This window comes from Cibotium barometz, chromosome 34 (genome assembly GCF_041138505.1).
Source record: "Cibotium barometz isolate CiBa-2024 chromosome 34, ASM4113850v1, whole genome shotgun sequence".
In the NCBI taxonomy this organism is placed as follows: domain Eukaryota; kingdom Viridiplantae; phylum Streptophyta; class Polypodiopsida; order Cyatheales; family Cibotiaceae; genus Cibotium; species Cibotium barometz.
This window is the reverse complement of record NC_141079.1, coordinates 48,785,907-48,857,995: the sequence shown is the minus strand read 5'-3', so window position 1 is coordinate 48,857,995 and position 72,089 is coordinate 48,785,907. Positions and strand designations below refer to the sequence as shown.

The window sequence follows — 72,089 nt, the reverse complement described above, 5'->3', positions numbered from 1 at the left end:
TTCTTAAAGGACAATTTTCTCTTTGTGCCTTCCTTCCAACCTTGCTTTCCCTGGACTAATCCTCCAAGATTAATCCCTTGACCTGTAGGATCCCTGCCACCTCACCGCACAACGGATTCGGGGTGCTAGCAGCGGAAGTAGCACTTCTTGCACAGGGTAGGATCCCACACTCGGGGCCTCGCCCGTGGGGATATCCAGATAGTTGACTAATTCCTCGGTTTCTCCAAAACCGAACTCAAAAACTTTCCTTGCCCAGAAAGCAAAGGCGATTCTCCCAGGATAAATTTTTACTTTAACGTAGTCAAGGTCATTTCTAACCAAACTGATCCGACCAAACCTATAAAGACACGGTCAGATCAAGGAAGAAACTTCCACTTGGATCATAGAGATCAACCTTTTTTCCCCATCGAGAGGCACAGCCGTTGATTCTTATCCATAGAACAATTACCAATCGGGATTTACTTCTTCTAGCGAATTATAACAAAATTGAGTCTCATTTTACGGATCCATCAGTCCAGCCTAACCCCATCCAATCCCATGGGTTAGCCAACCGCCCAACCACTGTAGTGATGGGATCCAATTAGGAATTTGGAGCTATCTTTAAAACAATCCTTTAATGAAACCATTGTGTCACTGATCACAATCCTCAAAATCCATTTATGATGAAAAGCACACTTTTAATATAAAAAAATATCTTTTATGCATATGTTTATGCATACAAATCATTTATGTGATGAAAATCACTCATTTAATATAAAAGAATTTCTTTCATGCATCCATTTATGCATAAAAATCATTTATGATGAAAATAACACTTTTAATTTAAAAAAATATCTTTTATGCATACAAATCATTTATGATGAAAATCACTCTTTTAATATAAAAGAATTTCTTTCATGCATCCATTTATGCATAAAAATCATTTATGATGAAAATAACACTTTTAATATAAAAAATATCTTTTATGCATATGTTTATGCATACAAATCATTTATGATGAAAATCACTCTTTTAGTGTATTAAAAAAAATCTTTTATGTATATATTTATGCATACAAATCATTTCATCACTCTTTTATGTTCAAAATAAAAATTTCAATATGATTCCTTCTATGCATAGAATTTAATTCTAAAGAAAGTAATAGTTTTTTAATGAAATATTTTTAGTAAGCATTTTTCTATGCCTAGGATGAAAAATAACACTTTAATAATACATATACGATGGGAATTACTCTTTTGAAATTTAAAAAAAAAAGTAAAACTTATTTTTCACAATTTTAGAAAATTTTGCCATAACCTCCTTTGTATGGCTGACCATTTTTCAATTTTTAACTCTCTAAAAATAAAATTAGAAATTCACCAAGAGTATTTAAATCATTCTAATGTAAACATTTTCTACTTATCAAAGAGAAACATTATGAAAAACTTGATTTTATCCATTAATCATTCATCTAGGATAAAGAATGGTTGGATTTACTAAAGACGAGAGGGGAATGCCTTTTTTCAATGAGGCATAACATCATATTCAATTTAGAGAAGACAAAAATCATAAAAATCATTAAAATTAAGCATAAATGAGAATTTAGGTATTTCTTTACTATCATTCATCAATTAACTTCAATAGCATTAAAAAGCCATTCCAATTAAGCTTCTCAAGCTTGAGAGGGATTGAGAAGAGAGAAACATTGAGAAATTGTAGAAAAAGATCAAAATTCACCCTTTACCTTACAAATTGCTTGATTCTTTGATCACGGTAAAGGCCCCCAACCAATCAATTAGTTTGGTATGTTGATGGAGCCACCAATCGAGATTGAAGAAGGAGGGAAGCTCCAATTTCTTCAATTTGGAGAGAATTTTAGAGAATAGTAAAAATTATCATTATTTTAGCATAATTCTGACATAGTATAATTCTCCTATTTTTTTACAAAGGGCTCGGGTTCTATTTATAGGAGAGGGAGTCTCTAACCAAGACCAACTGATTTCTAGAATTTTTTAGATTCAGTTTGGTTGAATTAGGACCAGATTTGGACCTAGTTTGGTTCCTTTTTTATTCGGTTTGATCCAAGAGAGAGGAGAGATAAAAATATCACATTATTTTTTAGTTTAAAACTCATTTAAGCATGTGAAGTAGGTGCCTCCTTGAAGGGACTCCCCTTCCTTACACATGTGTCAAAATGGAATCATTATACCCAAAATATCTCATTTTTTTAGTAATACTCATAGTTTTTTACTAATAACCCTTGTACATAGTCAACTCTTCATCTTATGTGAGCATTTACTCATTTTTGGGTATTATTCTTATACAAATTGGATTTATCTCCTCCCCACACATGGATTGATCTTATTGGCCCATAGGAACCTTAATTGGACCATAATCCAAAAATTTCTAAAAATCTAGACCCTTAGGCTAAGGTCCTTTATACCCATTTCCAATTAATTCCAATTGCACATTGGAAAATTCTTTTTGAATTTCTATTTCAGGGGAATTCATTTTAGACACTAGGAGGATTTTTATATCCAAAAATATCTCAATTTTGGACTACCTCCCTCTAGACATTTTCTCTCTCTAGGTCAAAACAGGGTAAAAACAAGATCTTTTATATTTCTGAAGAGGGGTTTGACTACAAAGGAAGATACTGGACATCCTGAGAGGCTGGGGAGGAATCTTACATTCTACTCCACTTAAAAAATGCGAGATGTCCTTATCTCGCAGGTGGAGTATGATCTCTTTCATCTTCTTCTTCTTCTTCAATCACTTCCAGCGTTACTACCTTGGAAGTGGACGGCCGATTTGGGAACAACTCTCTTTGACTTCCCCTATTCTGAGGCGAAAGTCTTGCATTACTTTGGATTGAAATTTCTGGTTGGATAGAGGGTCTATCTCTGGGATTCCCCTGATTTTGGCGGATAGAACCCTGATTACTCTGGAAGGAAGGGATTGGAGTCTGGAATCTTGATCCTTGATTTTCCTACCCTGAAAACCTTGATCTAAAAGGAGTTGGGCAATCCATACTGCGATGTCCAAATCCTTGACAGTTATAGCATTTCACTCTCTTGTTCAAGGGTGGAACTTCTGAAGTTGAAATCCAGGGAATTGAGTTTCGGGAAAAGGACATTTTTTCCATTCTGGAACTTCCCATATCCTGGGTTTGACCCTGATGTCTCTCAGGCGGAGTAAGGTTGGAATCATCTTCTGAGAATAAAAACCTTTTGAACGGTGATGGTGCTGGCTTTGGCGGGACTTTGACATCAAAGGCTTTGGCGAACTCCTTCGCCATCCGAACTGCTTCGGCCATGGAAACTGGCTTGGCATTCTTCACCAGGATATTCAAAGGTACGTTCAGTCCCGAATGATCCTGGCCATCAGCTGTTCTTCATCCAGCGGAGGCGAGTATTTGAGAAAGAGGGCGAATGCTTGGTGATATGCTTCAATAGTTCTACTCCCCTGGGTTAACTCTAAGAATTCGTTCATCTTTGTTTCTAAAAAGCCGGGAGGACAGAACCTCGTCCTTAGGTAAATTTTGATTGTACCCGGTGACATCGAAGTATTCTTCCATTGATTCGATCCACTTCTCCACAGCCTCGCCCAAGTTTTTCCCTTTTCCTTGAAAGGTCCAGGCTGCGAACTAAGAAGAGTTTTACGAACATCTAGGTCGAGCCCTTCTTCATCGAGTTGGGGGTTAACATTTCTACCACGACGACCTCGATCCATGTTCCTATCAATACGAAAATTCTTGTTAAGTCTCTTTATTTATGATTCAATCCGATTTTTGATTCAACTGATTCCAGGGTTCTCTAAATATGTCGGCTCCCCATAGAATCAAGGGATAAAGATACTCATATAGAACGCATTATTAATTAACAATTCATTCAGAATTATCTCATTCATATCTTTAACACAATAATGGTCCATCATACTAATTTTTTTTCCATCTGAAAAGTCCTCCATGGGGATTTCAATTTTTCAAATTTTTAATTTATCATCCCTTAACTTGATCCATTGGACAAAAGTTAACAGTAGCAATCTGCCAGCATAATCCACTAATCTCATAGTGATTTGGCTGAAGTCATTAACGTCATTCCAGTTAAGAACATCATCACAGGGACTCGTCCCATTCATCCTCATTGCGGTTTCGCTCAGCTTATTACATTTCAACCAGATTTCAGGGATCATCATTTTTCAATCAGAATCCAAATCAACTCATCAGTTCTCAACCAGAATTTAAAAATCATATCAACCACATTCGAATTCATCATCTGGATAGCATTAATGCTTATAATTTCAAGTCTTAGATTTACTCGTATATACTGCCAGTAAAGAGCTGCAATTATATCCTCGGTATATACGGGTAGTCATGGTTCTTGGAACTATAAGGTAAATACCATCATGTCTAGGACTCAAGCAAGTCAGGGATTCCATACAATTGCGGTACTTCCATCTAAAGACCCAATTACCAATTTACGAATTTCAGTTTGAATATCAAATTGTATGAATTATAAAGTAAATACCATCATGTCTAGGACTCAAGCAAGTCAGGGATTCCATACAATTGCGGTACTTCCATCTAAAGACCCAATTACCAATTTACGAATTTCAGTTTGAATATCAAATTGTATGAATTATATCACACAATTACAACCTTTTTGTGCTTCTTGATAAATTTTTGCAATATTTGGCTTCTCGGTTGATCCTCATTAGCCAAATGGCTCTGATACCAGCTATAGGATCCCTGCTCCCTCACCGCACAACGGATTCGGGGTGCTAGCAGCGGAAGTAGCACTTCTTGCGCAAGGTAGGATCCCACACTCGGGGCCTCGCCGCGGATATCCGGACAATTGACTATTTCCTCGGTTCCTCCAAAACCGAACTCAGAAAAATTTCCCTTGCCCGGAAAGCACAGGCGATTCCGCCAGGATAAATTTTTACTCTAACGTAATCAAGGTCATTTCTAAGCAACCTGATCCGACCGAACCTATAAAGACACTTGGTGAGATCAAGGAAGAAACTTGCACTTGGATCATAGAGATCAACGCTTTTTTCCCCATCGAGAGGCACAGCCGTTGATTCTTATCCATAGAACAATTACCAACCGAGATTTACTTCCTCTAGCGATTATAACAGAATTGAGTCTCATTTTACTTCCTCTAGCGATTATAACAGAATTTAGTCTCATTTTACGGATCCATCAGTCCAACCTAACCCCATCCAATCCCATGGGTTAGCCAACCGCCCAACCACTGTAGTGATGGGATCCAATTAGGAATTTGGTTAGGTTTTGCCTCGGGTACCAGGGAAAAGAGTTCCCAGGCCCCCTAGCCGGATGTTCATGTAAACATAAAACTAGTCACACCACTTACACACCCAATATGAAATTGCCTTTTTCTCAGTAGCATCAGCTATCTTTAAAACAATCCTTTAATGAAACCATTGTGTCACTGATCACAATCCTCAAAATCTCTGGTTGAATCCTTTTTTTCAACCATCCCTTCATTGGAGTATCTATGGCATCATTGGCAACCAGAACGCTCACCACCTGTCCACTCATCAGGGGCCTTTTCAATAGTTCCTAGCTCATAGTACTCAGCAACATAATCACTTATAAAAATCAAGATGGAATCTCTGTTGAAGATCAGCAAGATCAACCAACAGATCCATATAAAAGAGCCATGGACACATCCGTTGAGAACTAGCAAGGTCAATCAACCAGATCCATGCCCGGTTTCAAAAAACAACTCTTACTCCTTGTTCCAATATCTTCCACGACGCACGTGTGGGTATCTTCGGTGACCCAGAGCCCGAGCATCGTATGGTCAGCACCCTCTAGGATCCTTCGCAGGTCACCTAGCGCTTCACTCATAGGCCGCTTCCTTGGTCCCTCATCCACTGTACCGGAAGCTCACCATTTAAATCGAATCGAGGCTGGTCAAGACCTCGGCCGACCCTGCTACGCGAGACGTCCTCCATTGACTCTCCGTCAGCTGTTGCAACGTTGTCAGTTAGGTCTCCACGACCTTAATCACAAGATTGTCAAAATGCTTCCCCAGCATTCTTGACATAAAACAGTCATTTACAAACAGGCCACAAATACAGTTTCTATAATGAACTCTCGTCTTTCCACATTATCCCTCATCAGTCCACATTACTTATTCCACATTCCATTCATATGTGTACTCATTCTCATCCAATCACATCATTTTCCATCTCATCACATCAGATTCATTCACATCACATATCATTTATTCACATCCCAATTCACATGTCATCACATCTCATCCATTCACTCATATCGACGTCTCATCATTTCACATACACATTCGCATTCATTATTCCACATACACATCCACATTCCACATTCACATCCATACATCCAATTCCACATCCGCATTCATACATATACATCCATATCCATATCCATACATCCACATCCACATTCATACATCCATATCCACATCCACATCCATACATTCATTTTCACATCTACATCCACATCCATACATCCACATTCATACATCCATATCCACATCCACATTCATACATCCACATCCATATTCCATATTTACATCCATACATCCACATCCATATCCACATTCATACATCCACATCTATATCCACATCCATACATCCATATCCACATTTCACATTCATACATCCACATCTATATCCACATCCATACATCCATATCCACATTCCACATTCATACATCCACACATCCATTTCCACTTCCACATTCATACATCCACATCCTCATTCATACATCCACACATCCATTTCCACTTCTATATTCATACATCCACATCCACATCCTCATTCATACATCCATATCCACATTCCACATTTATACATCCATATCCACATTCCACATTCATACATCCACATCCACATCCACATTCGTACATCCACATCCACATTCGTACATCCACACATCCATTTCCACTTCCACGTTCATACATCCACATCCACATCCTCATTCATACATCCATATCCACATTCCACATTCACATTCACATTCACAAACATTCTCATCCATTCATCCATTTACATTTATCTGATTCATATCACTTCCATCCATCCATTTACATCTATCTCTATCACATCTCATCACATCTATTTATAGAATGTAAGAGAATTCTAATTTTATATATATAAAGATTCTTTACGCATCTAATTAGGCATAAAGACAACTTTAGTAGGAATAACACTTTTATAAAAATCCTTTTATGCATCTATTTTATGCATAAATTCAATTTTAAGAAAAATAACACTTTCGAATTAAAAATAAACCTTTTTTGCATTTTATTATGCATAAATTTCATTTTAATGAGAATAACATTTTCAAAATAAAAAATAAATATTTTATGCATCTATCTATGCATAAATTTAATTTTTAATGAAAATAATACTTTCAAAATAAAAATAAATCTTTTATGCATCTTTCTATGCATAAAATCAAAATTGATAAGAATAACTCATTTGGATTAAAAGTAAAATTGTTTATGCATCTATTTATGCATAAAATCAAAATTGATGAAAATAACTCTTTTGAATTAAAAATAAAATTCTTTATGCATCTTTCTATGCATAAAATCAAAATTGATAAGAATAACTCTTTTGGAATAAAAATAAAATTCTTTATGTATCTATTTATGCATAAAATCAAAATTGATAAGAATAACTCTTTTAGAATAAAAATAGATTTCTTTATGCATCTTTCTATACATAAAATCAAAATTGATGAGAATAACACTTTTTGGATTAAATTAAATTCTTTATGCATCTTTCCATGCATAAATCTAATTTAGTAGGAATTACACTTTTAGAATAAAAGAATTTCTCTTATGCATCTAATTTATGCATAAAATCCATTTATGATGAAAATCACACTTTTAATATAAAAAAATATCTTTTATGCATATGTTTATGCATACAAATCATTTATGATGAAAATCACTCATTCAATATAAAAGCATTTCTTTCATGCATCCATTTATGCATAAAAATCATTTATGATGAAAAGCACACTTTTAATATAAAAAAATATTTTTTATGCATATGTTTATGCATACAAATCATTTATGATGAAAATCACTCATTTAATATAAAAGAATTTCTTTCATGCATCCATTTATGCATAAAAATCATTTATGATGAAAATAACACTTTTAATATAAAAAAATATCTTTTATGCATACAAATCATTTATGATGAAAATCACTCTTTTAATATAAAAGAATTTCTTTCATGCATCCATTTATGCATAAAAATCATTTATGATGAAAATAACACTTTTAATGTTAAAAAATATCTTTTATGCATATGTTTATGCATACAAATCATTTATGATGAAAATCACTCTTTTAGTATAAAAAAATATCTTTTATGCATATATTTATGCATACAAATCATTTAATCACTCTTTTATGTTCAAAATAAAAATTTCAATATGATTCCTTTTATGCATAGAATTTAATTCTAAAGAAAGCAACAGTTTTTCAATGAAATATTTTTAGTAAGCATTTTTCTATACCTAGGATGAAAAATAACACTTTAAGAATACATATATGATGGGAATTACTCTTTTGAAATAAAAAAAAGTAAAACTTATTTTTCACAATTTTAGAAAATTTCCCCATAACCTCCTTTGTATGGCTGACCATTTTTTAATTTTTAACTCTAAAATTAATTAGAAATTCACCAAGAGTATTTAAATCATTCTAATGTAAACATTTTCTACTTATCAAAGAGAAACATTATGAAAAACTTGATTTTATCCATTAATCATTCATCTAGGATAAAGAATGGTTGGATTTACTAAAGACGAGAGGGGAATGCCTTTTTTCAACTAGGCATAACATCATATTCAATTTAGAGAAGACAAAAATCATAAAAATAATAAAAATTAAGCATAAATAAGAATTTAAGTATTTTCTTACTACCATTCATCAATTAACTTCAATAGCATTAAAAAGCCATTCCAATTAAGCTTCTCAAGCTTGAGAGGGGTTGAGAAGAGAGAAACATTGAGAAATTATAGAAAAAGATCAAAACTCACCCTTTACCTTACAAATTGCTTGATTCTTTGATCACGGTAAAGGCCCCCAACCAATCAATTAGTTTGGTATGTTGATGGAGCCACCAATCGAGATTGAAGAAGGAGGGAAGCTCCAATTTCTTCAATTTGGAGAGAATTTTAGAGAATAGTAAAAATTATCATTATTTAATTCTGACATAGTATAATTCTCCTATTTTTTTACAAAGGGCTCAGGTTCTATTTATAGGAGAGGGAGGCTCTAACCAAGACCAACTGATTTCTAGAATCTTTCAGATTCAGTTTGGTTGAATTAGGACCAGATTTGGACCTAGTTTGGTTCCTTTTTTATTCGGTTTGATCTAAGAGAGAGGAGAGATAAAAATATCACATTATTTTTTAGTTTAAAACTCATTTACGCATGTGAAGTAGGCGCCTCCTTGAAGGGACTCCCCTTCCTTACACATGTGTCAAAATGGAATCATTATACCCAAAATATCTCATTTTTTTAGTAATACTCATAGTTTTTTACTAATAACCCTTGTACATAGTCAACTCTTCATCTTATGTGAGCATTTACTCATTTTTGGGTATTTTTCTTTTACAAATTGGATTTATCTCCTCCCCACACATGGATTGATCTTATTGGCCCATAGGAACCTTAATTAAACCATAATCCAAAAATTTCTAATAATCTAGACCCTTAGGCTAAGGTCCTGTATACCCATTTCCAATTAATTCCAATTGCACATTGGAAAATTCTTTTTGAATTTCTATTTCAGGGGAATTCATTTAGACACTAGGAGAATTTTTATATCCAAAAATATCTCAATTTTGGACTACCTCTCTCTAGACATTTTCTCTCTCTAGGTCAAAACAGGGTAAAAACAAGATCTTTTATATTTCTGAAGAGGGATTTGACTACAAGGGAAGATACTGGACATCCTGAGAGGCTGGGGAGGAATCTTACATTCTACCCCACTTAAAAAACGCGAGATATCCTCATCTCGCAGGTGGAGTATGATCTCTTTCATCTTCTTCTTCTTCTTCAATCACTTCCAGCGTTACTGCCTTGGAAGTGGACGGCCAATTTGGGAACAACTCTCTTTGACTTCCCCTATTTTGAGGTGGAAGTCTTGCATTACTTTGGATTGAAATTTCTGGTTGGATAGAGGGTCTATCTGTGGGATTCCCCTGATTTTGGCGAATAGAACCCTGATTACTCTGGAAGGAAGGGACTGGAGTCTGGAATCTTGATCCTTGATTTCCCTGCCCTGAAAACCTTGATCTAAAAGAAGTTGGGCAATCCACACTGTGATGTCCAAATCCTTGACAGTTATAGCATTTCACTCTCTTGTTCAAGGGTGGAACTTCTGAAGTTGAAATCCAGGGAATTGAGTTTCGGAAAAAGGACATTTCTTCCATTCTGGAACTTCCCATATCCTGGGTTTGACCCTGATGTCTCTCAGGCGGAGTAAGGTTGGAATCATCTTCTAAGAATAAAAACCTTTTGAACGGTGATGGTGCTGGCTTTAGCGGGACTTTGACATCAAAGGCTTTGGCGAAATCCTTCGCCATCCGAACTGCTTCGGCCATGGAAACTGGCTTGGCATTCTTCACCAGGATATTCAAAGGTACGTTCAGTCCCGAATGAACCTGGCCATCAGCTGTTCTTCATCCAGCGGAGGCGAGTATTTGAGGAGGAGGGCGAATGCTTGGTGATATGCTTCAATAGTTCTACTCCCCTGGGTTAACTGTAAGAATTCATTCATCTTTGTTTCTAAAAAGCCGGGAGAACAGAACCTCGTCCTTAGGTAAATTTTGAGATCAGTCCAGGTTTGGGTATTTCGGTCGAGACGGTTTGTCTCGTAGTGGTTTCTCCATGCCACTCTAGCTGTCTCCACTATCTTCAGCCTTGCAAGAGTCATTTTGCTCTTCTCATTGTACCCGGTGACATCGAAGTATTCTTCCATTGATTCGATCCACTTCTCATTGTACCCGGTGACATCGAATTATTCTTCCATTGATTCGATCCACTTCTCCACAGCCTCGCCCAAGTTTTTCCCTTCTCCCTTGAAAGGTCCAGGCTGTGAACTAAGAAGAGTTTTACGAACATCCAGGTCGAGCCCTTCTTCATCGAGTTGGGGGTTAACATTTCTACCACGACGACCTCGATCCATGTTCCTATCAATATGAAAATTCTTGTTAAGTATCTTTATTTATGATTCAATCCGATTTTTGATTCAACTGATTCCAGGGTTCTCTAAATATGTCGGCTCCCCACAGAATCAAGGAATAAAGATACTCATATAGAACGCATTATCAATTAACAATTCATTCAGAATTATCTCATTCATATCTTTAACACAATAATTGTCCATCATACTAATTTTTTTTCCATCTGAACAGTCCTCCATGGGGATTTCAATTTTTTAGATTTTTAATTTATCATCCCTTAACTTGATCCATTGGACAAAAGTTAACAGTAGCAATCTGCCAGCACAATCCACTAATCTCATAGTGATTTGGTTGAAGTCATTAACGCATTCCAGTTAAGAACATCATCACAGGGACTCGTCCCATTCATCCTCATTGCGGTTTTGCTCAGCTTATTACATTTCAACCAGATTTCAGGGATCATCATTTTTCAATCAGAATCCAAATGAACTCATCAATTCTCAACCAGAATTTAAAAATCATATCAACCACATTCGAATTTATCATCTGGATAGCATTAATGCTTATAATTTCAAGTCTTAGATTTACTCGTATATACTGCCAGTAAAGAGCTGCAGTTATACCCTCGGTATATACGAGTAGTCATGGTTCTTGGAACTATAAGGTAAATACCATCATGTCTAGGACTCAAGCAAGTCAAGGATTTCATACAATTGCGGTACTTCCATCTAAAGACCCAATTACCAATTTATGAATTTCAGTTTGAATATCAAATTGTATGAATTTTATCACACAATTACAACCTTTTTGTGCTTCTTGATAAATTTTTGTCATATTTGGCTTCTCGATTGATCCTCATTAGCCAAATGGCTCTGATACCAGTTATAGGATCCCTGCTCCCTCACTGCACAATGGATTCGAGGTGCTAGCAGCGGAAGTAGCACTTCTTGCGCAGGGTAGGATCCCACACTCGAGGCCTTGCCCACGGATATCCGGACAATTGACTATTTCCTCGGTTCCTCCAAAACCGAACTCAGAAAAACTTCTCTTGCCCGGAAAGCACAGGCGATTCCGCCAGGATAAATGTTTACTCTAACGTAGTCAAGGTCATTTCTAACCAACCTGATCCGACCGAACCTATAAAGACACTTGGTGAGATCAAGGAAGAAACTTGCACTTGGATCATAGAGATCAACGCTTTTTTCCCCATCGAGAGGCACAGCCGTTGATTCTTATCCATAGAACAATTACCAACCGGGATTTACTTCCTTTAGCGAATTATAACAAAATTGAGTCTCATTTTACGGATCCATCAGTCCAACCCCATCCAATCCCATGGGTTAGCCAACCGCCCAACCACTGTAGTGATGGGATCCAATTAGGAATTTGGTTAGGTTTTGTCTCGGGTACCAGGGAAAAGAGTTCCTAGGCCCCCTAGCCGGATGTTCATGCAAACATAAAACTAGTCACACCACTTACACACCCAATATGAAATTGCCTTTTTCTCAGTAGCATCAGCTATCTTTAAAACAATCCTTTAATGAAACCATTGTGTCACTGATCACAATCCTCAAAATCTCTGGTTGAATCCTTTATCGGAGTATCTATGGCATCATTGGCAACCAGAATGCTCACCACCTGTCCACTCAGGGGCCTTTTCAATAGTTCCTAGCTCATAGTACTCGGCAATATAATTACTTATAAAAATCAAGATGAAATCTCCACTGAAGATCAGCAAGATCAACCCAACAGATCCATATAAAAGAGCCATGGACTCATCCGTTGAGAACTAGCAAGGTCAATCAACCAGATCCATGCCCGGTTTCAAAAAACTTCTTGTTCCAATATCTTCCACGACCCACATGTGGGTATCTTCGGCGACCCAGAGCCCGAGCACCGTATGGTCAGCACCCTCTAGGATCCTTCGCAGGTCACCTAGCGCTTCACTCATAGGCCGCTTCCTTGGTCCCTCATCCACCGGAAGCTCACCATGTAAATCGAATCAAGGGCTGGTCAAGACCTCGGCCAACCCTGCTCTACGCGAGACATCCTCCGTTAACTCTCCGTCAGCTGTTGCAACTTTATCAGTTAGGTCTCCACGACCTTAATCACAAGACGGTCAAAATGCTTCCCCAGCATTCTTGACATAAAACAGTCATTTACAAACAGGTCACAAATACAGTTTCTATAATGAACTCTCGTCTTTCCACATTATCCCTCATCAGTCCACATTACTTATTCCACATTCCATTCATATGTGTACTCATTCTCATCCAATCACATCATTTTCCATCTCATCACATCAGATTCATTCACATCACATATCATTTATTCACATCCCAATTCACATGTCATCACATCTCATCCATTCACTCATATCGACGTCTCATCATTTCACATACACATTCGCATTCATTATTCCACATACACATCCACATTCGTACATCCACATCCATACATCCAATTCCACATCCGCATTCATACGTATACATCCATATCCATATCCATACATCCACATCCACATTCATACATCCTTATCCACATCCATATCCATACATTCATTTTCACATCTACATCTACATCCACATCCATACATCCATTTCCACATCCACATTCATACATCCATATCCACATCCACATTCATACATCCACATCCATATTCCATATTTACATCCATACATCCACATCCATATCCACATTCATACATCCACATCTACATCCACATCCATACATCCATATCCACATTTCACATTCATACATCCTTATCCACATTCCACATTCATACATCCACATCCACATTCACATCCATACATCCATATCCACATTCCACATTCATACATCCATATCCACATTCCACATTCATACATCCACATACACTTTCATACATCCACACATCCATATCCACATTCCACATTCATACATCCACATACACTTTCATACATCCACACATCCATTTCCACTTCACATTCATACATCCACATCCACATCCTCATTCATACATCCACACATCCTCATTCATACATCCACATCCTCATTCATACATCCACACATCCATTTCCACTTCCATGTTCATACATCCACATCCACATCCTGATTCATACATCCATATCCACATTCCACATTTATACATCCATATCCACATTCCACATTCATACATCCATATCCACATTCCACATTCATACATCCACATCCACATCCACATTCATACATCCACACATCCATTTCCACTTCCACATTCATACATCCACATCCACATCCTCATTCATACATCCATATCCACATTCCACATTCACATTCACATTCACAAACATCCTCATCCATTCATCCATTTACATTTATCTGATTCATATCACTTCCATCCATCCATTTACATCTATCTGATTCCTATCACATCTCATCACATCATCTATTTATAGAATGTAAGAGAATTCTAATTTTTTTATATATAAAGATTCTTTACGCATCTAATTAGGCATAAAGATAACTTTAGTAGGAATAACACTTTTATAAAAATCCTTTTATGCATCTATTTATGCATAAATTCAATTTTAAGAAAAATAACACTTTCAAATTAAAAATAAACCTTTTATGCATTTTACTATGCATAAATTCCATTTTAATGAGAATAACATTTTCAAAATAAAAAATAAATCTTTTATGCATCTATCTATGCATAAATTCAATTTTTAATGAAAATAATACTTTCAAAATAAAAATAAATCTTTTATGCATCTTTCTATGCATAAAATCAAAATTGATAAGAATAACTCTTTTGGATTAAAAGTAAAATTATTTATGCATCTATTTATGCAAAAATTAAAATTGATGAAAATAACTCTTTTGAATTAAAAATAAAATTCTTTATGCATCTTTCTATCCATAAAATCAAAATTGATAAGAATAACTCTTTTGGAATAAAAATAAAATTCTTTATGCATCTATTTATGCATAAAATCAAAATTGATAAGAATAACTCTTTTAGAATAAAAATAGATTTCTTTATGCATCTTTCTATACATAAAATCAAAATTGATGAGAATAACACTTTTTGGATTAAATTAAATTCTTTATGCATCTTTCCATGCATAAATCCAATTTAGTAGGAATTACACTTTTAGAATGAAAGAATTTCTCTTATGCATCTAATTTATGCATAAAATCCATTTATGATGAAAATCACACTTTTAATATTAAAAAATATCTTTTATGCATATGTTTATGCATACAAATCATTTATGATGAAAATCACTCATTCAATATAAAAGAATTTCTTTCATGCATCCATTTATGCATAAAAATCATTTATGATGAAAAAGCACACTTTTAATATAAAAAATATCTTTTATGCATACAAATCATTTATGATGAAAATCACTCATTTACTATAAAAGAATTTCTTTCATGTATCCATTTATGCATAAAAATCATTTATGATGAAAATAACACTTTTAATATAAAAAAATATCTTTTATGCATACAAATCATTTATGATAAAAATCACTCTTTTAATATAAAAGAATTTCTTTTATGCTTCCATTTATGCATAAAAATCATTTATGATGAAAATAACACTTTTAATATAAAAAAATATCTTTTATGCATATGTTTATGTATACAAATCATTTATGATGAAAATCACTCTTTTAGTATAAAAAATATCTTTTATGCATAAAAATCATTTAATCACTCTTTTATGATCAAAATAAAAATTTCAATATGATTCCTTCTATGCATAGAATTTAATTCTAAAGAAAGTAACAGTTTTTTAATGAAATATTTTTAGTGAGCATTTTTCTATACCTAGGATAAAAAATAACACTTTAATAATACATATACGATGGGAATTACTCTTTTGAAATAAAAAAAAGTAAAACTTATTTTTCACAATTTTAGAAAATTTTGCCATAACCTTCTTTGTTTGGCTAACCATTTTTGATTTTTTAACTCTCTAAAATTAATTAGAAATTCACCAAGAGTATTTAAATCATTCTAATGTAAACATTTTCTACTTATCAAAGAGAAACATTATAAAAAACTTGATTTTATCGATTAATCATTCATCTAGGATAAAGAATGGTTGGATTTACTAAAGAAGAGAGGGCAATGCCTTTTTTCAATGAGGCATAACATCATATTCAATTTAGAGAAGACAAAAATCATAAAACTCATTAAAATTAAGCATAAATGAGAATTTAGGTATTTCTTTACTACCATTCATCAATTAACTTCAATAGCATTAAAAAGCCATTCCAATTAAGCTTCTCAAGCTTGAGAGGAGTTGAGAAGAGAGAAACATTGAGAAATTATAGAAAAAGATCAAAATTCATCCTTTACCTTACAAATTGCTTGATTCTTTGATCACGGTAAAGGCCCCCAACCAATCAATTGGTTTGGTATGTTGATGGAGCCACCAATGGAGATTGAAGAAGGAGGGAAGCTCCAATTTCTTCAATTTGGAGAGAATTTTAGAGAATAGTAAAAATTATCATTATTTTAGCATAATTCTGACATAGTATAATTCTCCTATTTTTTTACAAAGGGCTCAGGTTCTATTTATAGGAGAGGAGTCTCTAACCAAGACCAACTGATTTCTAGAATCTTTCAGATTCAGTTTGGTTGAATTAGGACCAGATTTGGACCTAGTTTGGTTCCTTTTTTATTCGGTTTGATCCAAGAGAGAGGAGAGATAAAAATATCACATTATTTTTTAGTTTATAACTCATTTACGCATGTGAAGTAGGCGCCTCCTTGAAGGGACTCCCCTTCCTTACACATGTGTCAAAATGGAATCATTATACCCAAAATATCTCATTTTTTTAGTAATACTCATAGTTTTTTATTAATAACCCTTGTACATAGTCAACTCTTCATCTTATGTGAGCATTTACTCATTTTTGGGTATTTTTCTTTTACAAATTGGATTTATCTCCTCTCCACACATGGATTGATCTTATTGGCCCATAGGAACCTTAATTGGACCATAATCCAAAATTTTCTAAAAATCTAGACTCTTAGGCTAAGGTCCTTTATACCCATTTCCAATTAATTCCAATTGCACATTGGAAAATTCTTTTTGAATTTCTATTTCAGGGGAATTCATTTTAGACACTAGGAGGATTTTTATATCCAAAAATATCTCAATTTTGGACTACCTCTTTCTAGACATTTTCTCTCTCTAGGTCAAAACAGGGTAAAAACAAGATCTTTTATATTTCTGAAGAGGGATTTGACTACAAGGGAAGATACTGGACATCCTGAGAGGCTGGGGAGGAATCTTACATTCTACTCCACTTAAAAAATGCGAGATGTCCTCATCTCACAGGTGGAGTATGATCTCTTTCATCTTCTTCTTCTTCTTCAATCACTTCCAGCGTTACTACCTTGGAAGTGGACGGCCGATTTGGGAACAACTCTCTTTGACTTCCCCTATTCTGAGGTGGAAGTCTTGCATTACTTTGGATTGAAATTTCTGGTTGGATAGAGGGTCTACCTCTGGGATTTCCCTGATTTTGGCGGATAGAACCCTGATTACTCTGGAAGGAAGGGACTGGAGTCTGGAATCTTGATCCTTGATTTTCCTGCCCTAGAAAACCTTGATCGAAAAGGAGTTGGGCAATCCATACTGCGATGTCCAAATCCTTGACAGTTATAGCATTTCACTCTCTTGTTCAAGGGTGGAACTTCTGAAGTTGAAATCCAGGGAATTGAGTTTCGGGAAAAGGACATTTTTTCCATTCTGGAACTTCCCATATCCTGGGTTTGACCTTGATGTCTCTCAGGCGGAGTAAGGTTGGAATCATCTTTTGAGAATAAAAACCTTTTGAACGATGATGGTGCTGGCTTTGGCGGGACTTTGACATCAAAGGCTTTGGCGAAATCCTTCGCCATCCGAACTGCTTCGGCCATGGAAACTGGCTTGGCATTCTTCACCGAGATATTCAAAGGTACGTTCAGTCCCTCGAATGAACCTGGCCAGCTGTTCTTCATCCAGCGGAGGCGAGTATTTGAGGAGGAGGGCGAATTGATATGCTTCAATATTTGAGGAAGGAGGGCGAATGCTTGGTGATATGCTTCAATAGTTCTACTCCCCTGGGTTAACTTTAAGAATTCGTTCATCTTTGTTCCTAAAAAGCAAGGAGGACAGAACCTCGTTCTTAGGTAAATTTTGAGCTATTTATGCATAAATTCAATTTTAAGAAAAATAACACTTTCGAATTAAAAATAAACCTTTTATGCATTTTATTATGCATAAATTTCATTTTAATGAGAATAATATTTTCAAAATAAAAAATAAATCTTTTATGCATCTATCTATGCATAAATTTAATTTTTAATGAAAATAATACTTTCAAAATAAAAATAAATCTTTTATGCATCTTTCTATGCATAAAATCAAAATTCATAAGAATAACTCTTTTGGATTAAAAGTAAAATTATTTATGCATCTATTTATGCATAAAATCAAAATTGATGAAAATAACTCTTTTGAATTAAAAATAAAATTCTTTATGCATCTTTCTAAGCATAAAATCAAAAATGATAAGAATAACTCTTTTGGAATAAAAATAAAATTCTTTATGCATCTATTTATGCATAAAATCAAAATTGATAAAAATAACTCTTTTAGAATAAAAATAGATTTCTTTATGCATCTTTCTATACATAAAATCAAAATCGATGAGAATAACACTTTTTGGATTAAATTAAATTCTTTATGCATCTTTCCATGCATAAATCCAATTTAGTAGGAATTACACTTTTAGAATGAAAGAATTTCTCTTATGCATCTAATTTATGCATAAAATCCATTTATGATGAAAATCACACTTTTAATATAAAAAAATATCTTTTATGCATATGTTTATGCATACAAATCATTTATGATGAAAATCACTCATTTAATATAAAAGAATTTCTTTCATGCATCCATTTATGCATAAAAATCATTTATGATAAAAATTACACTTTTAATATTAAAAAATATCTTTTATGCATATGTTTATGCATACAAATCATTTATGATAAAAATCACTCTTTTAATATAAAAGAATTTCTTTCATGCATCCATTTATGCATAAAAATCATTTATGATGAAAATAACACTTTTAATATAAAAAATATCTTCTATGCATATGTTTATGCATACAAATCATTTATGATTAAAATTACTCTTTTAATATAAAAGAATTTTTTTCATGCATCCATTTATGCATAAAAATCATTTATGATGAAAATAACACTTTTAATTTAAAAAAATATCTTTTATGCATATGTTTATGCATACAAATCATTTATGATGAAAATCACTCTTTTAGTATTAAAAAATATCTTTTATGCATATATTTATGCATACAAATCATTTAATCACTCTTTTATGATCAAAATAAAAATTTCAATATGCTTTCTTCTATGCATAGAATTTAATTCTAAAGAAAGTAACAGTTTGTTAATGAAATATTTTTAGTAAGCATTTTTCTATACCTAGGATGAAAAATAACAATTTAAGAATACATATACGATGGGAGTTACTCTTTTGAAATTAAAAAAAAAGTAAAACTTATTTTTCACAATTTTAGAAAATTTTGCCATAACCTCCTTTGTATGGCTGACCATTTTTTAATTTTTAACTCTCTAAAATTAATTAGAAATTCACCAAGAGTATTTAAATCATTCTAATGTAAACATTTTCTACTTATCAAAGAGAAACATTATGAAAAACTTGATTTTATCCATTAATCATTCATCTAGGATAAAGAATGGTTGGATTTACTAAAGAAGAGAGGGGAATGCCTTTTTTCAATGAGGCATAACATCATATTCAATTTAGAGAAGACAAAAATCATAAAAACCATTAAGATTAAGCATAAATGGGAATTTAGGTATTTCCTTACTACCATTCATCAATTAACTTCAATAGTATTAAAAAGCCATTCCAATAAAGCTTCTCAAGCTTGAGAGGGGTTGAGAAGAGAGAAACATTAAGAAATTATCGAAAAAGATCAAAATTCACCCTTTACCTTACAAATTGCTTGATTCTTTGATCACGGTAGAGGCCCCCAACCAATCAATTGGTTTGGTATGTTGATGGAGCCACCAATGGCGATTGAAGGAGGAGGGAAGCTCCAATTTCTTCAATTTGGAGAGAATTTTAGAGAATAGTAAAAATTATCATTATTTCAACATAATTCTGACATAGTATAATTCTCCTATTTTTTTATAAAGGGCTCAGGTTCAATTTATAGAAGAGGGAGACTCTAACCAAGACCAACTGATTTCTAGAATTTTTCAAATTCAGGTTGGTTGAATTTGGACCTAGTTTGATTCCTTTTTTATTCGGTTTGATCCAAGAGAGAGGAGAGATAAAAATATCACATTATTTTTTAGTTTAAAACTCATTTAAGCATGTGAAGTAGGCACCTCCTTGAAGGGACTCCCCTTCCTTACACATGTGTCAAAATGGAATCATTATACCCAAAATATCTCATTTTTTTAGTAATACTCATAGTTTTTTACTAATAACCCTTGTACATAGTCAACTCATCTTATGTGAGCATTTACTCATTTTTGGGTATTTTTCTTTTACAAATTGGATATTTCTCCTCCCCACACATGGATTGATCTTATTGGCCCATAAGAACCTTAATTGGACCATAATCCAAAAATTTCTGAAAATCTAGACCCTTAGGCTAAGGTCCTTTATACCCATTTCCAATTAATTTTAATTGCACATTGGAAAATTGACACTAGGAGGATTTTTATATCCAAAAATATCTCAATTTCGAACTACCTCCCTCTAGACATTTTCTCTCTCTAGGTCAAAACAGGGTAAAAACAAGATCTTTTATATTTCTGAAGAGGGATTTGACTACAGGGGAAGATACTGGACATCCTGAGAGGCTGGGGAGGAATCTTACATGAGCCCCTTCTTCCTTTGATTGGGTGCATCCGGTATCAATTGTATCTTCTTTGGATCCATCTTGGATTGTAACCCGTGTGTCCCCCTTACCTACTTTCTTTATTCTTCTCCAGATCTGGAAATAGTCGCATGCGCCTGGTTTTTTCCCTTTTCTTCTAGTTGAGCTTGAATTCTTGTTAGGACATTGAGTGGTGTGATCTTTCCAGATTGTACACTAATGGTTCGGATGGTGGCCTGATTAGCAGTAGAAGCAGAACCACTTACTCGAAATAGGGACAATCCTTGATCAAGTGATCAACTCCACATTTAGTGCAAGTGAGCATTGGCATGTCATTGGTCGAGGCCGCCACTTGTTGTGGTTGACGTGTATGATTCATAGTCTTGTTTGGGCACTCGGCTACTCGATGTGGCCCTCCATAGCCAAAGCATTGTAAAGGTCCTCTTCTCAAATTCGAGTTTATGTCCTTGCCCTTCCATTGTACCGTGGTTTGAAACACAGGTATTGGCGTGTTATTCTATAGGACGTAGTATTCTGGCATAACCTCAGCCATGTCCTCGTAGTATTCCTCGCTAAGTTCTATTTCCTACACCATGTCAACATCTTCTGATGGCTCTTCAATACTTGATTAATCTTCGCCTATGGTGGTTGTGGCGGAAGAACTGGTGGTGGCAAGGGCGAAGCATCTTGTACCCGGAACATCCCCCTAGGTAAGTAGGAAGAGTTCGGTTGTTCAGCACTGGCGGTGATCTGCATAGGTGGTGCTAGCAAAGCCGATGGGGCTCTAAGTGCTGGTAACTGTGCCACATTTTGAAACCTTGGATATCTACACATTGAAGTGTCATGATTTCCCAATTTTACACAGTGAGCACAATAGAGTAATGGCCTTGCTTTTAACTGTGGACATTCGGTGGTGGTATGATTCAATCTGTACATAGAGCACCACACCAATTCCCTGCGGGACTGAAGGTGGTTATGCCCATGCCCATATGTTTCTCTTCCCTCCCTGACTTTTAATTTTTCTTATATGGCATTACTGAGCTCATCCACAGTCATGTTTTCGACTTGCTTACTTCGAGCTCCAATTTCTTGGTGACTCGAGACGACACGCAAAGTCATGGTTGCTGTGCAGATGTTTTAACATCTTCGGGTTGTGGCAGTTCTAACATATTATCTTCATATTCGTTTGCCAATTTGCAGCATGCATCAAGAGTAGCTAGTCGGTAATCATGCATTTTATGGTCTCTAACCCCTTTCCGAAAACAAGGCAACAATTGATCATTTGTGAACCTTTCCCAAAGTTTGCACCTTGAATTTAAGTGCTTCAAACGAGAGACATAGTCTCTCATCGACTCATATTCCTTTTGTTTGATGTTATGTAACTGTGCCGCAAGGCTCCGTCTGTCACCACTGCGGGCAAAATTGGGCACAAAAATATTCTTTAACCTTGTGAAGTTAACCTTATCCTCAGGCTTAAGGGTTCGAAACCACTGATGAGCTTTTCCCTCTAAGGTCAGCGAGAAGGCATGTATAATTATCAGATCACTGACCGGTCCGCAGGTTTCACATGTGGATTCAAAAATCTCTACATGTTGGATAGGATCCCAGTACCCATAGAACTTTTGGACAAGTTTTGAAATGATATGGGGTTTTATCTGGGAAGGTCAAGGTTCTAGAGTACAGTCTAATTCCCTGACCATCCCCCAGCCCATCTGTGCTGCCATATTTAACAGGTCTGCCCTTGTGGCCACACTAAGGTCCATGGCTGGATTATTTCCTAGGCCTTTGGGAAATTGCTCCCCCCCTTTCTAGACCTCGTCCCCTGCCTATATTGGCTCTTCTAGGTATCTCGGGTTCATAGAATGGTCCAGTTGCGGTACCCTGGTGGGATTCCCCATTAGTCGCCTATGTACGTCTTTGTATAATTAAGAGCTCCATGTCTTGTAGGAATGTAGGGTTATTGATCATTAGCTCAATATCCTTTTTGGTATGAAGTCGGTCCTCTACTTCTACTACCATGTTAGCTAGGTTACCCTCTTCTTCTCTGGTTGTAAACCCTTCCTCTGTTTTGGATTCCTCGTTGTTGATGTGTTCCAAGTTCGGGATTTCTCCCTCACTTCTACCTAGAACTATTTCAGGTTCCTTTCCTCGTGGTGGTTGGAGTGGGTTAACACTTCATGTCTCCTTTCTCTCAGCTCTTGTCCTATGAGTATCAAGCTCTTGTTTTCTTAAGCTCAATTCTCGGAGTTGTCATTCTACCTCACGTCGTTGGAGGTCTAATTCCACTTCCTCGATGGTGGGAAAGAATATTTAACCCATCCTAGCCGCACTTTCCACATCTCGTCTAATTCGAGGGGTGCCAGTATTTGACAACCTAGAATTCAACGTTTGGAATGGCACTTCTTGTCTTGTACTACCGAGTCTAGCGCTAGTTGACGGACCCATGCCCGCAAATTACGCTTCTTCATCATGGTTGGTTTGGAGACCAAAAAATGCTTGGGTGATATCAATGATCCCACTGGACTTGGTTGGGGAATGTGGTTTATCCTCTTCCCCAAACCCAGCGTACCTTAGCCCTTCTTCCATGGATTCTTCGCTACTAGTTTCAGCGCGACGGTCAGGTTTCTCAAAACACTCAAGTGTGTGCTTGCGAAAAGTCCTGATCCCACACTTCTTTGGTAGGAAGTTCCTTGGTGATTCGATGCAGTATCGTCAGGTGTAAGATCATCTCTGATGAGTTTTCCAGATCTTAAGTGCATGTATATACGATTTGATAAGCTATTAATCCAACCAAATTGATTTCACTTTTGATTCTATCGCTCTGTTCAGGAGCCATGAAACAGCAGACAATTTACAATGTGAACGGTTTTCCTACACTTTCACGTGCTCAAAAATTTTCCACCTTAGGGTTAAATTCCTTCTTTTAGTCGAAGTCACTTTCCTTAGCCGACCCTCGCAACCTTGGTATTGTCTATCTGTTGGTTTGGCCCACACGTGAATCTGCATGAAATATTTCACGTCATGAAATAGTAAGGGTTTCACGCCATGAACCGCTTCAAAAATGGTTCACGTCGTGAACAGTTTACTGAACTTTCACATGCTCAAAATTTCGGCAGATTGCACCGTGTCAGAGGTGTCAGGATAGGGTTTTCTCTTTTTAGAAGATAATCCCGTGATTTTCGACGATAATCACGGCACTGATTACATAAGCGATTCGCGGCATGAAACTGCAGAAAATACTTTGCTGCACTTTCACGTGGAACTTCCCGCGTCGGCAGTATGTGATTTTGGGTGCATAATACTTATCTAAATGACTTCCCGCGTTGGCAGTCTGTGATTTTGGGTGCATAATACTTATCCAAATGATGACAATTAGATTGTGCCACTCCTAAGGAATGAAATGCAAGTTCTTGGCTTAATCAATGGTCCTTTATGTTTTTTATTTTTATGAAGTTTTTGAAAAAGGAAGAAAACCATACCCAACCTACTCCTTCACGTTGGTGTTTTCAGTGATGCAAAAATCAAAATTATCAAGAATGACTAGTGAATCCTTTCCTAAACTACTCCACCACAACATACACAGCATCATAATCCATATCTTTTTTTCTATCACACATACATTATCCCTTCATTTTGGACACAATGCACTACCAAAATGCAAAGGCAAGAATGAATCCTATGCAATGGGAGCTTAAACTCAAAGAGGATGGAAGAAACAAAGGCGTTTCCTTGGCAGCGGTGCCAAAAATGTTGAATAGATCACACCTCCAAGATGGAACTCTACACATTCACCTAATGGATGAGCAATAGATCACAACCATCGTAGGGTACTTACCAATGCTTCGATCTCGAGTCTCTTAAGGCCTCCAAGCTCGCTTGTCAAGCTCCAAACTCCAAGCTGCACCTCCACACTATCACCGTAGAGTCGCTCACACCATCACAAACATAGGCCAATAACTCTCTCTCTCTCAGTCTCTCACACAAACATAGGCCAATAACTCTCTCTCTCACTCTCACACAAGCATAAGTACACAAGCATGAAAAAGGCACAATGCTAGAATGCTCTCACTCCTTCAATCTCTCTCAAGTCACAAGGGGAGAGCTCTCAATAGCACAAAGGGGATTATGTCTTTACATTATGAGAAAATGCCTTATATACATTTGGCCCTTATTCATACTTAGGCACCCAAAACTTACTTACTAGGCCTTGGGTGGCCAATATCTCATAATGTACAACCTTTATAATGCCTTTTCATGACACTTATTAATGTCCTCAATTCAGGATCATGTTGTTAATCCGAAATGGGATTAACACATGCCCACCATCCTCAAAGACTTAGCTTCAACATCGGCAAAGCCTCCCCCTGTGCTGCATGCCAGCCTCGCCATGGAACCCTCGTCATCACCAACCCCTCCAACCTCATCACCGCCACTAACTAGAATGGTCCCCTCCCCCCCACCCTTGGAAGAAGGAAAGATCTCGCGACCACTGCAGCATGAGGAAGCCAACCCTCCGCTCAACCTGCTGAACTAGCATGACCCCCTCGATAGTATAGAGTTCGAGCATGCAATACAAATCCTACTCGATCGACAACTCCAAGCAATGCCACACACTGACACGGATCACAAATTGCATGGACATCCATGTCCTACATCCGTACATTGAAGTGAAGCATCGCAACTACAGGCGAAAGCATCCCCCCGACAAAGAGGAGGCTACCATCATCGGCCACCCACAACTACTCGCCCCATAAAGTTCAATCTCATGGGCGAGCAACCGGCCTAGAGGCGCCCATTTTTACTGAAGCCTTACATATGGGAGAACTACTGCAAGGCATGGCGCCCCCTTCGAATCAACCTAGAATACCTGCCAATCCGACGAAGGTGGGCATGGAACCTCTTCCACGTGGAGCAACAGAATAACCCCAAGTTGCTATTCAACTTCCCTTGGTTCGCTACTCCAACGTCCCAGCAGCCATGCACAGAAGAGAGCATGATGAAGCACTTCCACGAATTCATCAAGAGATATGATCAGGTCATCCTAGATCCAACTGTGATTGTAACAATTAGGTTCTTCAACTTAATCATAATGCTGTTGGAGGCATTTCCCAACTAGAACCACTACCACAAAGGCATGTAGGGATTGGCCTTTGACATCAACAAAGGGCCAACACTAAAGCAAATCTTTGGCTATACGATGAGCGCATCATGTGGATGCCCGTTTGGTGCCTCCAAACTTTTAAGGACATGATGGAGACTACCTTCTGGACTAGCTATCGAGTCTTCCATTGAGACTCCCGGACTCCTACCTCACGTCATAATTTTGTCAGAACCTATTCGATCTATTACTGCTAAATCTGGCTAACTCCAAGAACGGACCTGAATTAGGGAGGGGGTGTGTTAACGACTCCGGTTAAAATTATTTTTCAAGCGTGGTTGTGCTTCTTGTAGCATTCTTTTTGTAGCTGCGCTTAATGATAAAAGAGATATGGGATTGAAACTCAAAACTACCTTCACTTTGCCTCCCATGTGAACAGATTCTTATGGAGGTGTTTGGCATGAATAAAACATTGTAAATTACCTTAATTATGTCGTCGCTTGAGGAGAGAAAGTTGCTGCTGGCTACAACGATGCAAAGGCAACAAGCTGACATCAACTGTTGGCCTGCAACGATGAAAAGGCGACAAGATAGCATCGACTGCTACAGGCTAATAGCAATAGGCAGCGAACAACGAAAGGTGGGCACTACTGCAAGGAGGTGGTGAGCAAGTACGCTAAGATAGAGGCGCACACAGATGGTCAAGGGCGACGCTTGGCTAAGGCAGAGGCGACGCCACTGACGTGGATGCTGTTGACAGTGGAGGAGCAACAACACTTGTGTTCACGCACACACCTTGCGGCAACCGAATGTTAGCCTCAGGAGACAAGCATCATAGGTGCAAACACAACAGCTCATTATAGATACTGCTGAGATACTGTTGCCTGGCGTTGACACCACTTAATGAGGGATCAAAGACTAGATATTTCATAATGCAAGACTAAGCATGATTAAACTGCAATAAAATACGAAGCATGCAAAAAGAACAATGCAAGATTTAGGAGTAACACCAACGCAATCTGCTTTGTATTAGAGGTGCCATTTATAAGCAAGAGATACAAGATGGATACATCATCGATGATGCTCTTTAAATTATGCTCCTTGAATCTCTACGAGTTCTCTTTTTTGATAAAGATGCTTTCCTAAATTACACCTAGTTGGGATAAATGCTAAAGTAAACCTTAGAAAATTTAAGCACATGTTTGGGGATTATCTCTAACAATACTTATATAATATTAACTTTTGTTAAAAAGTTAGATATTACTAGTCTCATATTAAATTTCATTCCTCATGGACACTCACTATATATATATATATATATATATATGCAAATTCTAAAGCCTTATCTTTACCAAATTTTAAATAAGCAAAAACACTTTAAAAAAACTTTGAAAAAAGTACCACCATATAATACATTCACAAAATTGAAATAATTTTGAATCCTACACTTTCAACAAATGACATATTCCCCTACTATTATAGTTTTCAACCAAACTTGTCACCTTCACAAGCTACGTCTTCTTCTTTTTTCCCTTTTTTTTTTTAAAAAAAATCCTTACAAAGGCTTCATTTGTATTCAAACACTTGCCTTGTTGGATTGTTGGAGATACTCTAGACATTATGACAAGTAGGCTCATTTTTTACAAAGGCTTCATTTGTATTCAAACACTTGCCTTGTTGGAGATACTCTAGACATTATGACAAGTAGGCTCATTCTTTGTTATTACTATGTTGACAAGCATACAAAATTGAACTTTTACTAAGACATAACATTTTTTCAAATAGAGCACCCACTTTGCATGGCCTATTGGACATGATGTAGAGAACACAAATTTGTTTAGTCTTATGTAAGTCCATTGCTTGGCATCACAAGAGTGAGAATGAAACATCATGTTATTGATGTACATGCATTTGTTTGCACCAATCTCTTGTTGACTACAATAAAGTTGGCTCTCTGTCCCTTGAATCATTGACCATGTCTTCTTTCTTTGGATTAGAAGGGATATACTGAAACGTAGGGGTAGATTTAACACACAAGCACAATCACTGTGTGCTAGCATGATAGAGTCCCCATACTATGGCTGCCTGCCAAAGCTGAAACTTGAAGCCTTAAGAGGGCATCAAAGCAGCCCTTCAAACCTTCTAGAGAAGGCCTCTTAGAATACAGGGTTCCACTATTTTGAATTTTTAAAAAATTTTACAAACCTATATATTAGTTATAGTTAATTTCTGAAAATCAAGCTAGTTTATGGCCTTCATCTTGAAGGTTAGGGTAGGCCCTCAGCCCTGTTGCCTGCTATAAACCCTTCATGTAGCAGTACAGGGCCTGCTATAAACCCTTCATGTAGCAGTCAAGGGAGGATGCTGTTGAGCTCCTGCAAGCTTTGGAGACAAGAATCCAAGCAGTGTTCGCTGTTTGCCGAAGTCCTTAAGTTTCTTACTCGAGACGGGGGCATCTGTGAAGCCTTTGCGCTTGGGTACATCATTGTGCTGTAAGTATCAAAGCTAAGATTAGATCCGATTGCTCGATCAGGATTTCACTGTTTCCCCCCATATATTGGACTTCAAAATTGATTACCTTCTGTACTCGTATGTCCACGCCTGCTATAAACCCTTCATGTAGCAGTCAAGGGAGGATGCTGTTGAGCTTCTGCAAGCTTTGGAGACAAGAATCCAATCAGTGTTCGCTGTTTGCCGAAGTCCTTAAGTTTCTTACTCGAGACGGGGGCATCTGTGAAGCCTTTGCGCTTGGGTACATCATTGTGCTGTAAGTATCAAAGCTAAGATTAGATCCAATTGCTCGATCAGGATTTCACTGTTCCCCCCCATATATTGGACTTCAAAATTGATTACCTTCTGTACTCGTATGTCCACATTAGAAGAGCTGTTTGTCGTTGACAATGGCTGAAGTTTATTGGAGACCAAAGGCCATCCCCCTTTGCCAGTCTGCTAAACCACAGATTTATGGTGAAAGTGTAGAATTGTTCTTTTTTTTTTATCATAAGCCAAGTATGTTATTAAAAAATTTAACCCAACACACTCTTTATTTCAGTGGCGGAGAGGTGAGTCAAGAACTCTCGTCCCATTAATGGTGGCCTCCGCCAAGTTTATAGCTTAGGAGCACAAAACTTAAAATTACCTTCTGATGCATGGAAAGCCCAGCTTGCTCAGCTTGCTTGGGGGGCCTTGATGGTACAGGCCCATTCTCTTTCCCAGGTGCCCTGATCTTGGATGTCTGAATGGATGGAAGGCTAGCTTCTACAGTATCCTGGGATTTTTACTTAAAAAGAGAGTCAGATGCCATCTACAAAACAAAAAGCATTAAAAAAAAACAGTTTGGTTACTACTGGTACCTTTGCTTGTAAGTCTTGTTGCAAAGAAGCATCATTTTCTGTGGTAGTAGTGGTGATTGAATGACCTTTTCCAGATCGAGCCATCCAGTGACTCCTGAAGAGATGTTTTGTTGACGATTTTTTAAAGCCACTTCTCTGAAAATTGTCATCGTCGCTACCTTCGGAGCTTGTGTTGGGAACCTCCATAACCTCCTTAGAGTGCTGGTACCCATTTTTCCCATCATATTTGGATCCAGTTGCAAGGGGCGGCACTGAGCACGTGGTAGAGATGGTCTGCTTTTTGCTAGTTTTCATCAATTTTCTGCTGGACAATGCAATGGAATTGAAATCGGAAAGCTGCACTATTGATTGCTTTGATTGGGTCACTCCTTCAGCTTCTGAAAGACACCGTTGCAAAATCACTGTCCCATCTTGCGAGTGCATTCCTGAGGCTTGGCTGGGATTACTCACTCTGCACCAAAGAAAAATTTTCAAAATCCAGCAATTGTCCAGGTTGGCAATCACATCTTGTCAACAATTAACATTTAATCTTGCCTCAACTCGGGGAATCCTGTTGGCACAGCTTTCTTTGGTGCTTCTTTCTTGAGCCTGTCATTTCTACCTAAAGGACTTTGTAGAGCTTGGATGAGTTTTTTCAGCCTTGATGCTAGGACAGAATCATGTGGCCATGCCTCCCCCTCGTCTAGTCCAGTTTCTGTTGGATTTTCTATTCCATCTGTTGCTGCAGATGGAGGCACGCAATTCTGCATTGCAAACCAATACTTTAGCCAAGAAACATAGAAAGATATCCAAATATGCAGCTCGTTCACAAGCTTGGAACAAGCCTTCTTGAAACATATTAAATGCACCTCAAGTTGTGGACCTCTCCTCTTTGGAATGTTGGTCTTGAGCAATTCCAATCTCGAAGAAAAGCAGAGAGATGAGTCTTCCCTGTGAAGTTGAAAATGTCAAACAGTCGAGACGTTTTAAACAGACAAATAGTCTCCCCTAATGCTGTAGTTACGAACAGCTCTACAGGTTACAACCATCTCACCTAATTTTATGGAAATCCCGATGTCCATGCCTATGTGCACCCAAAAGTAAGTCTGCATCTTCAGCTTCACCCCACCAATTCGGCAGCTTCTTAGTCCTGTATGAAACCGTTACAAGCAGCAAGAGCTATGGAGCTACATCTTCATGAGACATGAGGATGATTAACAAGGAGACAAATGCACTTTGTATCTTGCACTTTAATTTCATGGATTCTTCAAGCCTGCAAGTTGGAGGCCATTGACTGCATAATTCTCTTACCTCAGATTTTACTTTTCTAAGCATGAACAAAGGGAGCAGCAGAATCCTAACACTTTAAGCACAAAACAATTGTGGGAAAAAAATTTGTTTCAGACCGAAATGACAAACTCAAATCACAGTGAAGTAATTTTATAAGAGACCTTTACCTCGGAACATGTGGTGGTGGTATTTTTCCATCACATAAAGCTTTGGCCAACGTTTCTCGTTCGTGAACTGTTTGCAAGTATCTGATTGACAAGGTACATTTAGTTACTGCTTGAAACCTATTTCCTTAGTGGAAATACATTGAAAATATGTTTTTTGTAAAACAACTTGCTAGAGCCAGAATTTCTGTTATACTTTCCTATTGTGAACTTGGGATTTATATCCTCTCCTAAAATGCATGTCCATGTATGTTCCACCTAGACATGTCCGGGCACAGAGCAGGGATGTAAGGGCACATCAGGGATGCTTGAAAGTACAGAGCAACAGCTCATGCAGGATGGTGCAAATTTATTTCTCAAAGGAAACCTGGAATAGCCTCTAAGCAGCATGGCACTATCACAGCCCTTGACATAAAAAACCATATACACCTTTCAACAATTATACTCTGGATTATCGAGGGATTATCTTCTTACAAGTCTAGCAAGTAAAAAGGTGGCCTTTGCCTTTTCTTTTTACCTCCTACGATTCTACTTAAGTAGACCACTAAAAATCCATGAGTAAGTTACTTTGGTCAGCCAAATGGACAGTATGGACTCCACATCTTTTCAAAAGTCGGGAGAGAAAGTATGGCTACAACTGCAAATTCCACCATCTTTTCTCTTGAAAATTTAAATTAGTCCAGTTAAGAAGAGTGTTTAGTCTTGAATGTTATTACCTTGTAGCCTTCTTTTGCAGCCTACTCATGAAAGATTGAGAACACAAGGCTTTCTGTGCATAAGGAGGAAACATGGGCATGTTTGCACTGGAAGCACCAAACGCTGAGTTCTCGTCTCCATTCTTTGAAGTTTTCAAATCTTCACCTTGTTGCTTTGTATGCATCCCAGTAGAAGTATTAACACCATTTGGACTTGGAGAAAAATCCTTGAAAGTGCTAGCAATCCATCCACCTGTTTTAAGTGGACATGAATTACCCCCATACTGAGAAAGTGGATCATTCTCAAGTTTGTGGATTTTGGAGTGAACCTCAGCATTTGCATCCGAGGATTTAGGATGTGAATCAGTGTGCACCACTGCATTCTTAACCCGAAAATAGTGGCATAACTGAATCAACACCTCACACAGTTGTTGCACTTCTTCAATACCATGATGTTCCAATCCAGCTTCCACCATTATTTGCTCTGCTCAACAACAGCACCACATGGTGAAGTTAGGTACAGAATTCAGACCATCGAATAGAGCAGCAATTTACAATAGCGGAGTACTGCAGTACATGGCATTGACCTGTGCGGTTTGCACCAAGCTGAACCAGGAAGTTCTCAAGCTGTTTGAGTTCCTTCTCAGACCATTGCTTCACACAATCAGTAGTCTCTGGATCCTGTAATTTTTTTTTTCTTTTAGAATGGTATCTACCTTTTGGGTTTTCACAGCCCTCATCAGAAGACTCTGACTCTTGATCCGAGGTTCCGTGCTTGTCTCTGTAGTTTATCTTCAATCTTTTGCGTGGACCACATGAAGTTTGCACTTGCTTGTCAACATTCAGGGCAGTAAAACAAGCCTCAGGAAGTAAGTCTTGCCAGAATTGCTTAGGGCATCCATCAGAATCTGGATTCTCGTCAAACACAGAATCAACCTCAGGATTGGAGATGAAGGTGGCAACTGAAAATGTATTGTTACCACGCCTGAATGTAAACGGTTATAAAAATCAGCAGGAGACTTGACATGGGATTTACTGTTTAGATAAACATTTGGCCCGAACAACTAAATCCAAACAAATCTTCTATTGTATTCTCTCTCTCTCTCTCTCTCTCTCTCTCTCTCTCTCTCTCTCTCTCTCTAGATTAGCAATTTATGTGCATCAGACTCCTAACTAAGAGATCCCGGATCCCGGGTTCAAATCCATTTCATGCAATTTATCATTTTGTGTTATGTGGATCATATCTGTGGTCCACCAGCTTGTCTGTGATGTTAAAAGACCCCTCTCTCTCTCTCTCTCTCATATTTCATGTTTGTCCAATTATTTATGGATCATATGTACTCACAGACCCTTTGGGTCTTTTGTAGACGCATGCAATCTTTCTTCTTTCTCTCTCAAGTGGGGAAGATGATGGGGAGTTAGATTAAGTAGAGTCCCTCTAAGTCTAACTCTCTCTTTCTGTGCTTCAGACAAGGCAGGGTTGTCAAGACTAACAACACTTGATTGAAGAATGATGGATATACCCGCCAATAAGTCGTTTCTCTGTTCGACTTTCAAGAATTTGTTCAATGTTCTGAGCATGAAATGCAGCAGCTTCAGCCTCTCCATCTTCCTGCACTTGAAAAATTACTAGTCAACATCAAATCATTTCAAGTCTAAAAGAGAAGCAGCTGATAAGAAAGAATGCTACCTTCAGTATGCTGTAAGCTCCTCTTTTCAGCAGGTTCTCAATGTTTTTATTGTGTTCATTGTCAGGATTTACTACTTGCATGCTACCCAAGATGGCCTCATCAAGGCCATACTTTCGTGAAGAGCACTCAAAGAGGTGCTGTTCGTATGTATTTCTTGTTATAAGCCTGTAAATCCTGACATCCTTTTTTTGACCAATTCTACAAGAAGAGATCAACAAAGGCAAATCAGGCCTTACAAGTTTAAATTTGGTCACTGATATTGTAGATGAATGAATCCTTTCAAAACATGTCAGTTTACCTATACTATCTATGAGATTTGGACCTGTCTAATAATAAATAAATATCATTGATGAATGCATTCTTTTCAAAACATATCAGATTATCTGAGACGTCATGGAGATTATATGTATGAGAATTAAAACACTTTGGACCTGTCTAGCAATATGGAAGTCAAATGTTGATCAAAGGCCTAAGACACACCAAAACAAGGCATTGGCCCTTGGACCTGCATTGCATGTCTAAGAATCGGCCTGTTTTAAGGTCACGAGAGTATGCCCTGCTAGCTGGCAGAGTAAAGTAACTATAAGTTTACTTATGGAATAAAAACTTCACCTATGACAGCGAGCCATGGCTTGAAGATCATTTTGAGGATTCCAGTCAGAATCGTAGATAATGCAAGTGTCGGCCTGCAAATTCACGTCATTCAGATATTTGCTAGTGGAGGTGTGGCCAAAGCTAGACTACAATATCAAAGCTTGCATATAGATGTGCTCTTACACACATACAGCGGTCAAGGTTATGCCCAGTCCTCCAGCACGAGTGCTCAGCAGGAATAAGAAGGTGTCACTGTCTTTAGCTGAGTATCTATCAATGGCAGCCTGAGAATATAATTTGAGTGCATTGATTAGAATAGAGAGTGAATGTTTGAGACATAGACCTTGTCAATCATCATGGAAAATAACCTGCCGATCAGTGCCACGGACAGATCCATCAATTCGCTCATATGTGAAGTCTTTTGAGATAAGGTAATCCTCCAAGAGATCCAGCATGATGGCAAACTGTTGTCAGCATGTAGAGCATGAATTCATGAGACAATTCAGCTAACTACATGCTGAGAGCATGGAAGTTGTATACTACCTGAGAAAACAGTAAAACCCTATGGCCTGCATTCTTAAGCATTGGCAATAGCTTCTCCAAAAGCATCATCTTTCCGGAAGAGAGCCAAAGTGCTTTTGAAGAATCGTTTACATCCTGTTGCAAAATGATGTCATAACAATTTTGAGCACTTGGGAAACAAGGCACTTTGGCTAAATCCCATTTAAAAGTGCAAATCTAAAAGAGCTCACATTTAAGAGATTGCCATTGTTTAGTTTCATTTTCAAATTCAAATCTTCCTGCAACCCATTACAGAGAAAAGGATGGTTGCAGAGTTTTCGAAGCTCCATTGCCTGACAAAACATCATCGAGCTTCTCAATGGATTCTTTACAGATGTTGAGAAACTTGAACCAAAAGAATACGTTAATACACAAGAAAAATACAAATTCTTTATGACAACTTTCAGGCACATAGTTTCTAGCAAACATACCACATTTCGAAGGTTTGGAATATTGCTTGTTTGGGAGCCCTTTAACAGATCTGAAATTCTGTTCTCGAGGATTGCTCTGTAGTAGCATCGCTGGTCCTTGGTAAGTTCCACCCAAATTATAGTCTGAAATTACATGGAAAATGACAATTTAAGATATCAAAGCAACAACTTATATTCTTACTCGTTCCAAGAGTGCAAATTCGGATTAATAATGCAACAGCGTCAATGTAAATATGGCCCAGAGAAACTTGACATGCCTCTTCTTTTAGAGGGATGCTCTTTTCAACGTCTTCCTTCAAACGTCGAAGAAGCCGAGGTTTCAATACGTTCTCTTGCAAATCTCTGACCTGGGAGTTTACGAGGAATGGCCAGGGGAATGATTTCAGAAATACCCAGACTTTCTAAATTGTTGTTACGAAGTTAGCCTGTTCCTTTACTTTATTCACTTGGAACCCCCCCACGACCCCCAAAAAAAAAAAAAAGGAAGTTATCCACGATTCCAAAAAATAGATTATACGAGCATGCACACCTGCTGTGCGTTTTTAAGATCGCCGTACTTGAGGAGAAAGTCTTCCTCCGAGCAGAATTTTTCGGGATCCAACAAGTTCAAAAGGCTACTGCAAAGGCTCAAATTCAACCAAATATTGAAATGAGTCTCTCAGCAGTCTGACTTTTCAGTCAGGAACTGCAATCGATGATGAAATGCTAGCAAATTTGGACAAACAGAAACACTTACAAAATTTCTTTTGTATTGTTCTGGACGGGTGTTCCTGTAAGAAGCAACAAGCCTCCTTTCCTGACACTAAGTTGCTTGAGAGAGCGAGTTGTTTTGGAGTCCTTGGATTTCAACCTGGCATCCAATATTCTTACTTGCAGTCAATGGAGACCCCAGGGAATTATGCAGGAACTGATTTGTGGATAAGAATGAGTTGCACGCATTCTAACCTGTGCGCTTCATCGACAACTATGTAGCGCCATTCTTGTTTAGAAAGGAATGCTTGGTCTTTCATCAACATCTCGAAACTCGTAAGCAGAATCTGAGCGCAAAAGTTAACAGTAAGAGGTGAGCAATTGTAGCGCAAAAGTTAACAGTAAGAGGTGAATGATTGAAGCGATGTTAAAGATGACGCAATGACATATTCAGCAGCAATAACCCTTCTTACATTGAATTTGATCTGGTGAGTCCTTGGGTAGAAGAATTCGTATTCCTTTATTATGTCCCGGTCTTCAGCGCTCCCCGAAAAGACAACACAGTTCATGTCGGTTAAAGACTCCACTTCTCTTTGCCAGTGTCCTAAGGTTGAAACAGGTGCTATGACCAAGAAAGGCCCCTTAATCTTCCTCTTCGTACGAAGATTCTGCAGCATGGAAACAGCCTGCAGCAAAAACTCATCACCACAATGTCGTGGTATCAGAAACTTGGACCCTTCAGCTAGACCGCGAGAAGTTAAACGCTGCAAAAGCAAGTAAGGGTAGTCAGATACACTCGAAAAAATGCTAGCCAGAGGCACACACACCTGCATGGTTTTTCCAAGCCCCATTTCATCCGCAAGTATGCAGTTGACATTGCTCTGGAAATTATGGTCCATCCAAGCCAACCCCTTCTCCTGGTAGTCCCGGAGCGCTCGGCCATCTCTAAAGAGCAGTTTCCCGCTGCTGGTGGGTGCGGCCCTTGAGCTGGAGTGAATCCATAGGAAGCGATTAACGGCCGCCTGATCGTCTCCGGAGGTAAGGTCCTCTTGGAGCTCCCATGTGGCCTCGGTGTAAGGCAGCGCACACCATTTGACCAGGTAATACCTCCTTCCACCCCTTCGCTCCTCTTGGGCGACAATTCTGTCCACTCGCAGGTACAATGGATCAAAAGCAGGGGCATCCTCTCTGTCTCCCGGGTTCCCATCCGTTCGCTGCAGTTCGTCCATTTTTCTGACGAAGTTCCGGAGCAGCTGAGGGCATTTCGCTCGCAACAGAGCTTCTGTTACCATGGCCACGCTCCTGTAGCTTTTCCCATGTTCTTTGACAGAGTACACTGCCGAATCTCTATTTCGATTCCGGACGCCAAGAATTCTCTCCACATGCCCTAAGCGTTTTATCACACCACTGGTACTTATACCTTCGCAGATGCGCAGCCCATACGCATCCACTTCAAGCTTTGGAGAAGTGCGCTGATCAGCATCTTGAACATCTCTCGGGATACTTGCACTAGGAGCCTTGAGAGTTTCATCTTCATCTAAGGAACCTTGGCTCTCCCGAAGCAACTTTGGAGCACAATCTTTTTTTGAGAGCACCCTCTTCGATTTTCGAGTGGGTGCACAAGCAGCCGTCTCCTCAGAAGAGACTGAGTGTTGAGACAAACCATCTGTTGAAGGAGCAGCAGAGTTCCCTTTGCCTTTCTCGGATAAGGAGGCGACTTTCACTGATCGCCGTCGACCAGGCACCAGGGTTTTCTGCATCTCCGCTCCTTTTACCTCTTTTTTGAGAGAAAAAGAGGAGAAATCAGGAGCACCTTGTGAGCGCTGAGCAGAGGAGGAATGTGGTCTATTCGAGCGGCCACCGTCTTCAGAGCCGCTGTCGCTTGCAGAAGAGGAAAGCTCCTTGTAGCTTTTCCTCACGAATCGGCTGCGGTTTCTCTTCACTTCCAAAGCCATCCCTTTCCTCTGCGACACGCCTGAATCAACAAAGTCTTCGTCGCTATCATCATCCACCAGATGGACTGGCTTCATAGGCGACAAGCAGCAGGCAGCAATGGTGTTGTCAATGTTAGGCTGCGCATATCGCAGCAGAGCGCCTGCGATAGGATTCTCCGGCTTGGGACTGGCCATGGACTGCGAGCGCGAAACTTGCACTTTGCGCCTCCGTTGATTCATCACTAGAATGCTCTCCGAAGCACTCGTTTCTTGTGAGACCTCTTCATCGCTGTCTGAAGCGTATTTCACGCTTTGTGCTCTTTGGCGGAGCTTCATTGCAAGAATGCGGGCAAGCGATGTGCAGCAGAAGTGCAGGCTTCTGATTATGGGCCGATGATGGAGATGACACTGGGCGAGAAGAGGGAAAAACCCTTGCGAGGCGACGCAACGCAAAACGGGGAAGCTGCGGAATCAATCAGGAGGTCAAATACATGCTTGAGGGCGTGCAGCTAGCCAGCCAGCCCTAGATGCAGAGGTGAAGATGCAGAACAAAGTCTATAGAAGATAATGAAGCTTCCAAATTTCACTTTGAATGAAACATGAACTTTTGGCGCCAAAACAGACGCCAACATGACGACTGTTCACATCTTTAGGCCCTGGACCCCGGTTCACAAAGGGGTGGCGGGCGCGTCCCATTGTCCGCCCAGAAAAGTCTACTCACAACTGTGACGTGGATCTTTCTCCAACCCTTTTTCGCCACATCAGCCCGTCGCTTCTTTGTGATCCCAACCTTGGGCCTACAAGTACCTTACAATTTACAATGTACACATTCAAGCCTCGCACTCCTAATAGCCACATCACACCACTCACTTCACTGGCATCTCTAAATTCAACAAGAAGTGTTGGACATTGCTCTTTTTATGGATTTGTACCACCATTGGATGGCCCCCTTAAATTCACAACACTGTAATCGGCCGCTCTACTACCGTTCTGTCACCGCATCCTTTGCTTTTACCTCCACATTGAAGCCTTGCTTTGTTCCTCCACTTTGTGTACCCTCGTGATTTTCCTTCCATTTTGTGCATCATAATTCTAGATTGCCATTGGTTGAATTGTGCTCTTCCACCGATCATGGCAAGCCAAGGTATGGAGAATTGTGAATCTATTTGGGAGGTCTAGGCCATAAAAAATAGATTTATTCTAAAGCTAGGAAGCACTAATGGCCCGTCCAGGTTGGTAGAAAATCCCTCTAGTATTAAAAGTGAGAGCACTTTGATAAACTTCATCATGACTTTTGACCTTTTTTGGCAATGTAGAGGAGCTAATTTTCCCTTTGATTTTAGAAGTATTATCAACTTTGGAAATTCTTCTTTAAATATCAGAGGCTTTAGCAAGAATTTAGATCTTAGCCATGGTACCTAGCAAGGTCGACGAGATCGGCATTCACATTTTGAAGGAGACTTAGAGCCCACATTGAGATTCTTGTTGTAGAGGAAACCCTTGGTTCCCTTCCACTCTTGGTGACAAAGATCAAGCTTTATTCATCTTTATCAACACTCTAAGGAGAGATAGATTGGGGGTAGAGACAAATCCCTTCTTCTATCTGAACAATGAGATTTTTAGGCCAATTTTTAGAAAATGCCCAATAATTCCACATAAAAAGTAGGAGTAAGGGAAGTTTTATAAGTAACTAATTGCTTGAAAGGAGGGGTGTCATAACTAAAATCTATAAAAATATACCCTTGGAGCTCATTTTGTAGTAGGTTAACTTCCACACTAGTTTTTTCAAAACTTGAATCTTCATTGGATGTGTTTGCCTGTTGCGATTCCTACACATTTTTCAATACCTCATTAATCCTTTATTCTTTGTGAGGAGCACGTTGTTTAGATTATCCTATATTAGCTTTCTTGGTGTTTCTAGAGTTGGCATTAGCGGAGGACGAGGTTGAATGGATATTGTTTTCATAAGATTATGGCTCAACGGAAAGAGATAGCAAGACAAAGCACAACAGACAATGCAATCGATACACAATGGAGAGAATTCAAAAATTCTAATTGTACCAAATAGGTACAAGTGATGGTGCTGTCCATCGTGCGCTCTCAAGGAGAGCTTAGATGGCAATCTAGACAGACTCTGGATGGAGGATGTACGAAGTGTAGAAGGGGGTGGTACTCACAAGCATTAGATGCCTTAGCTCATGGCAACCATGTCCATATATAGTACTATAGGCGGTGTGGTAGACGCATATACAATGAGGGCGGTTACGCTGCATAGACACGGTCATCACTCGCGTATCAAGAACGTGGCCCACCGACCACCGCCCACTAATGATGGACCTGATATCCAAGGAAATATTCTAGGAAATATTCCTCATACCGTCGCCCCCCAACTAACGTGTTCGTACCCCTAACCATCATCAATGGTCACAATAATGACCCCATCGACGTCTAAGCCGGGGTTCCTGTTGAGATATCGAGCTCATCTAGTGAGGCGGTGGACACTGATGATCCGCCTGGGAGATAGGCCCTACACTTATACCACTGGCATGGGGTTGGTGAGATCATGGGTGATATGCGGCCAGTGGGATGACAGGCTGTGTGACAACCATTCTAGAGACTGGCATAGTTATAGCGCCAGCTCATTTAGTTGGGTTCACACTATAGAGAACCCTAGTATGTATTGGGTTGAGTACCTTTTCATATCGTGTGTACTCTTATCTTTGTATATGGTGTGTTGAGTGTTGTGTGAAGAAGAAGAAGATTTTCAGCCTCTCACCTTGTGTGTTCTCTTTTAGGGTTTTGGGAGTGTGTGTGTGCTTGCAAGAGCTCAAGCTCTCTTCTCCCCTGCATCTTTTTATGGTATCAGAGCCTGGTTCATGCTAAGGGCTGAGCTGCAAGCAAGAGAAGCAAGATTTTCGGCCTCTCACCTTGTGTGTTCTCTTTTAGGGTTTTGGGAGTGTGTGTGTGCTTTCAAGAGCTCAAGCTCTCTTCTCCCCTGCATCTTTTTTATGGTATCAGAGCCTGGTTCATGCTAAGGGCTGAGCTGCAAGCAAGAGAAGCACAAGAAGCGGTACGAGGGTAAGAGCTTCATCTACTCTTTCCTATTTGTGTTGGCGACTACACCCTTGTCGGGAGCTCTACGGGAGGCACCGGCAAACGATCTCTGATTGAGGAGCTTTCTTCGCGGGAGTAAAGCTATCGGACAACTATACTGTCCTATCGGACTTCGTTTTTTGAGCCGAAAACGCGTTTCAGGCGCGTTAGGACCTCCGTTTTTTGGAAAGCAGGCGATTTCGAACACTGTAGGTAAGTTATCGATTCTCTGGAGAACTCTGTTTTAAGAACTGTAGGAAGACAAATTGGTTGTGTAGACATTGTGTGTGCTGCAAGAAGGTCAACAGTTACCATTGGGTTTATGTATGCACATTGAGGTCATTGGTTTGTGACATTTGAGTGTAATACAGTACCGCTGCAGAAAATACAACAGTTTGTGCAGGACAAACCATAGTGCTGTTTCTGGTAAATCTGTGTGTTTTGCAAGATGTCAAATGATGGCATAAACCAGATTGTTGCTGAGAAGCTTGATAAGAATAACTTCCATGCTTGGATGTTCAGGTTGACAAATTTCCTAATGGGAAAGGGATTGGAACCAAGGAGCCATAAAAGTTATGTATTGGCTCTCTATCAGTATACAGGACACCATGATTGGGCACATACAGGATGCCAAGTCCCCCAAGGAGGCGTGGGATACCTTGGTAAAACTCTATGAAACAAATACCAAGGCACGAAAGATACAGTTGAAGAATGAACTTCATACTGTGGAGAAAAAGAGAATGTCTGTGAACGACTATGCATTGAAGATCAAGGGTATTGTGGAATCCCTTGCATCTATTGGCGTTTCAGTAGATGATGATGATAAGGTGGAAGTCTGTCTCTACGTGGTCTCGGGCCACAATACAAGGCATTCAAGACGTCTATTCAGACTCGAAAAAACATTCCCAATTTCACAGATTTGGTGTCTATGTTGATTATAGAAGAGAAGAGCTTGGGTGAAGATCATCAATCTTCACAAAACAAAAACAGTTCAAAGCAACAGGTCTTCTACACAAGTTTAGGAAGAGGACGAGGTAGAGGAGGCCGTGGACGCGGCCAAGGAGGTGGCCGAACAGGTAATCAGAATTATGGCCAGCAGCAGCAACAACAACAGTCCCAGAATTCACAACAACAACAACGGAAGAGGCCAATTTAGAGGCAGGGGGAGTCAAAGAGGTCGTGGAAATTGGCAAAGGCAGTATAATGATACACGTGAATGCTTTTATTGTGGTAAGCCTGGACATGTGCAAGCAGATTGTTATAAGAAGCAGGCTGACATACAAAATGGGAAATTGCAGCAAAACAACTATGCATCCTCGAGCAGAAACAATGAGGATAATGAAAGGTTGTTTGTTATGAGCATGTCGTTAATGCCATGTCTGAAAATGTTGAAGCAGCACATAAAGATGATGTATGGTACGTTGATTCAGGTGCTTCAAACCACATGACAAGTCATGGGGAGTGGTTCAAGGAGATGAAAAACCTTGAAAGACCAGGTTTTGTGGAAACAGGGGATGACACTGCTTGCTCATCCAATTGCCTATGTTAGAGATATGCCATTGTCTATGCAAGATGGCAAAGTGAAGTACCTTGCAGATGTACTTCTTCATGTTCCGAACATAACAAAGAATCTGGTTTCAGTTGGCCAGATGATTGAGCAGGGTTTGCAGGTTCGATTTAACCCTGATGGTTGTTTTGTTGAAGACTTTAAAGACAAGTGTAGGTTGGTTGCAAAAGGCAATAGAGTGGGCATAATGTTTACATTGAATGTAAACATGACTGAAGTGAGTGCTACGATGTTTGCAAATGGTTCAGGAATTGTTATAGACATAAACATTTGGAATAAAAAAATTGGACATGTGAATGTGCAGAGAATGAAGTCTATGCAAACTAAAGGAATTGTGACATGGCTGCCAAAGTTTAAAGTTGAAGGTATGCAAAAAATATGTGAAGCATGCTAATTTGGAAAGCAAACAAAGCACGTATTTCCACGTGACAGAAATGTCAGCAGAAATGCACTAGATGTTGTGCATTCAGATGTATGGGGTCCTATGAAGACCATGTCTATGGGAGGCTGCAAGTATTATGTGACATTTATTGATGACCACAAAAGGAAAGTGTGGGTATACTTCATGAAGGAGAAGGGTGAGGTGTTCACTCTTTTTTAGAATTTTGGAGTTATGGTTGAAAAGCAAACAGGGAAATATGTAAAGTGCCTAAGGTCAGATGGAGGGGGAGAGTACTTCTCCAGTGAGTTCTTTGAATTTTTGAAGAAGAATGGTATTCGGAGACAGTTTACATGCAGATACACTCCGCAGCAAAATGGAGTTGCTGAGCGGAAAAACAGGCACATTGCTAAAATTGCACGAGCATTGATGGGAGAGAAGAATATGCCGCATAGCTATTGGACTAAGGCTGTTTTTACAGCAGTTTACATCATGAATAGGACTCCAACTGCAGCCATACATGATGTAACTCCAAAGGAGAGGTTTACTGTGGGCAGAAAACCTGATTTGTCTCATCTGAAAGTCTTTAGATGCACTGCATATGTGCATGTGCCAGATGAGCTGAGAACTAAGCTGGATCCAAAAGCTGAAAAATGTGTGTTTATTGGGTATTCCCTTGAGCAAAAGAGATACAGGTATTATAACCATGCTACACGAGTTGAGGGTAAGCATGGATGTTGTTTTTTATGAGATGAGCAGCTGGTATGCTATTGAAAAAGAAGCTGTTGGGGCTTATGTGAGTGGAAATGTGGTTGCACAGAATGCAAGTCAACAATCACAGTCTTTGAGTGGACTAGGGGAGTCCTCATCTAGTGGTTCAGTTGATAGACCATGGAGTGGCAGGTTGTATCATAATACCAGTCCTGCAAATATGATTAGTACATCACATAAAGGCAAAGAGAAAGTGGTTGAGCCCTTAGTATGCCTGACATTTCTACATGGCATTCTCATGTTGATGGAGAGTCTAGTGGCTCAGAGATGAGCCTTGATGAGGATCTTGGGATACCAGCTATGAGAACACCTGCTCTAGCTCCACTATCTCATCCTCTATCAGCTCGCGCGCATAATGATACTGAATCTCAATGTGCTTCATGCAAGCATGAAACACATGGTTCTTGGAGATAGCCATGCAACTTTGATTGTCATACCACAAGACTGTAGCCTCCCTGATCTGAACTCCCATGTCAATCAAGATTCTCCTCAACCATACTACCTCACATGCAACAAAGCAAGCTATCTTATACTCAGTCTCTGTGGAAGAAAGTGCCACTGTGGGTTGCTTTTTGTTGGTCCAAGAGAAAGCATCGGAACCAAGGGAAAAATAATATCCATAAATTGATTTCCTAGAATCATAATTTCATGCCCAATCTGAGGCACAATAACCTGTCAGAGTGTCACCCATGCTATAAGTGATGCCATTCTCAAGAGTACCTCTAATGTACCTAAGTATTCTCATCCCTTCCTTCCAATGACTCTCTCGTAGCTTGTTGAAAAACCTGCTCAACACACCAATTGTGAAGTTGATATTGTGTCTATTGATAGTGAGAAAAATCAAACTCCCCACCAACTTCATGATGTCACGTCAACAAGTGATGAAGAATCCTCTGTTAGAAAGCTTCACGTTCACTTCCATTGGCGTAGACACAGGCTTGCAATTTGTCATCCCAAATTCTTTGAGAATCTCCCAAGCATACTTTTGCTGCGAAATGAAGATTTGACCTAACTCTTGCCATACCTCAATCCCCAAATGGAAATGCATAAGATCTAAGTATGTCATCTCAAACTCATGGCTCAGCATATTCATTGTCTACTAGATCATCTCTTCATTGTCACTTGAAATGTTTAAGTCATCTACATACAAGACAACCAAAACAATCTTGCCATGCCTTTTTAGAACATACAAGTTAGCATCAGAAGCACTTCTTATAAACCCAATCTTTTTGAAAAATTGGTCTATCATGTGATACCATGCCCTTGGGGCTTGTTTCAGCCCGTACAATGCCTTGTTCAACTTGCAAATTTTGTTTTCTGATCCATGCATCTCAAAACCTAGTGGCTAAGCTACTTATACATCCTCCTTGAGATGGCCATTTAGAAATGTTGATTTAACATCCATGTGAAAGACTAGCCACTTTTTGTGAGGATCCAAGGCAAGTATCGCCTTAATAGTTGTCATACAAGCTGTGAGAGCAAATGTTTCATCGAAGTTGAAACCCTCTACCTATGCAAATCCCTATGCAACCAACCTAGATTTGTATTTTTCAAGTGAGCCATCAACCTTATGCTTAGCTTTCCAAACCCATTTGGTACTAATTACCTTTCTGTTTGGTGGTCGGTCAACTAGCTCCTAGGTGTTGTTCTTTATGATGTTGGCATCGTCAGACTACATTGCGGCTTTCCTCTTTGGATTTGCTAAGGCTTCATCCAAGGTGGCTGACTCCTTCACTGTTCCTATTATCTCAGCCCATCAAGGCCATGTTGACAATGAGATCAAATGCTCTTCTTTGCTCCTCTATTCTCCTTGATCTGCATGGTCCATCTGTGAAGATTCTAGCTTCTTAAGTACTGGATTACACTCATCAAAGAGCTATTGTGCCCACTTTTGAAGTGGCTTTCCTTGCAGTGCAACAGGAGGCTGTTGTGATGTGTGAGAGTCTTCATCCTCTGAAAACTCCTCCTCTTTCAGAGGAAATCTGACTAGTGGGCTAGGCTCATAGTGGATGGATCTCCTTCCTCCACTAAGTGTGGTTGTTCTGCAAATACCACATCTCGGCTGGCCACAATCTTCTTTGGTTATGTATCATAGAGCCGATATGCCTTCGACTCTTGACTATATCCAAGAAAGATACACTTCTTGCTTTTGGCATCTAGCTTGGTCCTGGATGCATCTGGAACATTCACAGCCAAATGTTCTGAAATGAGAAACTGAAAGTTTCTTAATAGAGTAGGCCTCTTGAGGTGTAACATCCTTGAGTGCCTTTGTGTATCTCCGATTAAGGACATAAACAACTATGTTAATTGCTTCAACCCAAAATGTATTGGGCAAACCCTTTGCCTTACACATGCATTAAGCCATCTCCATGACAGTTCAATTGTGTGGCATTCTACAACACCATTTTGCTAAGGTGTGCGAGCAATGGTGAGTTGGTGCTTAATGCCTTGCAATAGCTGTCAAATTCTGTTGAAAGGAATTCTCCTCCTCGATCTGTATGAAACTTCTTCACCTTCTTTCCTGTCTCATTTTCCACAAGCTTATGCCACTGTTTAAACTTGCCAAAAGCTTTAGCCTTATCCCAACAGCATAAAGTAAGAAGATCCCCCAATGCGATAGTAGACATTTTATCACAAAGATCAACATGTACCAGCTCTAGAGAAGTCTTTGCTCGATTGCTGCTTTCCTGTGGAAATGCCTTGCATTGTTACTTACCCATCATGCAAGCTTCACATGGTTCCTGCAATTCTGAAAATGCAGGCAAATTAGCTACCATACCCTTTTTCTACATCTCCTTTAACACTACAAATCCAATGTGACCAAATTGCTCATGCCAAAGCTTGCTTGTGCTGTTATCTGTAGACACTGTAAGGACACTCACTCATAGAAATTGTTGCGCCTTACTCCTTTGCCAACTACCTTGCAACAACATCTAATTTTTTTTGCTTCAGTTTTCTTGAAGCGTACTTCAAGCCTAGGATCTGTCTCATCATAGGCAATTGATAGTAGATTTCTCTATATTTGGGGTAAATAGAGCACATCTGATAGCTTCGTCTCTTCACCTATCGCTACCACAAAATACATGGTTCCAGACCCTTCGGCTGGACATTTAACATTATTCCCAACAACACTAATGGGTTCCTGTAGATGCTTCCAAGAACTATACCAGCCCTTCTTACTAGTTGTAAGATTCCTCTCTCCAGTTTTTGATGATGTAAATATGTAGATGTAAAGATGTAAGAATCTTCCCTTCAGTCTCTTGTAATCATCCCCCCTTTCATAATGGAAAAAGAACTTGTTTGACCCTGTTTTGGTCTAGAAAGAGAAAATATTATAGAGAGATATAATATAGTTTTGAGATATTTTTGGATACAAAGTTACCCTTTAATTTTAAGATGAATTCCCTTGAAATAGAACTTTCAAAAGAGTTTTCCAATGTGCATTAGAAATTAATTGAATATGTGCACTAAACACCTTAGCCTAGGGGGTACCTATTTTTAGAAAATTATGTATTAAGATCCAAAGAGTGTTCTAATAGGCCTATAGGATTAATCCAAGTGTTTGAATAAGGAAAATGCAAGAAGAAAAGAAAATCCACCAAAATTGAGTAAATTCTCACATAAGATGAAGAGATGACTAGTACTAGTACTTAAGTAGTATAAAAATGTGAATTTTGACACCTCAGGAGAGAGAGAACCCCTCATCAAGGAGGCGCCTAGAAATCACATAAAGGAGGTCATTTTTTATTTAAAAAAAATCATAAAGTGGCTAGATATTTCATCTCTCATCTCTCCTCTTCCAAACTAGATCAAAAAGTGGGCATAACTAGTCCAAATTGGATCAAACTGAAGCTGGAAAGTTGGGCTTGGTGGGTGGCCTCCCTCACCTATAAATAGAGCCCCGTTCCTTTGTATTTTCATCTTAGTGTATTTACATGCTAGTGTAATTTTCTTTTTATTGTATTTTCTTCTTCCCTCTTCCTTGCCTCTCCATTGTGAAGCTTTGGTGCTTCACTAAACCTCTTCTTCTCTTGAAGATTACCCTCTTCTCTTGGTGGCCAAGCCTCTTCCTCGAGGGTTACATAACTTTTGCAAGGTTAAGAATCAAGCAAACCAAGGGTAAGCCTAAACAATGATGTTTAGTCTCTTTTTAGATGTTAATCTTCGTCCCAACCTCTCTCATGCTCGGGAAACATTTTATTTCATGGTTTTTCTCTTAAAACCATGCCTTTCTTGATTTATGTTGTTGTTTAGATGAAGTAATGTTTATGTTTATGCATAAACTAATTTTTATATTTAAAGTGAAATTTTGAGTATTTTCATTAAAAAGAAAATGTGGAGAAGCTATGACAAAATTTTATCATTAGAAAATGAAGGTTTATGCATAAATTAAATTTATGCTAAAAGTGAAATTTTGAGTATTTTCATTTCATAAAAAATGTTGGAAAGCTATGGTAAAATTTTATCATTAGAAAATGAAGGTTTATTCATGAATTAAATTTTATGCTAAAAGTGGAATTTTGAGTATTCTCATTTTATAGAAAATGTGGGGAAGCTATGTCAAAATTTATATCATTAGAAAATGAATTTATGCATAATAAATTTTATGCTAAAAGTGGAGTTTTGAGCATTATTCATTTACTAGAAAAATAAAGAAGGTTATGCATAAATTTTCTAGATTCATTCAATTTATAAGAATTATGAAAATGATAATGAATATAATTCATTTAGATAAAAATGAATTAGTAGGTGTGCATAAATATTTTATGCTAAAAGAGGGATTTCCATGATATTTTATTTTGTGAAAATAGAGAAAAGAATGTGAAAATATTCATAGGGGTGCATCGAGAAAACATGGATAAATTTTAATCAGAAAGAGGAATTATGAACATATTTAACTTGAGTATACGTCTAGATTCTCAAAAAATAGAATCTTGAGTACATTCTGAAGAATGGGAAAAGAGATTTCCCAGAAAAAGACTAGAAACATGCTTAGTTGGATGAAATGTAAATACTTACGACTGACTTATTCCTAGATTCCCTTGAAAAGGATTCTAGAATTCTTGAAAGGATCGAGGATCCAAAAGTGAATGGGAATTTAGACTTAATTGAATTGAGTCAAGAAAAGGTTGTCTTTAACTAAGCCAATTAATGGCCGAGACTTAGAAAGTTTTGTTAGTATAAAAAGTAGAGTAACTGTACTCTTTACCTGGTTGATTGTGGAATAAAAATTTTGATAACTAGATCAATGAAAGTTGATAATCAAACCTGATTCGCTCAAGCGAGAAGAGACCATCTTGTTTGTGGAAATTGGATTGATGTATGGGTTCATATGGAATGATGTGGATTGATATGGAATGATGTGGATTGATGTGAATTGATGTGGAATAATGTGGATTGATGTGGAGTGAAGTGGAGTGAAGTGGAGTGATGTGCATTGATGTGTGGAATGATGTGAATTGATGTGGATTGATGTGTGGAATGATGTGAAGTGATGTGGATTAATGTGTGGAATGATGTGAAGTGATGTGGATTAATGTGTGGAATGATGTGAATTAATGAGCAATGATGTAAAATGATGTGAAATATCGATGACTCACCCTGGCGGATCATTAAGAGAGCATCCAAAGAGAAATAATGAGGAATGATGTGAAATAATATGGAATATGGGATGACTCACACCCTGGCGGATCATTAAGAGAGCATCCAAAGAGAAATGATGAGAGGAATGATATGGAAAGATAGAGATTTTGTTTGAAAACTGTATTTGCATGTGAAACTTGTTTTTTAAAGATTGTTTTACGTAAAGAATGCTAGGGAAGCATTTTGGCTATCTTATGGAATGAGGTCGTGGGGACCTAAGAGGAAAAGGTTGCAACAGCTCTGACGGAGAGTCAAAGAAGGACATCTCATGTGGCAAGGTCGACCGAGGTCTTTACCAGCCTCGGTTCGGTTTAAATGGTGAGCTTCCGGGTACGGTGGATGAGGGGCCAAGGAAGCGACCTATAAGTGAAGCGCTAGGTCACCTGTAAAGGAACGTAGAGGGTGCTGACCATACGGTGCTTGGGCTCTGGGGGTCGCCCCAGGATACCCACGCGTGCGTCAAGGAAGAAAATGAGTTGGAGTTGTTTTCTGAACACGGGCATGGATATGGTTGATTGGCCTTGCTAATCTTCGACGACGGATGAGTCCATGGCTCTTTTTGGTAAATGGATCTTGTTGGTTGATCTAGCTGATCTTTAACAGAGAGTCCATATGGATTTTATGGAAAAAATCTTGATTATACTTCTCCTCGGTACTATAAGCTAGGAACTATTGAAAAGGCCCCTGAGTGAAGTACTAGAGGTGAGCCTAGAGGGACTGACCAGGTGGTGAGCGTTCTGGTTGCTCGATGATGCCATAGATACGCTGAGGAAGGAATGACTAGAAATTAGATTTTATGGTTGGAAAGCGAAAAAGTTGGAATTTGGACCCTAGGATTGGAATACTGAGGACTATGATGGAAACACTGTGGTTTTATTGCAATGCTATTTTTGAAATAGTTGAATCTAAGAAAAGGCAATTTCATATTGGGTACGTAAGTGGTGTGTATATTTAATTTTTGCATGAGAGCTAGCTAGGGGGCCTGGGAACTCTTTTCCCTGGTACCTGGGACAAAAAATAACCAAATTTTTAAAGGATCCCATCAATTAAGTGGTTGGGTAGTTGGATAACCCATGGGATTGGATGGGGTTAGGTTGGATTAATGGATTTCTACAATAAAATTCAATTCTGTTCAAGTTACGATAGTTGAAGTAAATCACTGGATAATTCTTGTGCTATGGAAAAGAATCAACGGTTGTGCCTCTTTTGATGGGGGGAAAAAGCGTCGGTCTCTATGAACCAAATGCAAGTTCCTCCTTTGATTCGGCCATGTGACCCACGGGTTTAGTCAGAATACAAAGGATAGTTAAGGCTCTTGACTACGTTAGAAGATTTTCCTAGAGAAATTGCCCATGCTTTTTGGGCAAGGAAAGTTTTTTCCGGGTTCAGTTTTGGAAGAGCCGCCAGACTAGTTATTAATCCCACTCAGATTAACAACATGATCCTCAATTGAAAAAATTAAAAGTGTCATGAAAAGAAACTATAAAGGTTGTAAATTATGAGATATTGGCCACCCAAGGCCTAGTTAGTAAGTTTTGGGTGCCCAAGTGTGAATAAGGGCCAATTGTATATAAGGCATTTTCTCATAATGAAAAGGACACAATCCCCTTTGTGCTATAGAGAGCTCTCCCCTTGTGCTATTGAGAGCTCTCCCCTTGTGCTTTGTGAGAGCATTCTAGCATTGTGCCTCTTTCATGCTTGTGTGTTTATGCTTGTATGAGAGAGTGAGAGAGAGTGTGATTGGTCTATGTGATGGTGTGAGCGACTCCATGGTGACAATGTGGAGGTGGAGCTTGGAGTTTAGAGCTTTACAAGGAGCAAGCTTGGAGGCCTCAAGGGACTCGAGATCGAAGCATTGCTAAGTACCCCGACGACGGTTGTGTTCTATTGCTCATCCATTAGGTGAATGTGTAGAGTTTTCTCTTGAAGGTAAGGTAGCCCATAACATTTTTGGCGCCGCTACCTGGGAAACACCTTTGTTTCTTCCATACTCTTTGAGTTTCAGCTCCCATTGCATAGTATTCATTATTACCTTTGCATTCTGGTAGTACATTGTGTGGAAATGAAAGGATAAGGTGTGTGTGGTTGAGAAAAAAGTTATAGTTTTGATGCTGTGAATGTTGTGGAGAGTAGTTTAGGAAAGCATTCATTGGTTACCCTTGTTAATTTTGAAGTTAGCATCACAAAAAAAAAATCAATTCATAAAAATAAAAAACACAAGGGACAATTGATTGAGCCAAGAACTTGCATTTCATTCTCTAGCATTGGCACAATCTAATTTTCATCATTTGGAAGTATTATGCACCCAAAACCACAAATTGCCGACGCGGAAAACTCCACGTGAAAGTGCATGAAAGTTGTTCAGAACATGAACCATTTCCTTGTAGTTTCACGTCGCGAATCGCTCACGAAATCAGTGCGTCGGGATTTTCATCGAAAATCACGGGATTACATTCTAAAAATAGAAACCCTTATCCTGACACGTGTGACACGGTGCAATCCACCAAAAATTGGATCACGTGAAAGTGCAGTAAACTTTCACGGCGTGAACCATTTCTGAAGTGGTTCACGACGTGAAACACTTACTGTTTCATGACGTGAAAGAAATCATGCTGTTTCACGTGAAAGCCAAATTGATGGATTGACAATACTAAGGCTGTGAGGGTCGGCTAAGGAAAGGGAATTTGACTAAAAGAAGGAATTTAACCCTAAGGAGGAAAATTGTTGAGCACATGAAAGTGCAAGAAAACCATTCACGATGTGAACCATTTTCCTACAGTTTTGTAAGATTCCTCCTCAGCCTGAATAATGAATAAGCTTTACTTCAATCCCCTGTAATCATTCCCTATTTCTCAATACAAGAAAATATTATTTTTCCTTGTTTTTGCCTAGAGAGATAAAAAATTTTAGAGAGAGGTAATTCAATATTGATATATTTTTGGATAAACAAATTCTCCTAATATCAAAAATATGTTTCCTTGAAACAAAAATTCAAAATAAATTTTCCAAGGTGCATTAGGAATCAATTAAAAATGATTTAAAAGACCTTAGCCTAAGGGTCAAGATTTTTTGAAAATTTTGGATTATGGTCCAATTAAGGTTCCTATGGGCCAATAAGATTAATCCAAGTGTTGAGATGAGATAAATCCAATGAATAAAAGAAAATACCCAAAATTGAGTAAATGCTCACATAAGATGAAGAGTTGACTGAGTACAAGGTTTATTAATTAAAAACTATGAGATATTACTAAAAAAATAAGATATTTTGGTATAATGATACATTTTTGACACCTTGGTAAGGAGAGGGGGAGACTTTAAGGAGGCACCTATTTCACACATGTGAATGAGTTTTTAATTCTAAAATATTAAGATATTATCTCTCCTCTCTCTTGAATCAAACTAGATCAAAATGGGAGCTAAACTGGTCCAAACCTTGTCCAAATTCAGGCAAACTAAAGCTGGAAAATTCTAGAACTTAGTTGGACTCAATTAGTGGCCTCCCTCACCTATAAATAGACCCTCATTCTTTTGTATTCTCATCTGTGAACTAGAACATGCTAGTATTACATTAGAATAAGCATATTTTCTATTATCCCCTAAAAATCCTCTACAATTTGGAGAGATCGGAGTTTCTCTCTCTCTTCAACCTTCCTTGGAGCTTTCCTCTCAACATACTAACCAATTGATTGGTTGGGGGCTTCTTCTAAAGAGAAGCAAGCAAAACAAGAGTTAAGATGTAATTTTATGATTTTTTCTCTAATATTCTAAATGTTTTCACTTCTCAACCCCTCTCAAGCTTGAGAAGTATTCAAATAAATGGTTTTTCAATGCAAATGAAGCTCTCTAATGAATTCTAATGATTAATCACAAAAAGATTATCTTTATGCTTAATTTAGGATGTTTTTTAAGTATATCTCTCTCTCCCGCAAAGAATAATCATTCCTATGACCAATTCTCTATTCAAATGATGCTTCTCATGGAGCAATTCTTAATTCTAAAATCAAACTCTATGCTAGTTAAGCTAGAGGCCAAAGAAATGGCTTTTTAATGCTTTTATGTTACATAAATTATGATGAACTTATGATTTAGATCCACAAATTGGATTTAGATCTATTGATAGTTAATTTATCATAATTGTATTACTAAGTTTTATTTTTTTCAAAATTATTAAAAATTATCAGTAATAGCAGCAAAGCTATGGCAGAATTTTTAGAAATTAATACATAAGTCATTTTTATGCATAATGTGAAAAGAGGACTTCCTACTATATTCTAGGATTAGTCATCCTATGCTAAAAGAATATTTCTCATCATATCCACCATGGAAAATTAATTTTTAATGTTTATACATAAATAGTTAATTAGAGAAAAAGAGAAATTTTTAGTAATTTCATTTTTATGATAAAAGAGGAATTCCCATGATAATGGAGATCCATGTATTTTCAATGGAGAAAGAGAAAATTAGGTATATTAAAATAATGAATATTTTTATTTAAAATTAAAGAGAAATTTTAGATAAATTATTTTTATGTATGAATAAATTTAAATGATGAAAGAGAAATTTCCATTATATTTGGAATTCAATCATTTAAATGGAAAAAGTTAAATTTGTGTCATATTTAAATTAATGGATATTATTTATTTAAATTTTAAGAGAAATTTTAGCTAAAATTATTTTATGCATGAATAAATTTAAATGATGAAAGAGGAATTTCCATCATATTTGAAATTCAATCATTTAAATGGAAAAAGAGAAATTCTTGGTATATTTAGAATAATGCATATTTTTATTTAATTTGAAGAGAAATTTTAGATAAATTCATTTTATGATAAAAGAGGAATTCCCATGACAATTGGAACCTAATTATTAAATGAGGAAAAGAGAAAATTTAAGCTAATTAAAAGAAATGGATAATTGTATTTAATTAAAAGAAGAATTTTTATGATATTTAAGTAGAGAAAGATTTGAATTAATTTTTAAAGACAAAAGAGGAATTTTCACCCATAATTCCACCTAGGGAATTAAGGTTGAGAAATTAAATGGTAGAAAGAATATCTTTAGATATTTTATGTGGTTAAATCACCAAATTGGTATTTACCCAAAATAGATTAAATGGAAGAAGAGTATTTTTATTAAAACCTAATATTCTCTAATAAAACCATTTCTTAATCTACTATGGAAAAGAAAGAATGAAATTCACAAAGTTGGAATTTTTTTACGATTAGAAGTTCAGTAGTTGTTTATCTTAGAAAATCCTTGTTCAAACTAAACCGAATGATTTTGGTTAGACTACGAGAGGGATGGACAGTAAACCTACTTGTCCATCTCTCGATCTGAATCAAGCAAAAACTTCGTGACTGATTCCAGTTCCTAAATACAAAGAATAGACTACCGTTGAATTAAACTAGTTTTCCTTTGACCGAAATCACCAAGAATCTAGTTGGACAATCAGTCAAATGGTGGTTAGATTACCCTAATGAGAGATCAAGGATTCTCATTTATGAAACTGGAAAATTAAGGAAAAAGGGGTTTTGTGGAATCAATCTCAAACTGGGACTTTTACTTACATAGAACCTCTGTTTTTCATTTAAAGGACTATTTTACGCGAGAATGCTGGAGGAAGCATTTGGCATGTGTTTTACTAAGAGGAGGTTCGTTGCAACAATTGGCGGGGAGTCATCGAGGGACGTTGCTCGCGGGCAAAGCCTGCTGACGTCTTGAGGAGCCTCGGTACGGTTAAAATGGTGTGCTTCCGGTATGATGGGCAAGGACCGACAAAGTGGTCCTTGAGTGAAGTGCTAGGACACCTAAGTAGGATCCTAGAGGGTTCTGACCAGGTGATGCACGCGCTCGTGGTTGCTAGGACATTCATGCATGCATCGAGGAAGATTCGGATGGACTAAAAAGAATGACTTTTGTGAATCAAATTTTGATATTGGATCTCGTTGGTTGGCCAGCTGGTCTTCAACGGAGAGTCTAGAGGACACATTTTGTAATACAATGGACTCAGAATTTTGGAGGATGATGATCAGTAATATTATGATTTTCATTGAAGGATTGTTTTAAAGACAGTCGAATCTGCTAAAAATGGCAATTTCATATCGGGTGTGTACGTGATATGCCTACTTTAAATTTTGCTTGAAAGCCAGCTAGGGGGCCTTGGAACTCTTTTCCTCGGTACTCGGGCAAAACATAACCAAATCTTTAACAGGAATCCCACCAATATAGTGGTCGGGTGGTTGGCTAACCCATGGGCCGATTAGGGTTAGGGGGATTCCTGTGAAACAATAAGATACGATTAGTTAGATTAAGTCCTGAGAAGACCCTTATTATGTGTGGGAGGGAATCAACGCAGTTGTGCCTCGTTAAAGGAGGAAAAAAGCGGTGATTTTATGGACCAAGTGCAAGTCTCTTCTTTGATCTGACCATGTGACTTCAAGTTCGGTTGGATCAGTTTAACTAGTTAAGACTTTGATTCGTTAGATTAATTCCCCCGTTAGAAGATTTTCCCTAGAGGAATCGCCCATGCCTTCCGGGCAAGGGAAGTTTTTCTAGGCTCGATTTCGGAGGAACCGCCAGGCTAGTCTCTTGTCTGGACATCCATGGGTGAGGCCCCGAGTGTGGATCCCTGTCCTGCGCGAGAGGCTGACGCTGCTTCTGTCGCCAGCACCCTTGGAGGGGGCACCGCGGAGGGGGTGCGGGGGTCTCACAAGTTTCACGAGGTGAAACGAGTCCTGTTGTTTCATGACGTGAAACATTCTCTGCTAATTCACGCCCTTGGAGGGGGCACTGCGAAGGGGGTGCGGGGGTCTCACAAGTTTCACGAGGTGAAACGAGTCCTGCTATTTCACGACATGAAACATTCTCTGCTAATTCATGCCTCCGGAACACAGAGATAGAATCAAAAATTGAATCAATTTGGGTTGATTAATAGCTTATCAAATCATACATTTCACGACATGAAACATTCGCTGCTAATTCATGCCTCCGAAACACAGAGATAGAATCAAAAATTGAATCAATTTGGGTTGATTAATAGCTTATCAAATCATACATACATGCACTTAAGATCTGGAAAACTCATTGGAGACGATCTTACGCCTGACGATAGTGCATCAAATCATCCAGGAACTTCCTACCAAAGAAGTGTGGGATCATGACATTCCGCAAGCACACACTTGAGTGTTTTGAGAAACCTGATCACCATGGAAACCAGTAGTGAAGAATCCATGGAAGAAGGGCTAAGATACGCTGGATTTGGGGAAGGAGATAAACCACACTCTCCAGTGGGATCATTGATATCGCCCGAGGATTTTTCGGTCTCCAAACTAGTCATGATGAAGAAGCGCAATCTGCGGGCATGGGTCCGTCAACTAGCGCTGGACTTGGTCCAAGATAAGAAGTGCCATTCCCAACGTTGAATTCTAGGCTGTCAAATACTGGCACCCCTCAAATTAGATGAGATATGGAAAGTGTAGCTAGGATGGGTCAAATATTCTTTCCCACCACCGAGAGGAAGTGGAATTGGACCTCCAACAAAGTGAGGAAGAACGACAACTCCGAGAATTGAGCTTAAGGAAACAAGAGCTTGATACTCGTAGGGCAAGAGCTGAGACAAAGGAGATAAGAAGTGTTAACCCACTCCAATCATGCGAGGAAAAGAACCTAAAATTGCTATAGGTAGAAGTGATGGAGAAATTCCGAACTCGGAACCCATCAACGACGAGGAATCCAGAATGGAGGAAGGGTTTATAACTAGAGAAGAAGAGGGTAACATAGCTAGCTTGACTGTAGAAGTAGAGGACCGACTCTATACCAAGAAGGATATTGAGTTAATAATCAATCATCCTACATTCTTACAAGACATGGAGCTCTTAGTTACACAAAGACACACACAGGCTCCTATTGGGGAATCCCACCAGGGTACCACAACTGGACCAGTCCATGAACCCGAGATACCTAGAAGAGCCAATACAGGTAAGGGACGAGGTCTAGGAAGGGGGGGAGCAATTCCCTAGAGACCTAGAAATGATCCAACCATGGACCTTAATGTGGCCAGAAGGGCAGACTTGTTAATCAGCAGAGATGGGTAGGGGGATGGTCAGGAAACTAGGCTCTACTCTAGAACCCCGACCTTCCCAGATGAAACCCCATATCATTTCAAAACTTGTCCAAAAGTTCTCTAGGGATGGGGATCCTATCCAACATGTAGAGATTTTTGAATCTACATGTGAAACATGCGGACCCGATCAGTGACGTGACCATGATACATGCCTTCTCGCTAACCTCAGAAGGAAAAGCTCATCAATGGTTCAGAACCCTTAAGCCTGAGGACAGGGTTAATTTTACAAGATTAAAGAATGTTTTTTGTGCCCAGCATTGCACGCAATGGTGACAGATGGAGCCCTGTGGCACAACTACATAACATCAAACAAATGGAAGATGAGTCGATGAGAGACTATGTCTCTCGCCTGAAGCACTTAAATTCAAGATTCAAACTTCAGGAAAGGTTGACAGATGATCAATTGTTACCTTATTTCAGGAGAGGGGTTAGAGACCATAAAATGCATGATTACCTGGTACTAGCTTGGCCAGCTACTCTTGATACATGTTGCAAATAGGCAATCGAATATGAAGATAACATGTTATAATTGCCACAACACGAAGATGTTAAAACATATGCAGCAACAACCACGACTTCACGTGTCTCGAGTCACCAAATAATTGGAACTCAAAGTAAGTCAGACATATGACTGTGGATGAGCTCAACAATGCCATATTAGAAAAATTAAAGGTCAGGGAAGGAAGAGAGACGTAGGGGCATGGGCATAGTCAACTTTACCCCCGCAGGGAATTGGTGTGGTACTCCATGTGCCGACTAAATCATACCACCACCGAATGCCCATAGTTAAGGGCAAGACCGTTACTTTATTGTGCGCACTGTGTAAAATTGGGAAATCATGACACGCCAATGTGTAGATTTTCAAGGTTTCAAAATGTGGCACAATTACCAGCAAATAGACCCCCATTGGCTTTGCCAGCACCACCTATGCAGATCACTGCTGCCACTACTAGACAACCCAACTCTACCTACTTACCTAGGGGGATGTTCCGGGCACAAGACGCTTCGCCCTTGCCACCACCAGTTCTACCGCCACAACCACCACAGGCTAAGATCAATCAAGTAGTGATTAAAGAGCCATCAGAAGATGTTGAGCTGGTGCGAGAATTAGAACTTAGTGGGGAATACTACGAGGACATGGGTGAGGTCACGCCAGAATACTATGTCCTACAAAATAATACGCCAGTACCTGTGTTTCAAACCACGGTATAGTGGAAGGGCAAGGAAATAAACTCAAATCTGAGAAGAGGACCTTTACAATGCTATGGCTGCGATGGGCCACATCGAGTAGCCGAGTGCCCAAACAAGAATATGAATCATACACACCAACCACAACAAGTGGCAACCATGCCCAATGACATGCCAGTGCTCACCTGCACTAAATGTGGAATTGATCATTTGATCAAAGATTGTCCCTACCGAGCAAGTGGTTATGCTTCTACTGCTAATCAGGCCAACCAGGGGAAGAAGCACGGCCCGTATACATTGCTAAGGATTTGACTTCTGTAGAGGAAGAACTCATTGCTCTCCTCAAGGAATATAAGGATTGTTTCTCCTCGAATTACAAAGAAATGAAAGGGGTACTGCCGGAGGTGGTAGAACATACGATTCCAATCATGGAAGGCTCAAGACCAACCAGGTAGAAACCATACCAGATGAATCCAAAGTATGTAGCAATTATAAAGGAGGAAATTGATAAGCTCATTTTGCTGCAGACTTTATCTATGAGATCGAACATACGGATTGGTTGTTGTCACCTATTGTGATAGTGCCTAAAAAGAATGGGAAACTGAGAGTATGTGTCGATCTTAAAAAAGTAAATGCGGCCACTCGAAAGGACCATTACCCACCATTACCTTATATTGAACATGTCTTGGAAAGAGTGGCTCTGGGAGGGAAGCATACAGCTTCTTGGATGGGTTTTTCGGGTACAATCAGGTGTCCATAGCACCAGAAGACCAACATAAGACAACCTTCAACACAATGTGGGGGACATTTGCTTACAAAGTCATGCCGTTCGGTCTCACAAATGCCCTAGCAACCTTTCAACAATTGTGCACAGCTTTTAAGGACTACTTGCAAAAGTGGTTGGAAATGTTTATTGATGATCTATGTACACATTCTCGATGGGAAGATCATTTGACCTGCTTGAGGAAAGTGTTTGAACGTTGCCGATTATATCGGATATCATTAAAGCCCTCGTGAAGTGCCAATTTTGGGTCAAGCATGGTGTGATATTGCGACACATAGTCTCAAAAAATGGTATATCCACTCATGATAGCAAGGTCAAATTGATCTTGGAGCTACCACCTCCTACCAACTACAAAGGAGTGCAAAGGTTTATGGGTCATGTGGGGTATTATCGACGCTTCATCATATTTTATGCTGAGATATCCTGACCCTTATGCTACCACCTCCTACCAACTATAAAGGAGTGCAAAGGTTTATGGGTCATGTGGGGTATTATCGACGCTTCATCATATTTTATGCTGAGATATCCTGACCCTTATGCAAACTTCTCACTGTCTTTGATTGGACTGAGAAGTGTCAAGAGGCTTATGATCATCTGAAGCAAGCCTTGGTAAGCGCACCTATTTTGCGACCCCCCAATTGGGATCTCATATTTTACGTACACATCGATGCATCAAATTTTGCTATTGGTTGCGTGCTAGTCCAACCTAGTGAGTTCAAATTGGACTATCTAGTTTGCTTCACTAGTCGTCAATTGAATGATGCAGAGGTGAACTACACCACTACAGAGAGAGAAGGATTGGCCATGGTCTACGCAGTCAAGAAATATCGACATTATCTCTTGGCCAACAAATTCATATTTTTTGTAGACCATCAAGCCTTGCTATATCTAGTGAATAAACCTTGCACTACGGGAAGAATCACCCGTTCTGCTATTGTTGTTGGAATTTGACTTTACTGTCACGGTAAGGAAGGGAACACAGCATGTGTTGGCCGACCACCTATCCAGAATTCCAAATGGAGAACTAGCAAACTGGTGTTGATGATGACATTCCTGATGCTTATTTATTTAAGTTGGATATGGTACTTGAGTGGAGTGAAGAAATTTCAGAGTATCTAGCTTATGGTTTTTCGCAGGACATGCCTTTGAAGAAGGATAAGATGCGGCGGCTTATCAAGCTTGCAGTACCATATCAATTGATTGCCAGAGAACTATATATGCTAGGCAACGACAATGTGCTTGGACGGTGCGTAAGAGAGGATGAATTCGTGACCATATTGGAAGAATCTCATTCAGGGATAGCAGGTGAGCATTTTGTTAGAGAAATTATAGCTCGAAAAGTGCTTTAAGCGGACTCTGGTGGCCCACGTTATTCGGGGATGCCATAGAGTTCTTCAAAAGATGCGAGGAATGCCAACGTTTTGTTGTTCCTCAACAAAGAGACAAGATGCCACTAACTCCCATCATCGTAAAAGGCAACCATTTGAGAAATGGGGAATAGATTTTGTGGGGCCGATTAGTCCAGCGGCACATCCATCCCAGCCACCACACGGACTATTTCACACGAAGTGGGCGGAAGCTAGAGCTTCAAAGAAAGATGATGCACGAACAATTACAAAATTTGTATATGAGCAAACCATATCAAGATTCGGTTGCCCCGTAGAATTAGTGCTCACATTTCATCAATGAGGTGATTAATCAATTGCTTGCATGATTCTTAGTACTCTATCGAAAATCCTCACCTTACTACCCACATGCCAATGGTTAAGCAGAAAGTACGAATAAGATTTTGTGTACCATCTTGACAAAACCATTGGAAGCAAATCGAACAAATTGGGAGCATAAGCTGACAGTAGCTCTTTGGGCCTACCGCACATCATATAAGGTAGCGACAGGATATACTCCTTTTCGTCTAGCTTATGGTGTTAAAGCGGTTATGCCCATGGAATACCTAGTCCTCCCAAGCTTAAGGATTGTTGTATAGGAGCATCTAACTGAGAATGCATTGGCTGAAAGGCTAATTGACTTGGAAAAACTGGATGAGACCCGGTTGATAGCATCACATGGGCTCATGGTCGAAAAGTTACGCAGCAGTTTCTCTCTCTCCCCCCAAAGAATGGTCATTCCTATGACCTATTCTATTTAAATGAAGCTTCTCATGAAGCAATTCTCTAATCTAAAAGTAATTTCTATGCTTACAATTGAGGCCAAATAAGTGGCTTTTTAATGCTTTTATGCTATTTAATTCGTGGAAAAATTAGGAAAACAAGTCCATAATTGGATATTGATCCAATTAATGGTTATTCTATCATATGATATTACTAAACTTTATGTTTTCAAAATTATTGAGAATTATCAGTAATAGCAGCGGAGCTATGGCAAAATTTTTGAAAAATTAACACATAAATCATTTTCATTCATAATATGAAAAGAGGACTTCCTACCATATTCTAGGATTAATCATCTGAGATTAATTGAATGATTCTCATTATAATCATGAGAAATTTAATTTTTATGATTATACATTAATAGTTAATTAGAAAAAAGATGAATTTCTAGTAATCCATTTTTAAGTTCAAAAAGTAATCTCCATGACAATGGAAATCCATGTATTCCAATGAAGTAAGAGAAAAATTGGGATGCTAAAATAATGTATATTTTATTTAAAAATTAAAGAAGGATTTTAGTTAAATTTATCTTTTTGCATAGATAAATTTAAATGATGAAAGAGGAATTCCCACCATATTGGAATTCAAATATTTCAATGAGGAAAGTGTAATTCCTAGTGTAAAGGAATTAATGTAGATTTTTATTTAAATTTTAAGAGAAAATTTAGTTAAATTTATCTTTTTGCATATATAAGTTTAAATGATGAAAGAGGAATTCCCACCATATTGGAATTCAAATACTTAAATGAGGAAAGTGTAATTCCTAGTGTAAAGGAATTAATGGAGATTTTTATTTAAATTTTAAGAGAAAATTTAGTTAAATTTATATTTTTGCATAAGTAAGTTTAAATGATGAAAGAGGAATTCCCACCATATTGGAATTCAAATATTTAAATGAGAAAAGTAGAATTTTTAGCTTAATGGAATTAATGGATATTTTTAATGTAATTTTTAAGAAGAATTTTAAATAGATTTAATTTATGGTAAAAGAGAAATTCCCATGATAATTGGATTGCACTCATTAAAATGAGAAAAAGAGGGATTTCAAGTTTATTCAAAAGAAAAAAATAGGTATGATATTTAGTTAAAAAGAAGAAATTTTATGATAATTAAGAAAAGATGGATTTGAGTTAAATTTTAGTGCCAAAATATGAAATTTCCACCATAATTCTACCTAATGAATTAAGGTTGAGAAAATATGTGATAAAAGGAATATCTTTGGATATTTTAATTGGTAAAATCACTAAATGGATATTTACCCAAAACTAGATGTTTATCTGAAGGAAATCCTTGTAGAACTAAACTGAATGAATTTGATTAGACTACGAGAGGGACGGATAGTAAACCTACTTGCCCATCTCTCGATCTGAATCAAGTAAAAACTTCGTGACCAATTCGAGTTCTAATCACAAAGAATAGACTACCGGAACTAAATTAGTTTTTCTTGACCGAACTCACTAAGAATCTAGTTGGACAATTAGACTGAATGATGGGTAGATTTCCCTGATGAGAGATCAAGGATCTTGATGGGTAGGTTACCCTGATGAGGGTAATCAGACTGAATGATGGGTAGATTACCCCGATGAGAGATCAAGGATCCTCATTATGAAACTGGGAATTATGGAAAAAGGGTTTTTAGAACCAATCTCAAATTAGAATTTTACTTGCATTGGAACCTCTGTTTTTTAAAATTCAAAGGACTGTTTTATGCTAGAATGCTGGAGGAAGCATTTGGCTTATGTTTTTCTAAGAGGAGGCTTGTTGGAATAGTTGGTGGGGAGTCATGAAGGGACGTCCCTTGCGGCAAAGCCTGCCGAGGTCTTGACCAGCCTCGGTCGGTTATAATGGTGCGCTTCCGGTTTGATGGGCAAGGACCGATGAAGCGGTCCCTGAGTGAAGTGCTAGGACACCTAAGGAGGATCCTAGAGGCAATGCACGGGCTCGCGGTTGTTAGGACACCCATGCGTACGTCGAGGAAGATTTCGGATGGACAAAAAGGAAAGATTTTTGGGAACCAAATTTTGATACTGGATCTCGTTGGTTGGCCAGCTGGTCTTCAATGGAGAGTCCAGAGGATATTATTGTAATACAATGGACTCAAAATTTTAGAAAATGATGATTAGAAATATTATGATTTCTATGAAAGGATTGTTTTAAAGCCAGTCGAATCTGTTATAAATGGTAATTTCATATTGGGTGTGTACGTTTGCATAAATCGCCGACGGCTAGGGGGCTTGGGAACTCTTTTCCTCGGTACCCAGGTAAAAACACAACCAAATCTTTATAAAGGAATCCCACCAATACAATGGTTGCGTGGTTGGCTAACCCATAGGCCAGAGACTGGATCAGAGGATTCCTGAGAAACAACTAGATACGATTACTTACGTTAATTAGTTTAAATCCTGGCCAGAGGCTGGATCAGAGGATTCCTGAGAAACAACTAGATACGATTAGTTACGTTAATTAGTTTAAATCCTGAGAAGACCTTGTTCTGTGGGAGGGGATTAGCGGCGGCTGTGCTTCGTAAATGAGGAAAAAAGCGGTGATTCCATGGACCAAGTGCAAGTCTCTTCTTGATCTGACTATGTGACTTCAAGTTCGGTCAGATCAGTTTATCTAGTTAAGACTTTGACTCGTTAGAGTAATTCCCCCGTTAGAAGATTTTTCCCATGGTGGAATCGCCCGTGCCTTCCGGGCGAGGGGATTCTTTTGGACCCGGTCTCGGAGGGACCGCCTAGGCTAGCCTCTCGTCTCGAACATCCGTGGTGGGCAAGGCCCTGAGTGTGGATCCTCGCCCCGCACGGGAGGCCGACGCGGCTTCCGCCACCACCGGCATGGGTACTGTGACATAAAGTTGGGGTTTTGAGTTCGGTCACTTCATAGCCTCCTCACCTCCCTTTCTCTCCCTACGTTAAGATAAAGATAAATGCATCAAAGGTGAGGTCATAATTCATGGAAGGAAAGAGGAAAGGCTCAAGAGAAGCAAGAAATTTTGCAAGTCTTGCAGCTCCAAATAAGAGGGCAATTCTTTGTTGGAAGAAAATCTTCCGACTCAGGATTATGTGAACGAAAACATACGGGGATGTTGGTAAGGTTCATCCGTTCGAATTGGGTGATTTGGGCGGAACATCTTAAAGTAAAAGAATATAGCAATCACTTACAAGAGAATAAGATACATGGGATTTGCTTTTTGATAAGAGATTAAGAGGAATTAATCATTATTAAGAAGAAATAATGGCCAAAAGTCTATAAAAATAGAGATACATAGAGAATTATAGTTTTAAATCCATATAGACTGTACAAAGGAAGATTACATAAGTACGTAGAGCTTGAAGAGAGCTTCGTGCCGCCTATATAAAAACTTTAAAAAATGGGCAACCGAGCGAGCATTTTACTACAAGACTATAAAACTGCCAAAAGTTAGCAACTTTAGGAGAAATTCTGACATCAATGAAGTAAAGGATTAAGAAATTAGTTACATGAGTGGAAAGAGCATATAAAGATCTTCCTAGCCATATGATCAATTTTAGAAACCAATACCCGAGTGATGAGTAATTACCGGTTGAAATTTGGGTATTAGACCACAAAAACTGCACTTCCCTCTCTTTGCATGAAACCTCAATTTTCACATAGCCTCTTGCCTTTAATCTCCTTCATGATTCAAGCTAGAGGGTAAGGGTTAACATTGCTCAGCGGACAATCGTAAAGATTTACCTATGGTTCCCAAAGTCTTTCCACATGCTCATTACTGCTAAAACCATTGGTACCTCCAAAGGAGGGCGGCAATAAGGCAAGGGCTACCTTGAGAAGTCACGCGCCCACCAAGATAATAACTCCTTATCCCACTTATCATGAATCATCAAAGAGGTCCAAAATCGGGTTAAGCATGAGGAGCTAATGCTAAATGAGACATTCACATGTAAAGAGAGTGTTTGAATAAGGGTTTGAAGATAAGAGAATGGCAATGACACAAAATGCTCAATTGAGGAGGTTTCATTCATTGATTTAAAAGGGAGAGAAGGCTTCATTCATTGATTTGAAAGGGAGAGGAGGGCTCCTTTTATAGGTGGAGAATCACCCTTTCTTCCATTGTTACAAATTACAACATAAAAATCTTCAACCCTTCAGTGACATAAGGGTAGATGTCACCAACAATTGTCCTCTTAGGCTAAGTCTTCTATTGAATATTAAATTGAAGACTTTTTGACTTTGAAAGTGTGATGAGATAATAGCCAAGTCTAAGTGGCATGTAGGTGGAGATCCCACTTACACATGGCGGAATTCTCCTCTTACATGTAGGCATTCTAGAAGAATCTTTCCCAATTATGCACCTACACACACTCCTCTACATGCCTTCCACACTCCCCAACTTGTAGCCTTATGGTGAATACTATATTAATAATATAATTAAAATCCATGTGAGCATGAAGGCCCTCTTTTATTTTCCACATCACTAGCCTATCTACCATACCAAATTATTTATCAAGCATACTTGTGGCATTTACAATGTGTGCATCCTAAATGAAGTCAAACCATTATATTTGAAGATAGAATGCTGTTATCAAGGTAGACGCCAACAAGCCGCCGCATCACCACGCCGTTATTCCATTGTGGGCGTCGCAATCTTCTTGGACAAGCTTCCACCTTATTGCCATTGAGAAACCATCAAAATATGTACAAAATTGAAAATGAAAGATATCAATTTTTCATGTCACAGTATTGCGGAGGGGGCAGGGACCTCACAGCTGGTATCAGAGCCTTGTTGAAAGCTGAAAGTGGTACATGGTGTCATTCTATATCATTCAACACCTCAAAATTTTAGACTTTCATGCCAAATCTATAGACTCCTTAGTCGCTTTATTCCTAAGGAGAAGATAATAGCCCTTGGCAGTAAGTGAACGTTTGTATCAGGGCATGGCTATGGCCCAGTACCGCCGTCTTATGCGTCTCCCGAGGAGATTTTGATTTCTGGAGCCGAGCTGCTCTATGTACATATTGCAACTTTTATATAAATAAAGAAATATTTTCTGGAGAAAAATTCCCTGTTGTATAAGTGATTGTTTATGGACGAACTGATAAAGAAAAATCTGTTACCGGACATATGTCATAGATCTCCAATAAGATCATTTATCTTATTTAAGAAATTGTTTTTCGAATCCCTTAAGTCTTAAGATCTCATGGATGATATCAAAATAAAAATTTAATAATATATCATTTTTGGCAGAATCATGAGACGAGGAAATCGTGGCCGTTAGCCAGACCCTCTCTCTGAAAGATGATGAGCTTGACCCCGACGTTCGCAAGGCTCTTCATAGAACTCAGCCAGGGCCCTTCAAAGGAGAAGGGGAGAACCCGAGCGAGGCTATGGAGAAATTGGTGGAAGCTATGGAAGAATATTTTGACATCATAGGCTACAATGAGAGGAGCAAAATGGCTCTTACCAGGCTGAAAATAGTGGAGACAGCTAGGGTGGCATGGAGGAACCATTGTGACACCAACCGTATGGACAAGAATACTTAGTCCTAGAACGACCTTAAAACCTATTTGAGGAAGAGATTTTGTCCCCCTAGGTTTTTGGAAACCAAAATGAACGAATTCTTAGAGCTAAAGCAGGAAAGCAAAACCATCGAGGAATATTCCCAGGCCTTCGCTCTTCTACTCAAATATTCACCACCTCTAGATGAAGAGTAACTCATGGCCAGGTTCATTCGGGGAATGAACGAACCCTTGGACACACTAGTCAAGAATGCCAAGCCAGTGTCCATGGCTGAAGCTGTCATAATGGTGAAGGACTTTGCCAAAGCCTTCATCGTGAAAGTCCCGCCAAAGCCAGCTCCCTCATCCTTTAAAAGATTTTAGACACCAAGAAGTTCTTCCAACTTTTCACCTCCACCAAGGTCCCAACCAGAATGTGGAGACGGGAAGCTTCAGAAATGAAGGAACTCCGGCTCTCTCCAGAATGCAAAGGGAAGAGCTTCGAAGCGAGAACAAATGCTTCAAAATGTCAGGGATTTGGACACCAGCTCAAGGATTGCCCATCTCCTTCAGTGGGCCAAGGAAGCCTGAGAATTGGAATAACCAAAGAGAGAGAGTTCCGCCTCAGATTGCAGCAGCCAGAGCAGTCACCATAGCTGAGGAAGTAGAGGAAGAGAAAGGACAGATCTATGTAGCAATAGAGCATCAGGGGAATAACCATCGATTCTCAGTCCTCCAGACTCTAGCAGAGTACCAGGGTAAGCAATTCAAGCTTTTGATTGATTCAGGCAGTACTCATTCTTTTATTTTCCCAGGATGTCTGTATAAATTAGTCCTAAATCAAAAATCAGGGAAACCTTTGTAAGTGGAATTAGCTAGTGGGAAGATTCTTTTGACTCACCTTGAGACTGACCTTATTCAGTTTAGCCTAGATGGGAACATAACAGAGTGCCAGTTTTTCAGAGTCCTACCCTTGGGAATATATGATGGAATCCTTGGAATGGATTGGCTCCAAAAGAATCAGGCTGACATTCATTGTCACAAAGGAACCATTTCTTTCCTTGACCTTCACGGGAGTAAAGTTTAAGGAATTGGAATTTCTGGATCCCGAGTGCTGTAATTAGTCAAGGCTTCCAAATTATTAAAAGGGCTCAGAAAGAGGCAAGCTGTGTATGTCATTAAAATGAATCCAGTAGACATAAAATGCAAGGCTAAAGAACCAGAGTGGTTAAGTGAGTATGCAAATGTGTTTGAGCTGACTGAGATGCCTCCATCTCATGAAGTAGATCATGAGATCGAATTAACCCCCGGAGCTCAGCCACCAGTAGCCCAACGTGCATACAAAATGCCAGTCCCTAAAGCCATAGAACTTAAGGAACAATTAAGACAATTGTTAGAACAGGGATTCGTCAGACCCAGTGTCTCACCTTGGGGTGCGCCCACTGCAGACCTTCCTGCATAAGAGCACCGCATAAGGCAAACCCATTGGCATCAGTAACTACCTCAAAGGTTTGGTAAAATCTAGCAGTTTAAGGACAGGGTTGGTTACTAAGGCTGTCTTCAGTTTATCAAAGGCACTCTGACACATTGTAGTCTATTGAAAAAGGGCACTCTTCTTGAGAAGCTTAGTTAAAGGGAATAAAATTTGAGCATACCTATGTATAAAGATCCTATACCATCCAGTTAATCCTTGACTTCCTTTACCATCTTAGATTCCGGCCAATCTACGATTGCTTGGATCTTTGTGGGGTCAGGAGAAATTCCATCTTTTGACACTATGAATCCCAAGTATTCCACCTAGTCAACTAAAAAAGAACACTTGCTCTCTTTGGCAAAGAGTTGGTGTTTCCTTAGGAATTCCAGGACCTTGCGCACATGATCTTCATGATCTGCAACATTCTTTGAGTATACCAAGATATCATCAAAGAAGACAAGAACAAAATCATCCAAGTATTCTCTAAGAATATTGTGCATAAGACGATTAAACATCGCCGGGACATTAGCCAATCCAAACGGCATGACTGTAAACTCATAATGCCCATAGCGAGTATTGAATGTTGTCTTTGGGATGTCCTGTTGTGTGTGTTGAGAGAGAGAGAGAGAGAGAGAGAGAGAGAGAGAGAGAGAGAGAGAGAGAGAGAGAGAGAGAGAGAGAGAGAGAGAGACAATGTGTGTGTGTGTGTGAGAGAGAGAGAGAGAGAGAGAGAGAATGTGTGTGTGTGTGTACACAGAGAGATGTGTGTGTCTGTTGAGAGAGAGAGAGAGAGAGAGAGAGAGAGAGAGAGAGAGAGATAGCGAGAGACAATGTGTGTGTGTTTGTGTGTGTGAGAGAGAGAGAGAGAGAGAGAGAGAGAGAGGAGAGAGAGTGAGAGAGAGAAAGAGAGAGGAGAGAGAAGGGGTATGTGTGTGGTGTGTGTAAAGAAAGAGAGAGTGTGGTGTGTGTGAGTGTGCTGAGAGAGAGAGAGAGAGAGAGAGAGAGAGAGAGAGAGAGAGAGAGAGAGAGAATGTGGGTGTATGTGTGTGTGGAGAGAGAGAAACATAGGGATAATTTGAAATACCAATTTTATTTTTTTAAATAAATTAAAAATAACACTTTTTTGGAGAGAGAGAGAGAGAGAGAGAGAGAGAGAGAGAGAGAGAGAGAGAGAGAGAGAGAGAATGTGTGACCCTTTTCTCTTCCAAAAAATCACTTTTTTGAAAAAATAAAAAACATGGAAAAAAATAAAAAAGAAATTTTCGAATATTTTCCCATTTTTTCCCTAAAATGTGTGTGTGTGTGTGTGGTGAGAGAGAGAGAGAGAGAGAGAGAGAGAATCCTCCATCTTGCCCAATCAAAGGGATCTCTCTCTCTCTCTCTCTCTCTCTCTCTCAAAACATAAACACACACACACACACTCTCTCTCTCTCTCTCTCTCTCTCAAAACATAAACACACTCTCTCTCTCTCTCTCTCTCACACACACACACACACACATTTTTGAGAGAGAGAGAGAGAGAGAGATCTAGAGTGAGAGGAGAGAGAATTTGAGAGAGGGGAGAGAGAGAGAGAGAGAGAGAAATTGAGAGAGGGGAGATCGAGAAAGAGAGTGAGTGAGAGGGGGGATGAAGAGAGAGAGAGAGAGAGAGAGAGAGAGAGAGAGAGAGAGAGAGAGAGAGAGAGAGAGTATGTATCTATGTACAAAGAGTGTGTGGAGGAGGAGATAGAGAATGAAAGAGACAAATAAAGAGTGAGATATTTAGAGAGAGAGAGAGAGAGAGAGATAGAGAGAGAGAGAGAGAGATTGTGTGTAAGTATCTATATAGATAGAGAGTGTGAAGGAGGAGATAGAGAGTGAAAGAGATGTCAAATAAAGAGGGAGAGATCTATAGATTTAGAGAGAGAGAGAGAGAGAGAGAGAGAGAACGTTGTTTTAATGTCGTAGGAACAATCCCAAGAGACCTAAGAAGATCTATCCGACAGGAGTGAGATTCGAACACAAGACGTGTTGAATAACAACTCTATGAGCTAACCGATCTACCACACATTGGGTGAGAGAGAGAGAGAGAGAGAGAGAGAGAGAGAGAGAGAGAGAGAGAGAGGAGATGGGTTTGTATATATATATATATATATATATGTATGTATGATGTAGAGAGAGAGAGGTATGTATGTATGCATGTATATATGTATGTATGTATGTATGTATGTATGCATACATGTATGTATGTATGTATGCATGTGTGTATGTATGTATGCATATTTGTATGTATGTATGCAAGCATGTGTATATGTATACGTATGTATGAAAACATGAATGCATATATGTAGGTGTAGAGAGGTAGAGAGAGCCTAGAGAGAGAGAGTAGGAGGGAACCTAGAAAGAGAATGAGAGATTGAAATTTTAGAAAACCATTCACCACTTTTGGAAAACATCTTGCTAGAAATTCGCCAAAAAAATCCCCCCTATGAAAGTGTGTCTCAAGACCTCGTAGTAGAATCTGGCCTTTTCAAGCAGATTCAAAGACCTAAACCACTGGCTTGGTTTGCCTTCAAGGCAAAGGCCAAATGAGAAAATCTTGGTGCGATCATCAATCCATCCCATGGCCTCACAAATTTGGTCGAACTTCTCTAGGTATTAAACTAGGTCTCCAATTCCATCAAATTTAGTCATCATCCTTGAGCCTAGGGATGCCTCTAGGTGCTATGTTGGTCACAACCTCCCTTCCCATTTTTTACGCTATCGTTAGCATATATTCACATGGTGGTGGAACATAAGGAGGTGATTGTGTGAAACCCTTTGTTTCAAAGTATGATATCTCTTGCTTGATGGGATTGGGCCGTGTTAAAACTTGGTTATGTGGTAAACACACTTCTAATGGGCTCCCATGGATAGTAAGACTCTTACTTGCATTGTGTGTGGTGCATGTACTATGGAACATTTATCCCTAGTGGCATAGCAAAAGAGACATGTTCCTTTTGCCATAACTATAATTGTTGGATTATTTATTGGTCATGGTTAGCTTGGGATAAACCCAGCTCAAAGATCGACACCAAATATTTGAAACATTATGACATCGGATATGGTTTGATTGCGTCTTGTTGCATCGAACCTTGAAGTTCCAAGTCATGCTTTCATTCCTTCATTGGAGCTACACCCAAAAATGGGGTGGTTATAAATGCCTTCTTTATAAAATTGAAGATGCTATTTATAGAGCTAGTTAGTGAATCCGGAGTTCGGAGGAACATGGGAGGCTCCTATTTCTAGGTGTTCCACTCTTCCTCCACCCACATATGTGTTTCGTTGGCTCATTTCTTCCTAAAGCTCCTCGCACTAGAGGGGGATCCAAAAGAGTCTAGCCTTCTTAATTGGGAAGCACTCTATTGAATGCTGGTCATTTACTAAGATCAAAGGCTTGATGGTTTTGAGAAGGTGTGCTTTGATGCGTTGCATTGACTATATTGTCATTTCCAATGAATAGTCCAGATCGAGTTCGCATCAAAGGTCCCTAGTGTTTCTGGATGAGCTTTAGATAGGTTTTTTTTAAAAGGGACATGTTTTTTTTAAAACCTGCTAATGTGTCTAGGTTCATGCCTCTTTATGATAGACTCACGTCTTTATGATCACGTATATAGGTTCGCATGTCCAAGATTACATCCACAGGCTCACGTGTTCAGGTTTATATCTGTAGGCTCACGTGTCCAAGTTTATGTCTGTAGGCTCACGTGTCCAGGTTCACGTCTCTAGATTACATCCACAGGCTCAAGTGTTCAGGTTTATGTCTGTAGGCTCACGTGTTCAAGTTTATGTCTGTAGGCTCACGTGTCC

At 38.8% G+C, this 72,089-nt stretch overlaps 1 protein-coding gene across 2 annotated transcripts; it reads right to left on the bottom strand.

Moving 5' to 3' along the window:
• Positions 1 to 28,034: 28,034 nt before the first annotated feature.
• On the bottom strand, positions 28,035 to 38,153 carry LOC147619134 (uncharacterized). Of its 2 annotated transcripts, none has more exons than XM_086774320.1 (25): positions 36,491 to 38,153; positions 36,137 to 36,349; positions 35,919 to 36,010; positions 35,710 to 35,823; positions 35,503 to 35,590; positions 35,231 to 35,320; positions 34,974 to 35,096; positions 34,734 to 34,835; positions 34,525 to 34,638; positions 34,350 to 34,445; positions 34,173 to 34,265; positions 34,000 to 34,073; positions 33,387 to 33,585; positions 33,220 to 33,308; positions 32,284 to 32,681; positions 31,718 to 32,180; positions 31,005 to 31,085; positions 30,602 to 30,697; positions 30,417 to 30,498; positions 30,103 to 30,311; positions 29,569 to 30,019; positions 29,355 to 29,483; positions 29,069 to 29,161; positions 28,794 to 28,980; positions 28,035 to 28,705 (listed from the first exon to the last, which is right to left on the bottom strand). In XM_086774320.1, exons 1-24 carry the CDS (start codon positions 37,931 to 37,933, stop codon positions 28,831 to 28,833), a joined length of 5,082 nt encoding a protein of 1,693 aa, XP_086630446.1. In that variant the 5' UTR covers positions 37,934 to 38,153; the 3' UTR covers positions 28,035 to 28,705; positions 28,794 to 28,830. The 2 variants fall into 2 exon arrangements, with proteins under 2 accessions (XP_086630446.1, XP_086630445.1); XM_086774319.1 differs by having other exon boundaries at positions 29,069 to 29,164; positions 36,491 to 38,152.
• Positions 38,154 to 72,089: the final 33,936 nt, after the last annotated feature.

Bases quoted from the DNA above. Each gene is read 5' to 3' on its own strand.
- LOC147619134 (XM_086774319.1), bottom strand. From the start codon at position 37,933: ATGAAGCTCCGCCAAAGAGCACAAAGCGTGAAATACGCTTCAGACAGC. The intron at 35,097-35,230 runs GCATGTCAAGTT...ATGTAATTTCAG, and splicing joins GCATCCCTCTAAAAGAAGAG to ACTATAATTTGGGTGGAACT. The intron at 34,836-34,973 runs GTATGTTTGCTA...ATGTTTTGTCAG, and splicing joins TTCCAAACCTTCGAAATGTG to GCAATGGAGCTTCGAAAACT.